At 38.1% G+C, this 66,862-nt stretch overlaps 2 protein-coding genes across 2 annotated transcripts; one reads left to right on the forward strand and one right to left on the reverse strand.

The window, feature by feature from the left end:
• Positions 1–12,663: 12,663 nt before the first annotated feature.
• On the forward strand, positions 12,664–48,120 carry fgf22 (fibroblast growth factor 22). Its single transcript, XM_015398702.1, has 3 exons — positions 12,664–13,724; positions 42,366–42,469; positions 45,648–48,120. Exons 1-3 carry the CDS (start codon positions 13,352–13,354, stop codon positions 45,840–45,842), a joined length of 672 nt encoding a protein of 223 aa, XP_015254188.1. The 5' UTR covers positions 12,664–13,351; the 3' UTR covers positions 45,843–48,120.
• A 13,904-nt stretch (positions 48,121–62,024) lies between these two features.
• LOC107100281 (granzyme B(G,H)-like) lies at positions 62,025–63,300 on the reverse strand. The gene is made up of 5 exons (XM_015398707.1): positions 63,195–63,300; positions 62,967–63,114; positions 62,657–62,792; positions 62,299–62,565; positions 62,025–62,177 (listed from the first exon to the last, which is right to left on the reverse strand). Exons 1-5 carry the CDS (start codon positions 63,247–63,249, stop codon positions 62,025–62,027), a joined length of 759 nt encoding a protein of 252 aa, XP_015254193.1. The 5' UTR covers positions 63,250–63,300.
• Positions 63,301–66,862: the final 3,562 nt, after the last annotated feature.

A 66,862-nucleotide genomic window follows, 5' to 3' on the forward strand; every position in this document is an offset into this window, starting at 1 on the left:
AAAAATTGCCCTTTCTAGACTGGGCACATTGAGGACAGTGGGAATCTTAATACTAATGTTTAACGTAAACCTACACATACAGACCAATACCTTCATTTTGACTCACATCACCTGCTGGAACATAAACTTATTGTTATCAGGCTGAGCTACCGAGCCAACAATATTACCTCAATATTTCTTTTGAGGAGAAACAAAAGGAAAACAAAGCATTTTAGGAAATCAGTTGAAGCATGTGGTTAGCCAAATTGGGCATTTGTTAAGTCGATCAAAACAGCTATCAGGGGGGGGGGAAACACTGCTTGCAACACAGAGGAGAAAACAGAGATGCAAAAACATTGTAATTCCATATGTGTCAGGTGTTTTGGGATTAGGGGTTTTCTGAAAACACAACAGATCTGTGAATTGCTGGAGAAACCGAATTGCAACTTCATAAACCCATGGCACAGCATAGGAGAGCCAGCATCTCTGGGGAAGGTCCAGCTGTACACTTGCACCTCAAAAACAAAGGACACACCTCTGAAGAACAAAATGTTCAGATTTTGGACAGAAAGGACATATCGTTTTAAAGAGGAGTCAACGAAGCTAAATTTTAGACAAAAAACATAGCCGAACAGAGAGGGAGGATTACGGTTTCAGCGTCTAGTTCATGGAAGCAATGACCAAGAAGTTACATAAGCATTCTTGTCATTATTCAAAAGACCAATCACATAGCCCATGCACAACAAAGGGCTCCAACAATCCAGAAGAACAAAGGGCATCTATTTGATTTGCATCTGACTTGGAATGTGTGCAGGAGGTTGGACCTCCATGCTGTTTAAATACATCAGCGCTCCAACTTTGATTTGACAAAGACTCTTGGAAAGATGTTAAAACGTTTCCAAAAAAAAAAGAAAAAATGTCAGAAGCCTGGTTGCCTTCCAGTTGAAGCCTGTTTGTGGTTACCATAACCCAGATGACTGAGTATTTACACAGGCACATGGACAGTACAGTTGAGAACCTTACCCAGGTTTATCCGTCTGCTTCCACTTTACCCTGTAACTCAGTAGATGGGCGGGATGATCATTTCCATTTTAGAGTTGCAAACATCAATAATTCCATTGCTCCAGTTAAAGTGAAAGTGGTCTCTGGTAAGAAGAAATTTCCTTAGGAAAATGGTCCAACATTAAGAAATGAAAAGAGGGAGAGCCGAAAAGCCGAATGTAGGTGACGAAAGGATTGACTCCAAATTCAATATGAAATATATAAAGAGACTTCACAGATACAATTTACAAATAAAAGATGCAAGAGAATCTTTCTACACTATCTTACTCTAATTGTTACATTCACTATCTATCTTAAGCTATCACAATCTATCTTACACTGAGATTATCAACAAAAACATTAACAATGCTTGTGCCTCATTTACCACAGTCAATGGGTTAAGAAATCCTCCAGTCTCTGTAGCCGATTAATTTTAATATAAAAAGGCCTGTAATAACTTTGCAAAGTTCTTTACTGAGAGAATACAAGGTAATAGAAAAGCAGTCTGCACATCAACTCCAAGTCCAATGCTGTCACCGGTTTAATTATTCTAAAAAGCTATTCTGCCAAATAAACAACAAAAGAAATTGTTTGGCAGCAAAGCTCGTCTTCCGGTTACCTTGATGTTTTAACCACAGGTTTTATTATGAAGGTTTTACTTGTTTTAGAGTCTGATTTGATTCAAATCATAAAAACATGCTTGATGTCAGGTGTTTTCCCCCAGGCCTTAAAACAGCAATTATTAAACCATGGATGAAAAACAGAGGCTTGCACAAACTGGTACTGGATATGTATGTATGTAGGGAGTGTTGGCCAAGTGGTTAGAGCAGTATGTTTTTGCTCTGAGAAGGTTACAAGTACCCGGTTCGATCCCCACAGCCTCCACTCTGGGTTGCTGATCAAGACCCTTAAACCCACACTTCTCCCCGGGCGACACAAAATGGCAGCCCACTGCTCCCCAAGGGGATGGGTTTAAATGCAGAGAGGGAATTTTCACATTATGGGACAATAAATTGATTTACATATGTATACTGGTTTTGCTAGATTCAGTTTGAATACATTTTTATTCAGATCTGCATGCAAAGTCAAATCTACAGTGCCACTTAACTCATCCAGATTTGCATTTTGCTATGGTGTTACGGAGTCTCTAAATCCCTAAGTCTTGTATTCTGCAAAAAATGAACATTAACAATACATTGTTTGTGGAGTGAAAAAGTGCAGTCAGCTACCTTAAACATCTTTTCCTGTCTGTCTTTACTTCCGTGTGCCTTTCATAGACCACATTATCTGTGTACACAGGTGTAACATGTTTTTGATCCCAATCTATCAGATAGTTGGACCTTACCTTGTTATCTTGCAAAAAATGTCCTACATCTCTAAAAACTTTTTATATTATCAGAGAGATAATTCACTTATCAAAGATCTGCTGACAATGGACAATGGTCGTAAAACAGGACATGCAAATGCCATCATTCGGTCGAAGCTGTTTTATTCTTGTCAGTTCCTTCAACAACATCCGGTTGTTTAGCAGCCAACCACAACGAAACGATATCTATCAAACCTATTCTTAGGTCTGAACCAACTAAACTGACATTGTTAATCCTCACAAAAAATATTACAAAATTACTGACTATAGTCAGTAATTAGTAAACTGTGCTGAAATAATTTCCCTTATAACCATAATATTCACGTTGAACTTTGTTTTCTATGGTATGAATTTCAATACTCTGATCATATGGTAAATATTTATCTTAAATGTTAAAGTTAAAAAGTGGTGAAAGCTACATTAAAAGGCTCTAGACTGGGAGTAAAGAGTTAAAAGGAAAACAGCAAGAGAGAAAAAAACAAGACAAGCATTTAGCAGGAAGAGAAAATTAATAATAGGAAGCTTTTACCCATGTATTGTCTGTTCTAAGAAAGAGGTCAGGTTTCAGATCCTTTTGGGGACTTTGATGGCACAAAACAGCCTCATTAAAGAGATATTATCTCTATTCAGATACTTACATAGATGCTTCGATCCCTGCTGGGAAAGATTAGGTTCCTCGACTTGAGAACATCCTCCTTGGGTGCCTGCCTTTCAGCTTGCCTCTCTTTGTTCATGGCACACCCACACTGCACAAGTCAACATAAACCAGCTAAACACAACAATGATCAACACAACTTAGTGAATACAGATTTATTATTTCCAATGTATCACCCTTAAGTGGAATGCAATAACTATAGATTGTTTTTAACTGATACAAGGTCAGTCTTCCCCACAATAGAACATTTTTGGGAAATTTCTAAATATTCTTAGCCTTTATAGGCATTTATATGTATTCTGTCCTTACAAACAGTGATAATTTAATATAATCTGGCATACAGAATCCTCCATGGTTATTTGCATCTCTGGCAAAGATGTGTCTAAAAACACTTAGACCCATGTAAGGTAGGCTTTGTCATGCTAAAAATACCACTCTCTCACATATACCTTCCTCTGTGTAAGACAACAAAATAAATATTTCTCCTAATCAAGCTGTGCTTGCTTCATTTCTAGTTGTTCCATTATTTTGTTTAGTTACAGCCTACTTTAGGTGAGTAGCTACTGTCTTGTAGCCCCATCCTGATTTATGAAAACATATACCGTATATAGACCATTTTATTTGAAAAGCACACATTGTTTCTTTAAAAGTTGTCCTGTTTTAAAGAACCTGAAGAAAATGGGGTAATGAAGGAACGTAAAACGTGAAGGAAGACGGAATTATTGAAAATGGTCCTAAAATACTAAGATATAAATTAATTATCACATGTTTTCTAAGAATTGTTAGTGAGTCTGTAATTCTGCTACTGCTGATGCTTTAACCAATGTACTTAAAAAAAAACATTTTTTGTTGTTGTTTCATGTAAAAACAGTATCAAAGTTTAAGATTTGAAGGAAGAGAGTTAAACCGACCAAAAAATTGAGGCAAGGGATGTCTCCTGGAACGGCAGAGCTGGGAACCCACCCTATAGCCAGGCCAAGAGTTTGGGATTGTTGGTGAGTGCCCGGTGGGACCTGGCCGGGCCCAGCCCGAACCACAGCCCGAACGAGTGGTGCAAGGCCGTCCTCCAGTGGGCTCATCACCTGCAGGAGGGATCTTGAGGGGCCAGTGTAAATAGGATTGTGCAGCAGGCAGCAGTGATCCAATCCGGGGGCACTTAGACTGGCTATGGGGACGAGGAATCTCAGCTCACCAGGGACGTGATGCATAGCGTGGGTTCTCTGCTGGGGTACTTAAACACCTAGTGACACCTGGAGGGATATGATAGGAAGGAACAAACCACAGCTCTGAAACTGAGCGGTGTTTCATTTTTGGACTTCTGTGCAAGTCACAGATTGTCCATAATGAAAATCATGTTCAGGCATAAGGATGTCCATCGATGCAACTGGCACCAGGACATCCTAGGCCGGAGGTTGATGATCGACTTTAAAGTCTTCTGAATTTTGGCAACGTCTTGGACACTCAGATGAAGAGAAAGGCAAAGCCTTCCACTGAAAACCACCTGCTGGTGAGCTGGATGTGCTGGAAGAGGAGGGAGTCAGACAGACTCAGCAGGCCCTCGGTCAGGGATCCCACCTCTGGGAGAGCTTCTCCCACATTCTAAGTGCTCCATGTTCTCCGCTGTGTTGTCGATTGCCACCTGTCATTGTGGCCATAATGTCTGAAGACAGTGGTAGGCACCAGCAGAAGGGGATGCTGTCAAGTTGGAGTAGGAGTCCTATTAGGCCTGGTAGAATTATGGTGCTTCAGTAGTACGGCGTCGGGAGCCCTTTACTAGCAACCATCTGGTCTCTACCAACAGAGCGGAAGCCTAGTCCATATTTCATGCATTAAATCAGACATGTTTCCAGTGCATGTTGGACTCCGCCATAGCTGCCCTCTGTCACTGGTCCTGCTCATAACCTTTATGGACAGGATTTCTCTGCAAACCCAAGGACCGGAGGAGGTCTGGTTTGGGGATCAGCAGATCTTGTCTCTGCTTTTTGCGGATGAGGCGGTTCTGCTGGCTCCCTACTGACAGGACCTACAGCATGCACTAAGGTTGTTTAAAGTCGAGTGTGAAGCAGCCAGGCTGAAAATAAGCTCCTCCAAGTCTGAGGCTATGGTTCACGACATGAAAAAGGTGGGCTGTACCCTTCAGGTAGGGAGGGGCAGGGACTCTCCTTGAGATTCCCTGCCTCAAGTGGAGGAGTTTGAGTATCTTGTCCTGTACATAAGTGAGGAAAAAATGGAGGAAGAGGTTGAAACATGGATCAGTGCAGCTGCTGCTATAATACAGATGCTGCACCTGTCTGTGAAGACAGAGCTGACCAAAATGTCAAAGCTTGCGACTTACCGGTCAGTCTACGTTCCTACACTCACATGTGGTCATGAAATCTGGATTCTGACCAAAACAAAAAATCACAGATACAAATGGCTGAAATTGGCCTTCTTCGCAAGGTGACTGGGCTCTTCCTTAGAGGTCAGTTGGGAGGGGCTCGGAGTAGAGCCGCTTTTCCTCCATATTTAAAGGAGTCGGTTGAGGTGGCTCAGACATCTTTTTCAGATGGGTACCTCCCTCGGGAGGTGTTCCAGGCACTTTCCACCAGGAGGGGGCTCAGGGCAAGACTCAGGGTGCGCTGGAGGGACTATGTTTCTTGGCTGGCTCTGGAGTACCTCAGGCTGCATATACCTCCTCCAGCAGAGACAGAAATCTGGGAGACTGCTGCCCACGTGACCCGGCTGAAGCGGGAGAGGAATAGTACGAGGCAGAGAGTTACACTTGATTTTGATTTGGCCTCACATCCTGAATATGCAGAGGGTAGGGTCCATCTGCCCCCAGCCATCCTCACAACCTTTTACAGAAGCATTCTGACCAGCTGTCTCACTGTGTGATGTGGAGGCTGCAGCACTGCAGACTGGAAGAAGGTGAGAAGAGTGGTGATAACAGCAGAGAAGATCATCTTTACATTATCTTAACATTATCAATGATACCTCACACCCCTACCATGGGCTTTTCTCCCTGCTGCGCTCTGGGAAGAGGCTTTGAAGCATCCGATATAGGTCCAGCAGAGTCCGAAACAGCTTCTTCCCCACCACCATCAGACAGCTGGACTGGACCATCAGAGGTTGGGTACATTGTGGTCATAAAGGGATGGACATGGTCAGCAACAATACTCAGGTAGGCTGTGGCGTTGCAACGATGCTCAATTGGTACCAAGGGGCCCAAAGAGTGCCAAGAAAATATTCCCCACACCATGACACCACCACCACCAGCCTGAACCGTTGATACAAGGCAGGATGGACCCATGCTTTCATGTTGTAGATGCCAAATTCTGACCCTACCATCTGAATGTCGCAGCAGAAATCGAGACTCATCAGACCAGGCAACGTTTTTCCAATCTTCTATTGTCCAATTTCGATGAGCTTGTGCAAATTGTAGCCTCAGATTCCTGTTCTTAGCTGAAAGGAGTGGCACCCGGTGTGGTTTTCTGCTGCTGTAGCCCATCTGCCTCAAAGTTCGACGTACTGTGCGTTCAGAGATGCTCTTCTGCCCACCTTGGTTGTAACGGGTGGTTATTTGAGTCACTGTTGCCCTTCTATCAGCTCGAACCAGTCTGGCCATTCTCCTCTGACCTCTGGCATCAACAAGGCATTTCCGCCCACAGAACTGCCGCTCACTGGATGTTTTTTCTTTTTCGGACCATTCTCTGTAAACCCTAGAGATAATTGTGCGTGAAAACCCCAGTAGATCAGCAGTTTCTGAAATACTCAGACCAGCCCTTCTGGCACCAACAATCATGCCACGTTCAAAGTCACTCAAATCACCTTTCTTCCCCATACTGATGCTCGGTTTGAACTGCGGGAGATTGTCTTGACCATGTCTACATGCCTAAATGCACTGAGTTGCCGCCATGTGATTGCCTGCTTAGAAATTAAGTGTTAACGAGCAGTTGGACAGGTGTACCTAATAAAGTGGCCGGTGAGTGTACAATCCAGCTCTGCCTTATACCTTTGCCTGGGGTCATTGCAAAAAAAAAAAAAAAGAAAAGAAATCATTCATATGTGTTTTTGGTAATGAAGATCTGAATGACAGATAAAAATATAATTAAAATAATATAATAATAATTTAATTTCATTGATCTCACATTGGAGAAATTTACCTCGGCATTTAACCCATCCCATTGGGGAGCAGTGGGCTGCCATTGTAGGCTCCAGGAGAACAATCAGGGGTTAGGGGTCTGGCTCAGGGACCCAGAGTGCAGGCTGAATCGGGTACTTGCAACTTTCTCAGAGGACAAGCGCACTGCTCTAACCACTAGGCCAACACTCCCTTAAAATCAAGGCTAGATTACATTTAGGTATTAACATGTAAGGTTTAGGAACAGACTGACATAGTAAGGCAATAAAAGTAAATTCTTGTGCGTTCTCATGTGCTCGTGATTTCAAAAAACGCCATGACATTCCAGACAGTGTTATTTTTCTTTGTCAGTGGAGAAAACTAATCTATAATTCCATACACTTTTATAGCTCTGTATCTAGTGTGTATAGTCTATCCAGTTTAAACCAATTATCCATCAAAGTTTCAGTACTGGGACAATTTCCCACACAGTTTTTATCACAGTGATTTATTGGTTGTTTTCTTTTATCTTTAGTGGGCTAAATGTAACTGGAAAGTATGAGGAAAAAGATTTGTCAGCCATCAAACACCAGCCATCTTCTATGGTTTGGTTTGTTGAAGCAGCAGCTTATCTACCACTGAGAGGAAGTGGTTAAATAAGCTCATCAGGAAGGCAATTTCAGTCCTAGGATGGCCCCTGGACACAATGCAGGTGACGGAAAACAGAAAGACTAGCAAAAACAACATAATTGTTGGACAATGTCACTAATTAACTGCGAGAAGCTACTACTTAGTAAACTCCCTTGTTAAAAGTGTTGCAACCTATTAAGTAGTGTTGTCATTGGACCTTCTCCCAGCAACTGTATATACATCATTGCTACATTGCTCCACAAAAATTGATGATGTATTTTTGCAGGTAAAAATTGCAATGTAAGCTTTGAAAAGGTTTACTATGTAATCTGCGGGTATGACATGTGATCTTATATCTGAGTTTCTTTCTAGTTATGAAATAAGATGTATAGCAATGGCACAGATTTTAATGAACATTATGAATTTTGACTGAACACTATGTGAACTTGACAAGATAGTTTTTTTTTTTTTTTTACAGCATGCCTTGACCATGACATTAAGCGAAGGGGGGTTAATGGCAACATCAAAACGTAGTACTGTGAAACAGCAGGATGTTGCATATTAAGACATTAAGAGAAAAAAGACTCATAATGCTGGTCTGTGCTTTAGCACTGAGCTCAGTGCCCAAACATTTGCTTCTAAGATACCACAATGCAATCTACTGCCACATCTGACATTCACATGAGGCCCGATCTTTGTTGATGACCTCAGAAAGCTCTTCATTCTATTTAAGAGATTTTCAGTAAAAGGACTGTAGGATTATAATTACAGGAAAGATTTATCAAATAAGCTAGAACTTGGTCTTATTTTGTTCAGTTTTCCTCTCATTTCCTCAGGATCTGGTCTTGGTTGATGTGAATTAGTATTTTTCTGGAAAGTAATGAAACAAAATGAACCCATAATTGACACTGACATAACCAAATAATTAGCAGTCTGAATTAGATCCCATATTTATAAGCGAATGTTATTAAAGCCTGAGTCATAAAATCATGTTTGCACATTTTCTTAAAGGATTCTCTGGTAAAGAGCATGAAGTCATCCAGGGCCCTGGAATAGCTCAGCAGCTCCATACCATTTCCACTGACAATATATTTGTCAGCATATTGCTCACTTATAAAAGGAATTAGCTATAATTGCTAGATAATTGCAGTTATTCAATTCTTTGGTTACGCAGTTACCACACAATAAAAGTGACAAGTTCCTAGGAAAAGTAACCATGTAGTAAGATTTGACGATCTAAAATCTAATTTAATTCAGATTACTTTCCTAATGTTGTAACATTAAATATATCTGTGATTTAAACAATGAAATATAAGATGTTTAACACTAATAAGTGAGTTAAATAATGTAATGGTTTACATTTATTTATAATTCTAAATCATTGTTCTCTAACTTTCAAAATTATAGGGTGTAAGTAAGACAAGCAAGCCAAGACACCTAGAAATGTAAATGAATGTATGTAGATAAGTTTAATATTTTGTTCAATGTTTACAATAAAAGAAAAGAAAACAAGTTAGATGTTTTAGATCTTAAAATTTATGCACAACTGGCTTTGAAACACAGATTTTTCTTTTCAAGCCATAAAGTGAAAAAAACGCACTGTAGTTAAATTAAATAGTGGACACACATTTTAAGGCAACAGTATATATAGTGCACCTCCAGTATCATTGTGTTAATAAGAGTAACAGTATGCCATGCATGTGATTTCTGAATAACACTGAAGAAGTAAAGCTTAATGTTTTGTAAAACTAAGGCACAAAATTTTAAGCTTCCAGACTCGATCTTTACCTGCTGTGTTGTTGGTCTCAGTCTGAAGCAATCCATTTTATGCAACCACCTACCTTTGACGTTCTCAGACAACCAGGGTCACACTCTCTTTCAACATCTCAAAGCAAACTGAAAATATCTTTCTTAGCAGAGAGTTTGAGTTTATAAAAGGTTACTTTAATCAAACGAGTTATACTAACTCGCTCCAGTGATGTAATTTCTGTAATGCTTTATCAATAGGAGAAAAGTCATCATTTAAATAACTCCATTAATAAAACAATAATGTGTATCCAATGCTCATTCCAAAAAAAAAGAGAGAAAATTGAAAACAATTGAAGTTTGTTTCCAATTTTGAAGACATTTCACTTCCCATACAGGAAGCTTTTTCAATTCAAAACATCCGGAATAGCATTGAAAACGTCGAAAACTTTGGACTCAATGCTATGCCTGAGTTTTTTAATTTAAAAAGCTTCCTGTATGGGAAGCGAAATGTCTCCAAACTTGGAAACAAAGTCCATTGGATTGTTTTTAATTTTCTTTTTTTGGAATGACTATGACCTGGATGACTGAGAATCATGTATCCAATGCTCTTATTTCTCACTCTGAATGGAACATATATGGTCTCTGTGTTCATCAATTAAAAAAATTTTTTTTAGCTTATTTATTAGACTGTCTCCTGTGCTATTTATGGTCAGCAGAACAAAAATAACACAAAAGCTCTTTTGGGAAATAATAAAGGGCATTAGGTTTTTGCCTTGAGGTTAGAATTTTTGCTTAGTGTCTTTCTGGTTGTTTGATGATTAATATAAGTAAAAGCTTGGGCGTAGCATCTGATCAGACAGGGAAACAGATCATGTCAAATCATAGCAATTACAACTTGTTGAAATAAATGGGTTGCAAATTGCTTGCAATCTTTCTGCACACATCCACTTTTGGAAAATAACCAAAGATAAATATCTGGACTGCAAAGTTAACTGGTCAAGTTTTTTGCTGTATAGGTTTGCCTGGAGCAAAGGTGCGGCTGACTTGGACACTGACAAACAATAAAAAATTTCAAAAATTATGCACTTTATCCATAAAGGAGTCCAGGAGTACAGCAAATACACAAAATGAAACAAATATCTCCTTGGAGCTTATTTGAGCAGCAACTACAGTTTACTGCCTGGCTTGTTTATGCAGGGGGTATTTCTGGTAATACTCCCATGGCTATTCAGTCTCACCAATTTGGTGGTCTGTAGAGGGAACCACAATACAGCTAGTATGATAAAAAAAAACAACCAAAAAGGATTGGATCTTGTAGAGTCAGATTCAATTGGTTTCTGTTGGCCCAAAGATGTTACTGATGGTTAATTTTTTGCCTCTTTGATTTAATGTTGATGTACTCTTAGAGTGATTTTGTTAGGCCTGCCTCACCTACAACATTCATCACTGTTGCATGTTTCGTTATTTCTGGTGGCTCTCAATATGGTTTGTGCCAGAGCCTTAGAAACAACTTGAGAGACATTTCCAGGCAGCCAGATGTCAATGTTCTTTGGTTTTTTTTGGCTTCCCTTGAAATTTTTGGGTGATCTGGACATGGTGGCTTGCATTTTCAGATCTTCTGGATCTTCTTTTTATTGTCATTTCATTCAGTTTCCAAAAGATTGGTCGGATGAAAGTTAATTAATTGAAAGGACAAACTAAAAAAAACCCAAGAGAGACGATTATTGTTTCACAGAAAGCTGGGTTGGCCTTTAAACAGTGCTTAAGTAAATCATTACGGTATTTAAAAACCTCTTTAATTTACTCTGTCTGAAATTAAAATCTGTTTGATGATCTGAAACATTAAAGTTTGAATGAAAATCAAGAACAAAATAAATCTTTAAGAGTCAAAGCCCTATAAATAAGGGTAAACAATTTTATGTGGAAAAAGGGAACTTGGTGAAAGATAAAGAAGATGGAAGTTCAGGCTTTTAGAAAACAAATAACTGGCTTCTTTCCTCAAGCCCTTTGTTCATGTTTATGGATGTTTAAAATTTGAATGTAGGGTAGAAAGAACACCAGCAGGTTCCAGAAGTGGTTTAAAGCCTTTAAGATTGTAAAGCTGCTGTCAAACTCTCCTACACTTCTAGTGCTGAACCAATAAGGTAAACTGTAGAACCTGTAATTAAAACAAGACTCTTATTAAAGAATTAAACGTTTACAATGATTACAGAATTTGCATGTCTTCATTACAATAAAAGAACTAAGCTGCATGACAGATGAAATTGGAAACAAAACTTTCAAAGTCACCTTTATATATTTATATCCCCACTTTCAAGAAAGATACCATAAATATTAACATCAATAAATAAACAGCCTTTGCATCACTGCCTCGACCTAATCAGGATCATTATACAGCTTGTAAAAAAAAAAAACAAGTGTGGGAAGTCACAAAAAAAGTGTTTCTCATTTCCGTCGCGCTCTGCAAAGTTAAACGGTAGAGATCAGAGAGGGTGTTTCATTGAAATATTAACACAGGTGATCAAAAAGTCTCTAAGGCATCCTCTGGAATAGCTCTGCTAACACTTCTTCAACCTGCAACAGGCAACCTGCTCTGTGTCTCAGACTGCTCGATGATTTAAACCAGCAGCCGTTAAAAAAAAAGAAAAGCCTTCCCTTAATTTGTCCCATGTGCCTGAAGAGAAGAAACAAGCATGAAATTGTCAAAAAAAAAGTTGCCTCCTAGCTGGTGTGTCAGTAATGGGACTGCTTTGCGACAAAATGATTCATATCAAGGAGAGATAGCAAAGGTCATTGGGTGGAACAGAGTTTTTTTTTTTTTCTTTAAGTTTTTCCAGGTGTTTGTGGCCAAGAAAGGGGGAAAAAATAGTACACTTCTTTGAGAGAAGATTACTAGAATTAGATGGTAACTGGTGCAAACTTTTTTATTTGTTAGAAATCAAGATGAATGAGCCCAGTGACCCCCACCCCCCCACCTCCCTTCTTCTTTTATGCCCCTAGACGCTGGCCCTGCACAGGATAAAATGCAGGACTGCTCGGCCAGTACCGGCACATTGAAGATGACTGACTGACTGCACACAGCAGAGCGTGAGGCCGGTAGATTACTGCTTTGCTGCCCTATGCTAGCTCTCTCACACACTCACTGCCTGCTACTCACTCTGACACACACACACCCACTGCCTCCCTCTCTCACTGTCGCAGACTTACACTGGGTCACTCCCTCCCATACTTGCTCCCTCTCCATTTCTCGCAGTGTCATACACACACACTCCCGGGTATACACACACCGACACACACACAGAGTCAGTCATCAACAACTCTCATTCAACTCTCTCTCAGCCACGGGTGAGCAGCTCAGACAGGCAACTTGTTTCTATCCAGCTGGAAAGAGCAGAGCATCGCAAGGTGCACACACTCACCCTAACATCAAGACCAAGACTCATTAAATTAGACTAAACTCAAAAAACTTGCACTCATGCTTATCCTTAAACATCCTAGGACTTTGTCCATTGAGCAGTGAGGAAGACATCGAGGAGCAAGAAGGAGCTGTATCAAGGATGGACTTAAGAGAGTGGAGCATGTTTATGGAGCAGAACAAGTGAGTTCAAAGCAAAAGATGACAACCAGAGAGAGACTTTTGGCAATTTTGACTCCATGGGAACGTCCAGCTGTTTAACTAAAAGTGGAGACTATCAGTGACAACCAGAGGATCTGCTGTGATTGCCATTTCCATCCCTTCCATCTGCAAGACTCCCACCCTCCGCACTGATATTGCTTGATCATCAGCATGTCTACAGCTTGCACAAGGTGCACCTTGGGAGCCTGACCCACCATGTACAGATGGACGTCATTTGCACTTCATCTGTGCCCTAAGCTTAACTTCAGATCCACCACCGCTGCAACCTCGACTAGAACGTTCGTCCCCCTTCCTCCTGCATCCTCCTTTACCCTGATATGGCTCTCCCTGCTCCTATTCACCACTGGCAGGGCCACAGGGGCCTGTCCTCCTAGAGCAGGGCATGAGCCCCTTCAGGGAGTGGAAAGCGGCATAAACTGTTCATGGACTTTGGAAAGGCACACGCGTAGTTACAATCACCTGGAGGGTGACGTCAGACTCCGGCGGCTTTATTCAGCCAACAAGTTCTTCCTCTGCATTGACAAATCCGGAAAAGTGGATGGCACTCGGCGAAAAAACTATGCTGATAGTAAGTAGCTGTTCTGTTCCTGAAAAAAAAAAACAAGGCTTATTATATCTTGTGACATCTCCACTTTTATGACCGAACTTTGTCATCTGATCAATTTTATAGTGCATGGGAATCTCCAAAGGTTACATTACCAGAGTGCTATTTCTGTTGTTTTGAATCATGAGAGGCGTTGCTAAGTAGGAACGGAATACCCTAGTGTGGAGATAGACTAATGGGAGAGCAGGCACTGAGGAAAGACATTGAGCATCAGTTGGTGCTGCATATTAAGGTTGGAAAAAAGCCTCTGTATCATTGCCAATTAACTTGTCAGAGGTGTGTAGAAGGTGCACCAGGCCTTAAGTAAGCTGGTATTAACTACAGCAGGGGTGATGTTTCAAGAAAAGCAAACACAGATTAGATTTTGTTGTTCACAGGTTATCCTCTTAGTAATCATAATACTTTTAGTCTGTGGGGTTAATTTCCATTAGAAAAACATTTCTCTAAATGCATACACTGCAAATCTAATATATCTTATAAGAAACAGCTTACACTTGGAAACACTGGACGTCAGCAAATTTAATGTACAGTTTATTACCTGTGCAAAAAAATATAACATAGTCAATAAATCCTAATTCCAGGTCAGTTTACGTCTTTACCTGTTTGCCCTTTATTTTTTTTACCTTATCATTTTGTTCTTCTCTAGTCCCTTGTTACCTTTATATTCTGTTCTATAATCATGTATGGGTAATTTCAATATCTAACATTCTGATTTTATAGTTAGATATTTGGGATTAAACTATAAATATGTAATTCAAAGAAATGCTTTAATTTGACATACACTTTAACATAGAGGCGTAAGATTATGTTACATCCTTTTCCTATCGACTGTAATACTCATTATTATGGTTGAGTTTTAAAATAGATAATATATGCTAGAATATTACTTCTGACCAAACTCTTGTTGGTAAGCAGTATCTGCTGTTCTCATAGAACTATGTTCTCATTTAATAGAAAGTCTTTAGATAATTGGATATTGAAATGGTAAAAAAAACCAAACATCTGGTGCCATGTTGGTTTCTTTTCTTCGAAACATCCAGTCAAGGACTATCTGCTGAAACCTAATCAAAACTAGAAAACGTTGATCTGGCCAAGATCTGACATCCCTCTAACTTAGTTATAGAATGGCTTAAAAGAAAAGACAGGCCTGTTTGTTTTGCTTGTCCCCAGATTTAAACTAGTACTTGAAAATGTATGATGAAATATGTATATATATTTATGGATGTGCTCATCTTTAGAATTCAGTCAGGTGAAAATATATTTAATTTCCAGAAGAGTTTGTATTGCACCCTGACTCCATAATACCATTTCCATTATTTGTTGTGCTGTTCCTGTGATGAGCAAGCTGATTCTTCTGGAATATCCCTGATCAAACCAAACAATTCGAAGTTGATGATACTGAGTGCCACAAAATATTCCTTACATTACATTGCATTAAATGACAATATGCTGCAAGCTGTTCCTCTGTATTTTGCCTATTAAAAGCTGAACAAACCCCAAAGAACCAAAATTGGCCATGATCTGACCTCCCTCTCCATTAGTCACATGCTTACCGAATGACTGGATAGCTTTTAGAGACATATTTTGCCTTTGACATTAATATTTATGTATTTGGTTGTTATTACCTTTTTTATACAAGTAGCTGAGTCAGACTTTTTCCATTTAGCTATTGAGGGAAAAGCAGCTGCTTGGTTGGGATGACAGGTCAGTCAGTCTGCTTCCACTGCTTCCCTGAGCAGACTGGCAGATATTTATTTACCTGTCATTAACAGTCACCTGGCAAAGTTTTTTTAAAATCCACTTATAATTGCCTAAACTCAAGCTAGGATTAATTATCCCCATATTGATTTTTGATTTGAATGTGAAATTAATCATTCATAAACTTTTGTCAGCTGGTGCAGGAAATGAATCTACCAAGTGCTGAATAAATCTGATCGTTTTACAGAAGTTGTTGTAAGAAATTTGCCATAAAAAAATAGGGAAAATGGTGATTTAAAATTCATGGTTTTGCTTCCAAAAAGTATTTTGCACTTCAGAGATGGTATTTAGCAGAAACCCTTTTCTGCTTATATGCAATTTCCTTCTACGTTTTATCCATCATCCATTCAGTAACTTTACTGGAAAAAATTAATTCTGTGCTCACACAGTTAGGGTGTGTATCTGCATCGTGACCTGAACACAGTGCAAAACAAGCAGTCATCTATGCTTTGCTTAAAATTTAACAAAATAGATCATGAGGTTAGTGTGCTGTGCCTTCCATTGAGATATATATCTGGTTTGAGAGAGATAGGGAGGTTTTTAAACCCACGACAGATTGAAGTGTCACTGTTTAGCGGGCTTCGGCTTGCCCTCAAACTCTTGTCGACACCGCTACATTACCCTCTCACCTCCACCCCACTCAGTTTTTCCAGCTCCAACTCCCAGCGCCCTCTCAGGTGCAAAAACAGTTGGAATTAGTCAACAGGCTCTCTGGTAATTGAGGGTGGAAAATATTGTATCAATCCCAAGGGAGCTGGGGCATGGAACAGCTGAGGAAGAGGCAAGAGGGGAGGAAGGCGAACTTGGATGGAGGGATTAAAGACTTGGACACAGTTAAAGAGAAATGCCAAACTTGTTTGGCACAGGAGTGTGTGTTTGTCTAATGCTCTTTAGTTTAACTCTAGCAAAAACTGGCACATAATTGTGTTCATCTTGCACTTTAGTAGTTTATTAGAATTTCAATGAATTCCCTTAAAGTAGGTAGAGAGCAGAGCGTGGAAACTCCTTTTCAAAGTGATGACATTTTAGTACCGACCCGCCACCCCCCACCCCTACCAATCTGCGTCCCACACACACACACAGACATTCACAGACAAAAAAACTAAAATGGGGAGGACAGGCTAAGATTTGTCAAATCTCCAAAGTTTTCCAAGAAAAATGTTCTGCCTCCACACGTGGAAACACGAACTCTTCTGATAACCATTTGCGAAGTTTATCAGAATTAGGGCAGCTGTTTACTAACTTATTGTAAAGTTGTTATTAATAGAACCAAAATGATAAAATCCTGAAAGACTAAATATAAATCATAGTATTGTCATAAACCACTTTATTCTACAAGTTACGAAAATAGATATTTAGAGGGAACAACGTAAAGTTGTTTCAGGGGCCAAAAGGGAGGACTCCATGTTTTCTTTTAATCTATAGCTAAGACGAAACAGGGGAAAAACCCACCTAAGTGTTTAGAAAAGCAGCAGAGGCAGGTACACATCATATCCTGTCCGGGGCCATCGGTCACAGGCTGCTAATTAGGCTGAGTTACAGGACAGCAGCTGTGCTGGCACGCCCGGCAACTGCCTCATGATCAATTACAACAGAGAATGCTGAGTCAAGTTCTACTGACAGATGAAGCTATGTCATTCTACTTAGCTTGTTTTTATTCATTCCCCTTTCTCCTGTTTCGCTCCACAGTTCTGTTTCAGGCAGATTACAGACTAAGTTTGTAATGAGATCTGAAGGGGTTTGGGTGTAAAGACCTAGGTCACTCATCCAGGGCATCTGGGGAGAATTTCACTTCAAAACTAAGAGTGAATTTTTTTTTCTAATAATAAAATAACGATGTCTTAATCTGTTGTTTTGAGGCTGGTTGCGCAACAATAAACATAATGGTAATGTAGATCTATCTAAACGGTCTGACAAGAGATGAATGAACATTTGCATATCAACACCAGAAAAAAAAAAAAAAAGATTCTGTGTAAATACTGGATAAAACTGGTAAGATATTCCCATTATTCAACAAGTGTCGTACAATGTGGCCTTAAGTACTCGGTGATTGAAGGCATGGATGAGGATTCTGTGGTGGATGATATGTCAAAAGCTTGTGGTTCCCTCCTCCTCCAAAGTTCTCTATGCTGGAAAATGCCTCCTCCATTAATTTTGTATTTCACCTAGAGAGGCAGCAAAGTGCCAGGATGCACCTAGTCAGCAGGAGATCTCCATAACAGGAAGAGGTCTCGGCCAGCTTTAACACTGCAAACGATATTTACAGTTTGTTGGTGGGTTCTCGTTGCTGCATGTTTCATAATAAAAAAAAAAAAAAACAGTACCTACTACAGAATTAAACTTAATTTTCCCATCCAGCTGATGTTTTGTGACCAAAGCATCTGTTTTCAGACCCTTTTGCTCCTTCAGGACACACCATCTCTGAAAAGAATCCCCTAAATACAAACACACGGCTCCGTTCTCCTTCACTGTCTCTCCTCTTTTCAAATACATAGAAAAAAACTATTTATTTTTTGGTTAGGTTTGTCAGGATTCTTTTAGGCCATTGATGTTGGAGTTTAGACAAAACAGTAAACAAATACCTAAAAAAAAAAAAAAAAAAGGAGTAGAAAGGCGTATTTCTTTGTGCTTTGGCGTAATGGAGGACCGCTAGCCAAACAGCGCATGAGTTATGCTTGGAGCCTATGTAAATAATCAAAATGATTAATTGACAAACAAGTAGCCAATCCGCTTACAGTAGGCAATGTAGATTGGCTAATGTTTTTTAGGCCCCACCATGGTCAAGTTTATGGATTAAAACATTTTTTTTGGGGGGGGGGACCATAATTCTTGCACGAATGCCATCCATCAATTAAGTCATTTTAGATTAATCTTGACACTTAATTTCTGAGAAAAATTCATACCTTTAAGTTTGGACTTAGACTTGGACTTTTGATGTGTATCCTGCTTTTTCCCCCCTCTTAATTCTAAGAGTTGAGACCAATTACTTAAAACTGCATAAAAAATAAAATAAAAAATAGGATCTTCTCAAATATATTTTTCCTAAATGTAGGGGACACGGACTGCCAACATTTGACCATTTTAACTTATACCACGCAACCTCTGTTTCCCATTAAATACTGAAAAATTAAAAGATGTGAATCCAAATGTAACGTTGCAACTTTGGACACACTTTGCAAAATAGGCTGCAGAAGTTGCGGTGGATTTTCTTTAGTTCTCCTCTGCCTCTGAAGCAACTCTCACAGCTGGGCTGTGTTGTATTTACTGACTTTCCAGTGATGTGCAACGTGTTCCTGTTTGAAGCATAAGTTTTCCGACTTCTTAAAAATGTTTGACTTGGAAGGAAACCCTAAGGAAAAACCACCATCACACTGAAATATGTTGTGGAAATGTTTCGAGCCTGTAGTCGACAGGGGGAAGCTGTCCATCAGGAAAAGAAGCGACTGATGTGAATCTGAGCCCCTTTAAAGAAAGATGTATAGCTATACCCAGCTTTAACACTGATAATTCCTAAAATTGAGGTAGGGAATTTAGTCAAACACTTGAGGATTTATTTTATTCGCCATGCAGATTATTTGTGTTGAGGAGTAAATTTGGCTTTTAATCAGGTACTTATTCCATGTCATAGAGATTTTATGCACATAAATTAAATTTACTTCTGTTACTTTAAAGTGTATCTGTATTTCAGACTCCTTATCTCACTGTTTAATGTTCTCAGGATGTAACAGACCTAAATCGGAAAATGGATCATGTATATAAACAAAAATATTCCCACAGATTGAGGAAAAACATTTATTATTATTATTATTTTATTTTTTTTATTTTTTTTTTTTTTTTATTATTATTATATTTACAGCTATTGTCATTTTGATTCAAACAAAAAACACAAAGAAAACATCCGGTTTACAAGAGCTTAGAACACAGAATCGTTGATTTATTTATTTTTTTTATTTTCTAGAGCTTCACAAATATACCAAGCTGATTATGGCTGGTTAGTTATTTATCAAGCTATCTGCTCTGGTAGCAAAGATCTCCACTACATTTGTGTAGTTTCTAAGCCTTGGCTATGTGTTTCTCAAAATATTTCCAAATAGCCAAATGTATGTGTCTTAGGGAAGTGCATTGTAGTATAATTGCATTCAGTATTACAATCAAGAGGTAGAGTAAGAGACTCGCTGCTTTACATTATTCTCCTGAAAGCTGGAGAAAACTCCGGTCTTTACCATTCTTTCTCTCTGACAACTCACTGAAAGTACTTTAATGGGTAGAAATGGTAGGATTAAAGAATTTGTTAAAATTACAAAAACAAACATATCTAGTGTGTCCTATTGTGGTCTTTTGCAAATATTAGTTGATGCTGGCTTGCTATAGTGTGGCTTCACTGCCTTTTTTACAATAACTTTATTTTAATTCTCAGATATGTCAGTTTTGTAAACAAAACAAAATATATATTTATTTGGAAATAAAACAAAAAAAGTCTTATTTCTTTTAGATGACTAGCAGCTTGGAGTGGTAGATGGTTGACAGACAGTTATGTTATGTTAAAAAGTTACTTCAGGACATCATTTAAACCAATGTTAAATTCAATAATGTTACAATATATTATTTTAGCACTTTCAAAAATAAAATTTTTTAAATGTATAATTTGATAACAGTAACCAGCCGATGTCACCCGTTAGTATCATACTCATATATTTTATCCCTTTAACCTTGACTGTTCTTGGGAATGAGGAATTAATTTAGTGAAACAATCTTTCTAAGTAATTATTTGTATTTGGATCAAGTTCAACTGACCCAAAGTTAGGAAGGGAAGCACCTGGCTGAAAGAAAAACTGCTTTGGTGATTTCAAGCAAGAGAATATGCATGGTAATGAGGCTAGAAAAAGGGCTGAGGCATGCTATGCTCTGTATTGAGGTGGAAATTAAAGGCTAGAAGAGTGCTGGAGTGTTTCCCGTTGCTCATTAGGCATTAAGGTTTTCCTCTGGGATGTTTCAAATGTGAGGGCATTGGTTAACATTTTAGATGACAGACAGAGAGTGAAATCTAACAAATAGTGCTTTTATTACAAATGATCTATGTGTTGTAGAAAATCTAACTGAAACTTTTCATATGTTAAACATGAAGACATTAGTCTTGCATGCATGCCTGGTTAACAGGGGTTTGAAATCCTTCACACAAACCAATGCGCTATCACTTTCCTGGGAACTTTGCAGGACAAGAGTGTCAGTGTCAGCCTAATTAGCCAAAGATCAGTGCCAACTGGGTTCTATATCCTGAATGGGTTCACAAAATGTTGCAATTAGTAGCTAACAACCTTTAGTAAGCGTGGCTCTGGCTCCTCTCTAGAATTTAATGGGTTCATCAGCAGGTTTATAGAGTCTGACTCTGGCAGCTAATTTCTTTATGACATTATAAATAGCCATGAATATCCTGTGGGTGTGAAGCCCCCACAATGACTTAACAGTGCCAGAATCCAGCCACTCAGACCCTAAAGCTATTGATCAAAAATGTTTGCACTGATGCTCTAAACGCTTGTAAGAAGCAGACAATAACCTCTAATGTGCAATTTAATGTGAACTTCAGTAATTAAAGGGTAGACCAGAACAACATGAAGGTTTAACTATTTGATTTTGGCCAGAAAAAACAAACCATGTAAGCCAGCCTCTGCCTCAAAGCCTGTTCCCACATGAATATACTTTGTTTTCTGTCCAAAAGCAGCTGCCTTAATGATTTAGGTGCTTTTAACACCATCGTAACAAGCCCCTGCTAATAAAAGCGGAGCAATATAAATCTAAATATGGTCACAGCTAAGGAGTATATTTTGAAAGACAGAGAGGAGAGAATTTGGTTCTTTTCTCAGAGAGAGCAAATTGGTGCACTTTTTTGGGGTTGTAGGTAGAGCTTAGACATTTTAAAAAGCAGTGCACTTGTTTTAGCCTCACTGTATGATACAGTCAATATTATATGAAAGGGTAAAGACAGTAATTTCAAAGGTACGTCTTAAAACACAGTGGCCAATTCTCAATATTTGTACTAGTGAGTTCTCAGGTGCTCGTATACTCGTGAAACGTCATCAGCCTCAGTCCTAGTACTGTTCCAATCCACAAGAACAGCAGACCAAGAACGGACAAAGTCCCCGGATGTTGTTCTCGCCCCTCCCTGTTTACCGAGTATGCATCACAGCAGAATTGTCCGTTCTTGAGATTGACAGCTGTCCCAGCATGCAACCTGGCTGCAGCAGCTTTCAGGTTAGCCCTAACAGAGCTCAGAGTATTGAGTTAAAAGTTCTCTTTTCTGTTTGTGTTGGTCAATGAAAGAATATTTTAAGATAATTTGAGGCGAGAACATAATACTTTTACCCATTTAATGTGTAATAAAAACAAAAAAAAAAATGTTCCAAAGTTGAGAGGACCGCGGCAACCAGCAGACCTCCAAGGGTAATGACAGCCAGGTCTAATCCTAGCCCGTCTGCAGCAGCCCTCTCTTGTCATACCTGTGCTTGAAGGACAGCTGGCTCTGATGGTGATTTTTTTGTTTTATTTGGCAAAATGTTCATTTTATTTGTGTTTGTCTGACTATGTTAACTATTATTCCCCCAATAAATTCAAAAAGTAAGAATTTATCATCATCTAGAGACCATTATTCACAGGAGGAGAAATGCAGCTCCAGACGAGCCGAGCGTGTAGTGGCGTCATGAGTATGCTACTGTTCCAATTTACCCATATTTATACTGCATGCTCCCGTTTTCCCCAAGTCCACACTTTCCTGTTTTCTTCTCAAGAACCTACTTGGTCTCTACTGTTAAACAGGGAGGAGGCTATGTTATGCTCTGGGGCTACTTTGCTGCATCTGGCACAGGGTGTCTTTAATCTCTGCAAGATACAATTAAATCTCAAGACTATCAATGTATTCTAGAGAGAAATGTGCTGCCAAGTGTCAGAAAGCTTGGTCTTAGTCACAAGTCATGGGTCTGGTAATAGGATAATGACCCAAAGCACACAGCTACAAACACAAAGAATAGCTAAATGGAAAAAATAAATCAGACTAATCGTAAGTGGCCTTCTGTGAGCCATAACCGGAATCCTATTGAGCATCTGTGAAAGGAGCTGAAACATGCTGTCTGGAAAAGGCAGACTTCAAACTGGGGACAGCTGGAGCAGTTTGCTCATGGAGAGGGGGACAAAATACCTGCTGCTGAGGGGAGCAGAAGTCTCGCTGACCGTAATAGCAATCATTTCATTGCAGTGATTCCCTCAAAAGTTTGTGCAAAATAATATTGGGTCAAGGGTACTATAATTTTTGTAAGGCGTGTTTCATGAGTTGTTTTTTATTATTATAATCCTGTTGAAGCATGGTTGAATAACAATGTCTGACCTTGTTCAGTCATCTTTATAGAATTTTAATTCATTTTTACTTTTGTCAGATTCAATTTATTTCTGTAATCATTGTGGGTCTTTCTTTCATTAAACGAGGGCACCAACAAGTTTGTCCACATGTGGGATTGCTGGCAGCACTACAGTACTAGTGATTGATACAACTAAATACATTAAGGTGGTAGTGGTAAAGAACAAAAAAAGAAGAAAATAAACACTTAAAAGCAACTGTGCTAACTCACATTTGCAAACAAGCCACCATTTAGCCTAAGAGAGAAATATAAGCTGTAAAAAAGTGCTGAATTTGGTTCATCCAATTCAGCCTAAAATATGTGTTGTCTGTTTGAAGACGCACCTGCTGTAAGCAGCCTCACTTGGGCAGCTCCACCAGCTGGTAGCATACTGTATGAAGAAACGTTATCAAAAGTTTTTAGAGACACAGCTTTTAACCTTTTAAAAGTGTCTCATCCAACTACAGTATGCCCTTAAACCCATTTAGCTCTGGTTAGAGGACAGGGTTGTTGGCCTCCTGAAGGGGAACAATAGGCCTTGTTATTTGTTTTCTAAAAATTGTTTTAGTCAGTTATTGTATTATGACCAAAAAATATTTTTTACTGGTTGTTGAATCTCTCACACCAAACAACTGAAAAGCCTACTTTTAAAGACAACCACAGATTTTTTTTCTTATTAAATACTGTGAAAAACACAATATTATCAAAAATTTTATGACATGAATCCTTCTTTAAAGGCTTTCTTGCAAAGGTAGCTTCATCTATCTACCTATTAAAACCATGCTTACCTGTTATACTAAAAAAAAAAATTCTACACCATCTTTCTTTCACTGTTGGAACAGTATGTGCAAGTTTTTGTGAAGGCCTGTTTCCAGCTTCACATGGTATTTAGCAACTATGCTAGAAAGTTGAATTTTATATTTTCCTTGGCAGAGTTGTTTATCAAAATGTATTTTATTATTAGATGTGGCTACATATAGGGTTGGATTAATGATTTCCTGCTTCCCATCCCTCTGTGTAATAAGAGATTTGATAAATGTATTGCTCTATATAAAGGCTTTAAATCTTTTTTGTGTTGTTTAATAGTTTAGTTATTCATACATCTGCAAAATGTTCTTCATTTTACTAAAAACAAATAAAAAAAAATGTTATTTTCAGTTTAGCTAAGGATTAGTCAAGAGCTTTAGTAGAGGGTTGATCCTGTACAGCTATGAAGCAAAAAAATCTATCAATAAAATATTCAATCTTTCTCATATGAGAAGATTTGTTTGTTTATATGAAAACAAGTAGTTATATGGGAATTATCAATATTTAACTTTATTAAAGACTCAAGTATGTTTATATAAACATCAATATATTACTTATACTAATAATACTACTGTGAAGTATCGCTCCTTAATTGAATAAGATTTCAGCCTACTCAACCTACCATGAGTAACTTCCCAAAGGGTAGAACTGACTTGTTTTTATTTTTAAAAAAAATGCCATAGAGAGAAACACACCTACATTTAGGTTAATGTCAGATTTCTTGTTAGAACAAAAAATTAGCTCTTTTATTGTTATTTTCTGTATACAAAGATGAATACAGTAACAAATCTACAAATACGTACCACAAATATTGGTTTTATGTTTTACTTAATAAAACAATAAGAAAAATGCTTCTTCTGCATGAATATATTATTTTTATAAACATTTATTCTAATCAACTCATGCTATATTATCAATTACTCAGTATTTAAGAAATATTTTTTTCAAAAAGTTTTTTTATTTTAATCATTTATTTGGATTTTATATCATTTTTGAAACAACACAATGCATGCATATATTATGCCGGTGTAAGTTCTCAGTCATCCTGGTCATGGCAATCACAAACAAACTTAAATTGAAAGGCAAATTTCACTTTAGCCCCATTTACAATACCCTTTTGAAACCATGCCGAGAGCGGTCTGAGCACAGTAACGGAGGTAACTGTTGAGTGTAAATTGCATGCAAACTGAACCGGACCGTGCCAGACACAACTGAACCGTGCTAAACTAGTACTAGTTTAACAGCAGGGCTCAGTGTGGTTCAATTGTGGCTCAGTTCTCTGATAACAAAGAGAGCATGAACAAACCGCGTCATTTCCTATTTACAGTCAGCTTCCAGTAGTTAGCATTAATGCAAATCAGTAAATTGCCTGCCAGCTGCCACAAAACAGAAGAAGAACTGTAAAAAAACTATCCAAATCTTCTCAAGACTACATTTTTTTAAATGGCTTCAAAAGAGTGTGGTGCGACCTGGAATTACGCCGAAACTGGGGCTCTTGTTGCAATTTGGGTGGAGGATGCTACCCAGGTGATAATGGATTAAACAGAAAATAATCACAAAGTTTTCCAAGTAGAGAGCAGTAGTAGTGTAGATCGTCACTAGGAGGTGAGGAACCATGCTAGCATGATGTGTAAATGGCCGTAAGGAACTGAGGTCGACACAGATAATCGATCCAAGCTTGGTTCGAACTTGGCACGGATTGGTTTTCAGAGGGTAGTGTAAATGGACCTTTACATACATTTTTTGGAAGTCGTTCTAACACCTATCCAACACAACAAAAGACTCCACCAATCCAGAAGAACAAGGAGTGGCTATTTGATTGGGATCTGACTTGGAAGGTATGCAGTAGGATGGACCTTCATGCTGCTTCAATACATCAGCTCTCCAACTACAGATTGCTCTGGTGTGAGCCAACAGACCTGACAGAGAATCCTGGATAGGCGCTGAAATGTCTTCCAAAAACTGAGCGAAAGTCCAGTTTCCTTCCTAAGCCTGTTTGTGGCTGGGCATATATGCCTTTACTCCTAGACTCCCTCCTGCTTCTACCAAGGCTATGAGGGGTGACATTCTCTCACATCCAGAGGCTGGTCCTCGGCCCACTCCCCCAACTGATGGGATATGATGTGTGTTTCTGTAAATTGTATAAATAATCATTGTGGGAAACTGTGTCACAATATGTACGGGTAATCTTTTAACCCCAGTCCAGCTCTGGTGAGGGTACTGATGTGCAGATTTTTCCTTAGGTGCTGCTCCCACAGACTTTTGGAAAGTTCTTTGCCCTCTTGAAACTATTCATGGAAAATACATTGATGTTTCTGTGTGACAATTTATTCATTTAGAAATGAAGATTCTAAAATCCACTCAATGACATGATGGCTGTGTTGTTCAACTAAACTGGTGTGTTTTAGCTGGTGCAGTGCCAGGAGCACATGAGCATGCACTAAGTCAAGACTGTCTTAAACCTGCTCTTTTAGATTATACAAATTATATTATATGCTTACCTCATAGTTTGAAACTTTCTCCATGTTTAATGTGAACAAATGAGATTGTAACATATATGTGAGAGAAAATAGGGAACAGCCAGTCTAATGCAAGTCCTGGCACACCAACAGACCTCTGAAGCAGATTACACAAACCCAGACATACCTGCTTTTTATCTCTGAGGCCATTTTACTAAATTCACATGGGCAGGATGTGAGCATCATGTCAGAGCAGAGACTGTGAGTGCTTGTGCATTTTGAGTGCATGTGTCTGTGTTTATACTTGTGCCATTGCGGGAGCATGAAGTACACCCTAAACTGAAAAAGATGTGCATTTCTGTTCCCTAATGGCTAATATGAACCAGACCTTACAATGGGCTTGGTTCAAGCTCATACATGTTTGCGTACTTACATGCACACTGACACGTGCAAGCTCGTGTTTACATGGGTGTTTTTCTCATGGTGGAGGCCATGCTCCTCATCACAACTCGGAGGGTGGCACAGAGCAGCAACATACGTCTTAGATCTTTGTCCGTTTATTTGCACACACTATTTTCAACACTAGTACTACAGTCATTTAGGTACTTTTAATTAAACAACTAAAATAAAAAATAGAACAGGTCAGGCATCTGCAAACTGTGGCTCTGTAGCAACAAGTAGGTCTTTGGGCTTTTCACAGCAACGCTTTATAATTTTAAATATAAATGCAATTAACCAACTAATAAATTTTGAGGAAAATAACAATTGCAATTTTTCCTTTTTCCATGTGATTGTTGGATCAGTTCAATCAACAAAATAATTCCAAAAGGACCTGTTATTTATTTTAGATCTAATTCTCTTTTCATAAGGTTGAAAATAACTTTTTTCAATATGTAGATCCCCTATAAAAATTGGTATTTTTTGGCAAAAGTTCTATTTTCGTATTTATACTAAAATCTAAAAAAAATGAAATGAAATGTAAGCTCTTTAAAAAGACATTACCTATATCTCTATTTGCCAAAAGAGATATAGGTAAAGAGTTGACTTTACAAAAATCAATGTACATTTATGGTCTGAATAGCATCACTTAGCTTTTGCTAAAAATGGCCCTATTTTAAAGGGCAGAGAGCAGTACAAGAAATAGTCAGAAGAGGAGCCTTGTAGTTTACAAAAATATTTAATCCTGTATTTCTCACTTTACAACCTTTACAACATATCTTTTTATGTCTTACTAGCAATAACTTAAAGTTTATTGTGTCTCTATAAGAATTCAGGCCCCAAGACTCTGATCCTGTGAGAAAATTTAAATTCAACCAATTTCCTGCAGAAATAACATTTAAAACATTACATTTAGCAAAATCAACACTGAACATTGACCTCACTCCATCATCATTACTGTTAATCATGGTGGCAGTACCATGTTGTTAGGATGCCTTTCTTTCAGGAGAATCAGGGACAGTGGTCAGAAGAATGTTATATGCAGGAAAAAAGGACCATAAGATGTGCTGATGATTCAGTTTTTAACATGGCAAGACTGGAACCATACACCTCGAGCTAATAATATAATAGTTTGGGAAAAAGCATGATCATGTGTTTGAGTGGTACATTAAAACAGTAAAGACATCAAGCTTATTTAGAACATGTTGTAAACCCTGATGTTTAAGACACTTTATATAACAGGTCTAAATTTGAGCAAAAACCTCAGCAGATACTGTTTACCGAGGCACTAAATGTGTACCCCTTAAAAAGGTGCAGATGAGCCTGTGTGGAGAGTCAATCCGAAGTACCGACTCTGTGTATGGATCCATATTTGCTCTAGAAAAAAATATTTATACCCCTGTATTTAGATATATATTTGTAAAAAAAAAAAAAAAGACACTCCTGGATCATTCTCTTCCCTTTTACAATTATGAGCTACCTATTGCATAAAGCCTCCAAATGATAACAAAAGAATCTAGCTGTTTTGCAACAAAAAACAATAAGATCAGGGAGGTATGAAAACTCTTATAACACACTGTACCTGAACAGGCACTATCTCCTCCCCTAGCTCCATTTCCCCCCTCTCATCCCCTGGAGTGGATAGGATTAAGGTCAGGGCCCATTGGTCAGTGGAGCAAATGACAGCTTTGACAGGAACCTGATTTCACTCTTGTGCCTTCTGTCAACTGCTGTATGCTCATCTCATTTTAATAATGTAAATATGGGGCAAGTTCAGGCCACAGAGAATATTTTGTGTCCTGGTGCTCATTCACTGGAAACATGTACCTGAGCCAAACATGTGCTTACTTCAAATCTAGTGGGTAGGGTATGCAGAACTCTACAAACTTTACAACATTTACTTTTCCTTCTGTCAGTTGTTGTGCTGTACAAGATTCATTCAAAAAACCAATAGATGTTAAAGACTTAAAAGCTCACCAAATGGGGTGGTTAAGGATTTCAAAGGAATATTAAGAAAGTACAAATGTATCCACATACTGTCTGGGTTCAAATGTGTTATGACTTCTGCTGGTTCCAAAAGCAGACACTCACTTAAATAGCTAACACTTTCCTTGCAAACTTGTCATGCAGCTTAAATGCATATTTTACATGTACCTGAAATTGCATCCTGTGTCTTGCTTGATTTCCCAAACCAAAAAAGTAAAACTGTGTAGGTATGTTTGGCTGACTTCAGAAATAACCTTTTATAAAATGCTGTTACTTTTGTAATTTATTTACTAGCCTTTTCTAACTATCTGTTAAGTATCTGTTGAACTAATAGTTTAAATGTATGTAAATAACTATCACTGTGGCTCAATAATGTCGTGGAAAGATCATCCTTTCATACAGTTCACATTATTTTTACTCTTTAGTCTAGATTTTGGTCTAAAAAAGCTTCACTATTTGCATAACATTTAATCAAGGGTACACATTTTTTTCTTGTGCACAAATGACTTAACTATTAAAATCAACTTGATAGAAATAGACTGTGATAAAAAAATCTAATGAAAATAACTTAAGTTATAGTGATATTAGATTAGTTGTATTTCTGTTTATCTTTCTTATCAATAGAAATACTTAATTAAATACTTAAATAAACATATGCAATGTTTCATATTGGCATGAAATGGTTTGTTTACAGGTACATGATGGTTCTGTGAGGACAAAATGTCAAAGGGAGGATACAAAATGAGATCCACTATATATCGGCACTGACATTCGGACTCGCCAATGTTGGACATTTTTAAGTATATCAATATCACTTCTTTAAGTAAAACTGAACTGATATGAACAATAAATATTCATTTTTAGGTAGTGGCTGTTTTTGTTTCAGGAAAGAGAAGGGAGGGGATTGGTCATGTTTTATATGTTTATGTGACAGTGATTGTGATGGAGTTCAGGACTGTGAGTGTGTAACTGAAGAATGGAAGCACGGTAGTCAGTTTTAAGGGTGTCAAAAAGGTAGGGAATTGATATTGATGATATACAATATCAGTTATCGATATCGGCCAGATTTTCATATCAGTGCATTCCTAGAATTAGGGGATTCAAACCTAGTTGAAGGTACTGTAAAAGTAATATACTCTCTGTGTGACTGACTTTTGTATTCACCTATAGACCTGCTTACTGGCATTTAGTTCCACAGACAGTGACCTCAGTCTGACGTGGACATCAACAGACCATCTTTATTACCCTTTTCCAAATGCATGAAAATACGGACATAGTGACTCATGAAGCTTTCTGCAAGACCTCTGATAGTGAGTCATTTTCTTATTATGGATGTGATGCATGAATTGGATGTTCACTGTCCCTGCCCTGATTAAAGAACAGCTATAATGATCCCCAAGACTGCATCCCACTTAAAACCATGCAGGCACAGATGAGCTGGCGGACTCCAGACCAACAACTTCGTTAACCTTTTTCACCTCTACTATTCCCAAGCCTTACAACAGGCACCCTCCGCCCTGCCGCTTACCCACTTCCTCAAGTTGACTTCTTGTGTTACATTTTCTGGCTGGCTTGACCTCACTGGGCTTGTAAATTTGGGGTTTGATGAGTGGGGGGTCTGATTCAACATCCTGGAGGTCCCTAATGAACTGATTGATGTTCCCTAACATACAATCATGACTCCATGACCAGAGAGGGTTGTGTTTTAGTAGTTCTGCAACTATGTAGTGCAAAGGGAAAGACTGAGTTACCTTAACAACTATGGAGTCTATCTGTATAATGCAAGGAAATGTCTACAGTCTGTATTTTCTAAAGTGAAGTTCCCTTAAATGGTTACAGTAACAGGCCTAAACAGTAGTTAAATGCAAAGTAAAGCAGTGTTCTAACCCAGAACATTGTTCATGCAGTCTCACAGGACCGTTCAGAGGTATCCAGATGTGGAGGGTGATTTTTGAGTACATGGGTCAGCCTGTCTGGGGATAAATCAGACAGACTAATCTGTCCTGTGAGGGGACGGGGAGATAATTGGTCACATTTGACCCCCCGGCCTCGAGGACTGTGGGAACGCAGGCTTTATCTACTAACGGTAATTGACTAATGAAACACTTCCGCAGCACCCTCCACTAGATTGTCATCCACCGTTCGGGATAGGGTGAGGCATGTGTGCGGTGTGTGTTTGCGTGAGTAAGGTTGACACAATTGGGCAAGAGTCCTGTGTTTTTCAGTGTGTGTGTGGTTTATAGAAAATGGCAGGATGCGGAACTCCCTGTGGCCATCCACACAGCTTATCAGTACCATCGGCCTCTTTATGCCTGCAGCACAGTGAGACTTTGACAGACCACACATATCAATGATAGCATGGTTGTCATTACAGTTTTGATTTAAATTTCAAGTGGAAATGGTTAATGTTACTTTGAATGTAGTTTAAACCCATAATATAGAGCAGCAAGGTAATGAAGTACTTTGGAGCCACAGGAACAGGTATGAATGCTCTGTTGCCTTGCCGCTTGTGACTTTGCCGGGATTTTATAGTTGCTTTGTGTGGATGCTCCCAACGATTGAAAGACAAGAAAATCAGCACTGGGAGAGTTAGGTGTGGGGGTGGGAGGGCGTTAAGAAAAAAAGGCTAAAGTTACGGCTGTGAGACAATGTCTCTGAGGTCCCATCAAGTGAGCCATTCATAGATACAGGCCTACCAGTTTGTGAAGCCAGGGAGACACTCCGATAGAGTGGGGCCCAGGGTGGCCTTGTCTTTTTGTCCCAGGCTGACCCCTGCGCTCTACCCTGGCCTCTGCGCCCCTCACCTGGCCTGTTCCAGCACACTGGTAACAGGATACCTGTAATTTGCTCTAATGGCCTTTGAAAGACCTGGCTAGGCTAATCCCTGGAGTGCTTCTCCCGGTAGCACCACGTGAGAAAAGGTGGGGTAGGGTTGGGGGAGTGGGCCGAGGACCAGCCTCTGGATGTGAGAGAATGTCACCCCTCACAGCCTTGGCAGAAGCAGGAGGGAGTCTAGGAGTCAGCTTTCAGCAGGTCACTGCCGAGTGTCTTGTTCACAGGCTTTAAAAAACTGATCCCAAGCGTGTAGAGAGCTAGATCGCCTTCACTTTACACCTCCCAACACTGTTCAGTACGACAGGGGAGAGTGGCCTAAAAACCTGCACAAAGCTGCTTTGGAAATAGTTGACTGATTCTGCAAGTTTCTATCATCAGTGCATGCAAGTTTTCTTTTGAGTGAGATGGACTTTAACAATATAATGAGACTTAAATATTGCAATCTTGCCAAGCATCAAAAAGTTAGGTCATGGAAAGGGATTTGTTGATTTTTACATCCTGTAAGTGAAATTATTTCTTTAAAAATAAAAATATGACTACCACTAACCATAATGATAGTATAACCTTAAGGTAAAAAAGGGAGGGCAAAAGACAAAAACCTTCTTCTTGCTCATCCTTGCTGTCATTTCTCCAGGGATATAAAGGAATGTGGAAACAGCATACCATCTTTTCTCTGTCTTCCTGTTCTTTCTCTCCATCATCTATTCTTATTTTTTCTGAAAGGATGGACCACATGCAAAGGAATGCACTCAAACACAAACTACTCTTCAGGTTAGTGGCTTTTATATTTGTACTCAAAAGGAGAGATAACCAAAGTGACATCTTGTTTAGGTCTGTAAAACGTTAAGTACGCAGGAAAATGCCTGGTTCTAAAAGGAGTTATTTACTTTTGTTTCATTTGATTAGCTCTGATCAAAGCATACTCCTTTCTAAGTGATTGTGAACAATCTTAAACTTTAGAGCAAAATGAGTTAAAGCAGAAGCTGTTCAGGCTCTAAGAGTCAGAGCTAATCTAAGGGCTAGGTAAGATCACAGGGTCAAGAGGCTCTGGACACTGTGCCTCTTTTGAGGCCATCCGTCTGTTTGGATGACACTTGTGAGCCCAAAATTTAAGAGATGTTTTTTTTACCTTTTGTCATTTGATAACCTTAATTGTCAATCATTTCCTAAAGTAACTTTAGTCTTTTTGTGTGTGGTGTGTTTGCAAACTGTGAAAGCCTTTGCTGAAATTAGAAATATCCAACAGCCAAGGTATGAATAAATCAACCAGGTCCTGTAAGAGTTCTGGGGTGTAATGCATTTTAGGGTCAGTGAGGCGGAGGTGGGAGGGAGAGAGAGATGGACAAAAAGGTTGGGACTGAGGTTGTGACCCAGCTGGGAAATAACTGAACTGAAACATGGACCAAAACACATGCAGGAAAGAATGAAAGTGGAAGTCAGGCTGACAGATGAGAGAATTGACAACACAAAGAAAGGCAAGTAGAGTGTGAGCTGCATGTGTATAGCTTTGGCACATGCTGTGAACATTATCAATTATAAAAATAAAAAAAAGCTAATAAATAGTTTCTTTAAATATAGAATAATTTACCAGAAAATGAATAAACCCTATTATAAATCAGTTGGTGAGTTTTAGCATTGGTAATATTAATTCTGACATTAATCCTGAACTGAAATGTTTAACATCATAACAGAGCAGTTTCCTGTTAACCAAGCTGGAAACCTTAGCCTTAAAGGTGCAACAGTTTTCATCAGTAACTGTGTTAAAATATAAAAAAAGAAAAAAAATTTAGCAAAAGAAAAAAAAAAAAAACGTCTTTAAAGCCAGAGAGCCCAACGCTTCAATTCAAGGACATTTAACTTCTCATACAGCATTTAGATCGCTAATTTATTTATATTTGCTGCTGCCTTTGTAAAAGAATAAAAATGCTATTTTAAAAAATAAGTTGCAATTTAAATCTATAAATTCAAATGTGTTCATTTGTGCTTCAATTATCAAATAAGTGTAATAAAATTTGCCAGGTTGGGAAAAAAAATACATTGTGTGATATTTATGTTAACATGAGAAGCTTATTGTGTTTAAATACTATATTTGCAGATTATATTTGAAGATTAGCAAAACATCCTATAAAAAGCAGACACACCAATGTTAAGCCAGTAGCTCCAGATATCAAATATTCATGATTAGACAATACAAAGCCCAAAAAACATGTTTTTTGATATCAGAATCATAAAACAAGAAAAACTTCCTGTTTGTTACGATTGTTAGCAAAGAAATTATTAATCCTCCACTTAATATTACTGTAGACATTTTCTTGGAAAAAGTTAAGCTGTAATTTTAGGTGTAACACATTGCAACTCACCTAGGTAATTACGTTGGCTTTTTCTTAAGGTAAAAAAACAAAACAAAAAAACATTTGAAACACATGAAAAACCAAATGTGCATTATTACAAACCGGCATACAGCCTTTAGGTATAATACTAACAATAAGAGGCACTGTACTTGGCTTTCTTACTTATACTTACTTTCAGAAATGTTTAACTGATAAAATCAGCTTGATGACACTCCATTCAGTTCTAACTCAAAACTCAAAGTTCCCTAACTTAAATTCAAAATAACAATCCCTTGGTGCTTGTCTCTTTTAGCCCCCAAAATAATTTTTTTTCTCAGAAAAGTTAATTTCTGTGGCTCTGTTCTATTTTACAGGAACAGTGCCATGCATGAGATCAAAGATAAAAGATGACCATTGGGTGTTGCAAGGAGGTCTATAAAACAACCCACCTTACTGTTGTTTTATGAATAAGCGCGCCAGAAATTAATTAAAAATCGGGCTTGGACTTGCTGGCAAACACATTTACGTGCTTGTTGGCACGAATGCTGCAAGTGTGCAATTAACAGGCCTGTAAAAGTTGTAGGGCAGACTGACACAGACGTGGGAAGGTGATCATCATTTCATGCCTTGTGGACCTTTACAGCCATGCACACGTGACAGATGTGGGAGGTAGTAATTTACCCTTTAGTTTCAGGGAAGGTTGTGATCCTTTTTTAACAGAAAGAGTTCCAGATGTTTGGAAAAAACGTTGATAAATTTGCATTCCCAACACATTCCCAACAAAATCCATAATATAATATTGGCTTTAAAACCACAATAAAAAGTTATTGTATATTTATTCTTCTTATTATTGAAAAGCCATTCTTTAACTTGCAATGGTAGCTGTGAAACACAAGCATTAGAAAGGCTAATCTTTGTCTAGAGGCCTTTTTTATACTAAGCATTGTTAATATACTCAAAAAGTGATGGGGACAATAAAGAATGTATCAAAACCTCAGGAACCTTGGATTTGACTGTTTTCACATATTCAATGTAGATGTGTGAATATTGATATCTGCCCAAATGTATAGAAAATGTCCAGTTTAGATCAGTTCAAGTGAATTTAGTGTGATATAGATCATTTTAATTATTCTCCCTCAAACTTAAGGATCCTTGCAAGAAAAAACAGATATTACTATCTAATCAAAATTAATCCAACGCAACACTGTGGAAAGGAAAACTGTTTTTACAGGAAGAAACATCTAACAGGACACTGCTTGGTGTGAAAGGCAATCTGGCCAGAGGTTTAATAAAACTGAGGAAGGAGAATGTTTAACTGACTTACTATTTGTCACTAAACAAAACTGACAGGGGCGTCTGGTTACATATTTCAGGCTAATAAGCCCAATAAGCTGACTGTGTTTCAAACCTGGAAAAAAACACACCGCTGTTGAATTATTGTAGGAGTCTCGAACTTAAATCCTCGAGGGCTGGTGTCCTGCTACTTTTAGATGTTTCCTTCGCTCTACACACTTGAACCAAATAACTTAACTGCAACACTAGCAGCAGTCAGGCTCTGCTAATGAGCTCATATTGGAGTCAGGCGTGTTGAAGAAAATCTAAAAGTGTTAGTACACCGACCCTGGAGGACTGGAGTTTGAGACCCCTGCTCTAATGACAGACTGTCATGAAATACGAAAGGTTACTTGCAATCAACGAGCTACAACTGATGAGGGGATGATTTTACCAGCATGATCAGCATTTGCAAATTGAACTCGTATTTTAAAGCAACAATGATTTTACCACCTTTAATCCTTACAGTGTTATTGATAAGAGCTTTTAAATTTACAATTATTTTTCCTGTGGTTTTTCAATCAAAAACTTTACCTGTACTTTTAGAGTCTTTAGGGGTGTGTGAAAAGTAAGTATTTCCAAACTCTAATCAGAAATGTAGCTACACAGATATAAGCATTCAATTTTCAAAGAAAAGCATTCGGTCTGATATTAAATCTCAGTAAACTCTTTAAGTACTTGTTCAGTTTTTATTATCAACTGTTTTTATATTTGCTAACTTCGAGAATAATGAGACTCATGGTGTCTTCGACAGATTTATAGATTTTTTTTTTTACTTTTTTCTCAAAGTAAGATTTTTGAATGAATCCACTCAGTGTTTGGCATAATTACAAAATAAGTTATTTGACCATGGTCAGATGTTTGGCGTATCCTTACATACGTTTCTATTATTTTTTTATTCCACTTGTAGTGTTCAAGAATCTCACACTTTATATTATGTGTAAATTAGAAATTTATGTCTGGAAAGATCTTTTCCTACAAATTCCACAATGTGCTATTATTGTGCAAAAAAGATTAAACATGCTAGTATTCCTATCTTGCCACTTTAAAGACCTTGCTATTGCTGTTTCTCATGCTAATCTCTCAAGGTGTTTAAAGCCATAGTGAGTGAGGCATCCTTTGTCCACGGCGATACATGGGCAGCTGTTTCGCCCACTACCAGACCCTTCAAGGCGGTAATAGCAGATCAAAGGTGGTGGTCACAGCCATTAGGCCAGGCAGGCCAAGAAGCGTTTTTTCTTTTTTTATTCAAAAAAGAAGGGCTGAAAAAAAATACTAGAAGAATGTCTTCTATTAAAAAGCAACAAAACTCTAAAAAAAATGTAAACGCATAATTCCCATGCCCTTTTCCGGTCGAGACAGAAACCATTGACAGAGGGTTTGCTACAGGGGCAGAGAAATTAAATAGTGTAGAAAATTTTATATTAAAGCAAACAGGGGTGTGAAAGCCTCCATTTACACAGAAGGAGGGATTTTGCTCCACCAAGGTGTCTATCATTCAGAGCACTTGTTCATTAATTAGATCTTACCAAGCTTTTCACCTCACAGGTGAGCGACAAAGACCTGATTGGGGCAGTGTTCGGGGGTACCTTCCCCCACAACCAAACCCACCATCATCCAAAAAGCACCTTCACCCTGCGCTCCCGCCTGTCCTCCATCTTCCCCATCCCCACACTGGGATTCTGACAAAAGGGAGCCAAGGGAGAGTGTCTCTTTCATTCCATTCTGTCCTTTTTTTTTTCAAGGTCAGAAAAGGCTTCAATGATCTAACGATGGGCTAGCGTCCAAAATACAGGCGACAGAAAGAGAAGAAAGAGTAAAAGAGAGTCTGGGTAAAAGACGTTTTCTGCTTTAAAAATCCCTTAGAGGAGAAATAAATGGCCAGTCCACAGTTGACTAGACACGTATAGTGCAGGATTTGCTTGTAATGGCAGCTTGAGCTTATTGACAGTCCCAGCCAAAACATGTCAAAGGTTAAGAGATCTTGCCAATTGCAAGTGGGGAGCCAAAAGTGCCTTTTTTCTTTTGCTCAATAGGGCCATCAGTTGATACTTGCTTTGCAGAATGAGGCAAGTGCTGACCTTTGGATCCAATTGCAAAAGATTTATTTAATTCTCATAGTTGTTGTTTTTTTTTTTCCCTTTGTTTTTCCATAGAGATATCCAAACCTACTGAATTATTTATTAGCTTAAAAATCCTCATACTTTTTCAAAACAAAAGCACAATTTAATAAAAGTATAATATACATTCTTCCCTAAATACATTTAAGAGAATTCCCCGACTTTTAATCATCACCAAATATGAAAGTGGATGTAAATTGTTTCCGCAACTCATTAAAACGTCTCATAATGATAAAACATTTTCTTGACTGTTTTTCTACTTATTTATATTCTTTAGCAATAGCTATCATTTGCTTGGAGGTTAAGGAGGATCAAAGGTTCTCTTAAACACAAAGGCATCACATTTTTAAATGTCCTGTTTTGATTAGGATGTTTCTTCTGACTGCAAGTAACCTTTTGAGTAGCAAAGTCACATTGCTGACTGGATTCTGGTCAGTTAAGGATGATAACAAGGAGACCTTCCAACTTCATCACGAAAGACACATGGTAAAACATATCTGTAGATACAGACAAGAAACTGGTCATCATCAGCTATTGCAACAATTTCATTTCTGTAATGCAAATCAAGATTTTTTTTAATCATAAGGTAGAGGCCCATACTATTCTTTTTTTCCAAAACCAATACTCATTTTAGATAATTTAATAATTTTATATCATGCTTTTTAAAGATGCTAATCTAATTTCTTATCAATAACAAAATGGTTGAATAAAAAAATAAAATGTTTCTATTACCATAGTGCATCCAAATATAGATGAAAACTAATAACCATAAAAAATGCTTTTTCTGAATGGACTAGAATTAGATCTGACAGACACCTGTTAGGTCACCAGGATAAGAGATTACCCCATAATCAGAAAAATCACAGTAGGAAGAAGGGAAGAATTGTGCCAAACAGTAGAGCTTGGTCAAGACGTGGATTGTGACAGATTGCTACTATAATGATATATATATATATATATATATATATATATATATATATATATATATATCATTATTATTTATATCATTATTATACAAAATATATACAATATATATACTCAACTTATCCATCTAAAGGATCAGCTGAGTATTTTTTTGTATTTACTAGTAATAAATGTATTATTTGTCACAGCTTTTAAATACCTGGTTTGATTTAACCCAGGCTAACCCAGGATTTAACTGAGACATATTTAACACATCATAGAGGCACCTTTTCTTCATGTAAAGCCCAAATAAAATACACACAATGGTAAGACTCTTCAAATGGTGGCCTGTGATTTATATGGATCTCCCTGGCGTTTATAGATGTGTGGTCAAGCGTCAAGGGTCTAAGTGATTCCTTGACGTGAGTGGGAATTTCCCCTCTCACTTCTTTAGATCTTTTTTTCAACAAGCCACACCAGATAAATCCAACAGGTAGGAAAAATATAAAAAAAAAAACAAAAAAGGGTTTTTTAAAAATAAAATAAAATCACAATTTTTTTCTGCACTCTTCTATGTTTCAAACCCCAAAAGAGACATTCAATAACCAGTTGTACATTTTTAAGGAAAAAAGGTGTAAAAATGTGACAAATCAAATTCAATTCTGGAGCCCAAACAGCAAATGTTGGCGGTTACTGTTGCCACCACTTTCAGGCACCAGCGGTTTTCACTGGAATGAACTAATACCCCATAAACCCTTGCAAGACCCTATATTATCAACCAAGCTTCAGCTTATTGCTCACAGGTCCCTGGCATGCTCCAGGTGTCACCACAAAGTACACCAGGTGCTTGTAAACACAGCTTGTAAAAAAAAAGAAGGAAAAAAAAAGGAAAAAACCTTTTAAAGGGTTAATGTTTCCTCCAAGGATCAGAGGCAGTGCAGGAATGATGAGGGTGCATCTGGAGAGGTACCTGGATGAACTAAACCAAAGCATTCCTGGCTCCCTGCAGCTGTCCCAGACCTGAGACAAGGCATCATTTACCCATCCCTGTCAGAGTAGAAAGAACGATAAGAGCACTTAGATTCTTCATCAACAGTTAGCTAAAAAAAATGAGCTCACTTTAAACAGGTGATGCTAAAAAGTGTAGGAAGTATGAGGTTGATTCATAATACAAAGATGGGGGTGCATGTCTGTTTCTTTCTAAAATTTTGAGGGCCCAAGAGATGCATAAACAGTGAAGAGATCCAATCAACCTCTGTGTTAACAGCCTCCACAAAGCTGTTCTGTGGAGGCTGCATTGATTAGTGGTAAAAAAGCATAATTAAGGCTGGTAACACAACACATCGTCAACGATCAGAGTTGGATTTGTTAAGAGACCATGATACTTTTGAAAGAGACGCACAACTCAGGTGGGAGAATATGTCAACAAAACAACAATCAAGCCATATGCCAATACTCACATTGTCTCTCAGTTGAGCATTCCTATTGATGGGTGATGATTGATTTGGCACACCCTTTTTTGCCCTTCACTGACACTTCAGCTGAGCATACATCTAAGCAGCTTTCGTGGAAGTCAGTTCATTAATGCATGTAACGATTTGAGCAAAAAGAATGATGTGGGTACTGGGACATGGCCATAGGCTTGCACTCCACAAATATGGGCTACATGGAAAAGCGTGTTAAAGAAAAATCAACAGCTCAAAGAAAGCAATAAAAAAGGCCACCTGCAGATTGCCACAACCATATTGGGAACACAGCAAACATGTTCAAGAAGTTCTCAAATTACAACATTTTGACATTCATGGTGAAAGAATGTATGATAAAAAAATTCAATAGATAGCCCTGAAAAAACCACCTCCGCAGCAAATCATGTTTTCATGTCTTCAGCAGTGTTTGGGTTTGTTGAGGTTTGTAGAGGGACCCCCTCCAAGCAAGGTGCCTGATGTTAAAGCAGAGGGTCTAGGTTGTGACAACAAAAAAATGTATCTGGAGGATGGCAGGGAGGATGACGATGCAAAGGGGTCTCTGTAGAGGAGGCGCCTGTGGCACAGGAACCTTGGACGCTATACTTGCAACAGTACTGACCCACGAAGAGGTGCCGCTGAGGACTCGCCAAGAGGCGCTGCAGATGGCTTCCAAGGCTTTCTCTAAAAGTCTTGGAAATGAAAAGTGCCCTCGGAGGGGCCTTGGAGAGAAAATTTTACAGTTACAGTCTCTTGATGGTGCACAGTGAGATCAGGGGTCTTTAGACCAGCGACTCCTAGCAGGCTCGTGGGTCTCTAGACAGGGGCCACTGTGAAGCTCCGGCTCAGGAGAGGGGCTACTAAGAGGCCCTAATTCTGTAGAGGGCTCAGTAATCTCTGAAGAAGGCCTATTAAAAGGTTCAGACTTGGACATTGGCCCATTAAAGGGCCATGACACGGGGACAGACCTATGAAGGGATTTTGACTCTTGAATGGACCCACCTCTACTGTGGGTGACTGGGAAGCTGCTACTGGATCTTCTATGGGCAACTGAAAGGCAGTTACAGAATGACAAATAAGACTATAGAATATGAAACAGAAAGATCAAAAGAGAAAATTAGAGGATGGGGAAGGGCCTGGAGAAATTTAAATAACTAATATGCAATGGGAAAACATAACCTAATAACAAAAAAACATATATTAGAGTAAACTACTGCAGGAAATAAATAAATAACTAAATTAAACACAAAGGAAGCTAAACTAAGCAGTAATTCAAAATTATATATATCTTTACAGCAAAAACAGAATAAATGAAGATCAAAATGTTACTGTAAAGCCGAACAGAAAACTTGAAAAGAACTAAAAAGCCCAGAAATCAGATCATGACAAGCAGCAAGTTGCTCAGAGTTGATGGGACGAGGGGATGGAGCAAAATACAGGGAGAACCATTATTCACTGTGAAAAAAAAAAAGAAAATCAGTGTGCAAAAACATTTAAGATTGACGTTGGTTTCCAGTAGATCAGGACCTTCTCCATCCAATCTGCCTAAGCTACAGTACTAGGCAAAATAGAATGGCCTTTCCATGGAAATACTGACTGAATATATATCACATAAAAAACATGTTTTGTTGGTTTACAAAATTATACAAATTACATATATCAACTATGGTAAATTAAGAAAATATGATAGTATTCAGCGGGTGTGAATAGTTTTTGCAACAATCTGTATCTTTGATCAAATTCAGCTTCCCATTAATTAGAACATTTGAACAAAGGTACAGTACCCATATTAAAGTTAATGGAAAGTGAGTGAGGGAATGCAAAATAAAACCTGATGCTGTTTTCTCTAAAAAGTCTATTTCTTGCTCTATTTAAGTAAGGACATATGATACTAACATATTAATGTATGCTCTCCCCATGATCGATTGGGATAAAATGGTGTAGTTATCATTTATTTATTCTTTAATGGATGGTTTAAATTTGAGCTATATCTCACCAAAGCCTTACCGTGTCTTTTTGGCTTATACCTAATTACAAAAGCCATAGAAATAATCTATGTACAAGTATGGATTAGATCTTAACTTTTAACTGTCTGGTTGAGCAAATGAAGGTTGGGGTTGACAAGGAAGTTAAAGGGTTGATCTAGTTTTCCGGCAAATACCTGCATGGTTTGCAGTAATGAACAAGATTCACATCATTCATATCGGCAACTGTATCAAGGTGTCTTTGAAGGTGTAAGCCTGCAAATGGAAGACGCAAGATAAAAGAGATCATTATCTCATTCAATCGACGTCTATTCAGAACGCTTTGAGGTGACCTTAAAAACAAACCTGTCATGGCAGCAGCTGTTATTTTCTTATGCAGATAAAAAGCAGACCACGTGGCATTTGTTTGAAATCACTAAGTGGGTTAGAGAGCCCACTTAAGAAGAGCTGAGAAACAGGCTTTATTTCCTTTAGTAAACAACACTTGGTGGGATCAGGATAGAGTGTCACATTTAGAAAAGAAAAAGGTTTTCATTGATGTATGTAGCAGGGCAGACATAAAACAAGAAGGTTTAGACTCTGATGTGCTGCAGGTGTTTTTGTGCTACAGAATTTGCATAATATCAAGAACCTACATTGTACACATCCTTTTAGCGAGGGGAAGACGGCAACATTATATCTTGCCATGTCCTTTAAGATCTTACCTCAATGTCCTTATAAGGCAGAGAGGTCTTTGATGGTGAAACAGAGACAGCTTTAATGTTTCTAACCCAGACTCTTGTCCCCCTCTTTTTTGTTTTTCAGGCTTGATGGAAATCCGATCCGTCAGTGTGGGAGTTGTTGCCATCAAATCTGTCAGTACTGGGCTGTACTTAGCCATGTCCAAGAGAGGCACACTCTTTGGATCGGTGCGTATCCAACTTTATGATATTGTTTCTTGAAGTCAATACTTCAAATTCTGGCCAAAGGGAGTGTGAGATGAGTAAACAAGAAAGATTTCAGGAAAATCCTCCATGAGATAATCCAAACAGAGGTCAGAATGTTGCTTTCAATGACAGCTATACACCTGGTGCACTACTGACAATACCTGCAGCCATACCCAGCTTTACACTTTTAAAATAGATGAAAAGGAAAAAAAAAAAACGTCATGTAGGGACAAAGACCAAGCTGCGCTCATTCACATTTTTCTGTGGAATCTTCTCTTTGTTACTTTAACATCACAAATTTAGAAAAAATAATCACCTCTCATTGATAAAATCTGACACTAAATGTGTGATGACAACTACAGCCACTTACATATTGAAAGAAATACCAGACAACAAATAGAAAAGAATTGAATTAGAATAGAATTCAACTTTATTGTCACGAGTACAAAGCAAGGAAATGTGGTTTGCATCTATCCAGACGTGCTATACAGGATATAAATATTATTACAGGTGTATGTACAAGCAAAAAGTAATAGTTAGGGACTGTAAAAGGTTGTGTATAAATATAAATAAAAATACGAATATGGGAGCTACATGCACAGATTATACATATTATACAGAATATACAGCAATGTTAGGAAAATGATTATATATGTATTAGGTGGTTTGTAATACAAGATAAATAATGGCAGATAATTACTGGTGAAACATAACACCCTAATCACTACTGTAAAACCTTTCATGAAATAAAATACATTGAGAATCCAGAGATCACAAGAAAATTATGGAAGGTTTGGATTAACCTGGTATTTTTGTACCTTATTTTAACAGTATAATGATAATCTGGAACATAGCATCAAAAAGTCTCGCAACTAAATATCTTAATAAGAAAAACTTCTATTTTAAGAAGATGGTAAATAAAAAGAAAATGCTAATTCTGACCACTGACAAAAACAGATTTGTCAGAAGTTTTCAAATGTTTGAATACATTTAGCATTCACTTTCAGGAAAATCCTATCATATTTGTCAACACTATTGGAAATCAGGCATTCATATTGCAGCATGAATGTGCTGAAGACTAAATTGTTGCGATATACGTTAACCTTTAGCAATAAGCAGAAGATGAATTACTGAGAAGGGTCACAAAAACAGAAAGTATCCAGTTCCAAGGAAGACAATTGCTTGTTGATGCTTGTTACTTAAGCAGGGCGTACACTGTGCGATTTTCAGGGAGAGAATTTCGTGCGAGAATTTTTCGATCAGGCCAACTTTTAGCCTGATTGTGCGTCGTGTAGTGTACAGGGGGTTATGAGCTGTGATCAGCCTCTCACGACCACCTCTCGATCAGGAATCGTGAGGTCGGGAGAAAATCAAACATGTTTGAATAAACTGAGCAATTTGCCCACGACGGGCAAATCGCTCAGTGGGCATGCGTAAATAAGGACTCTTTTTTTTCTTCTTCCTCTCAGATGTAAACACGTCAGCATGGCAGGGATGCAATGAGTGAAATGGAGTTCTTTCTGTAAAATTGACAGACCGTAGTAGCCACGTTTGCTCAGCCATGTCTTTGTCCAAATATGTTGTCACCTTTTCTTTTTAGGGCTTTCAGCACAAACTTGCACAAATTTCCAAGGCAGCGCGTTCCTCTAGTGAGCTTCATATTCCTCTTCTACTCAAAAGGCTTCCGGATAAACAAGTCAGACCAGCACCATCTCAATGCGGAGCTGAGTCCGACGTAGTTTTTAGACGTACAGTGTGAGCAAGTAGATCGCGTTGGGCCGAACATAAATCGTGAGCTGTGAACTCAGGGTTTCGTCATACAGTGTGAGCAGTAGCAGTGTGCAACGGTTGAAAAAAATCGCACAGTGTACGCCCAGCTTTACTGAAATCAGGGTGAGCAAATTCTTAAATTACATGTTAGGTCCACTTCTATTTTTTAACAGAAAAATCAAATCCCTACAGTCTGATTAACTCAACAAAATCTATATCAGCCTTGGATTGGTAATCTGTTATACCAGGCATTTGCTCGGTGGACCGGTCCTAATTTCAGCGTGTGAGGGCCGACCCTCCTAAAATCATACCAGCTCCCTGGCTGTAGCACCTACCTGTGACAGTAAATAACCCAAGGAGCTCAAGAAGTAACACAATGTTAACTACCTAAACCAGGGGTGTCAAACTGGTTCCAGAAAGGGCTGTGTGGCTGCAGGTTTTCTTTCCAAACCAAGCAATAGCACACCAGACTCCCGTCATCTCATCAAGTGAGTTCAGCATTAACATGATGACATGATGATTGACTGGTGACATAAAGGTATTTTGGGCATATCAATTGAGCATTTTTTAACTACAGCCAATATCTACCACTTTATGACCATTGCTCTTGTCTTCTGTAGGGCTATGCTTGATGTCACAAAGCTTCAAATGACTGTGAAGTAGTTTATTTAGTATAAAAAATGGTTCTCAAAAATTCAGTAGCCTCAGCAGTCAGCAGTTTTTTATCAAATACAACAAATGTTTAATGCTTTTGCGTGAACATAGATCATAATAATTAAAAATTGTTTGTTTCTGACACCTTGCTAAATCCATGCCCCAACAAATTAGGCAAAGTCTCAAGTCAAAAGAGGGTTCCATCCCTTTCTGGCAAGATGAAACTAACAAAGTCACCAGTGAGCTTAGAAAATGTTTGCTTCATTTATTATGGTCAATGTTGGGGCATGTGTTCATTTTTAATAAAGAAAATATTATTTGAGGTAGAAAAAAAGCCATTAAAATCTGTCAGTGCAATTATAGACTCTCTTATTTAGACTACAAAGAAGCTAACCTTTTATGGCAGAGCATGAAAATCTGTCAGCTTTAAAAAGTATTGTAATGTAATATAAATCCTTTTATTGTCTCACAATGTGGAAATTCACTCTCTGCATTTAACCCATCCCGTTGGGGAGCAGTGGGCTGCCATTTTGTGGAGCCCGGGGAGCAGTATGGGGTTAGGGTGTTGCTCAGGAACTCGGAGTGCAGGCTTTGGGGATCGAACCGGGTTCTGGTAACCTTCTCAGAGCACAAGCACACTGCTAGAACCACTAGGTCAACGCTCCCCTGTAGTGTTGTATGTAGACCTTCCTCTTACAATATCATTTATACGTCTCCATTCTTTGTCTGACTGTAGGTGAAGTACAGCCCAAGCTGCAAGTTCAAAGAACGCATTGAGGAGAACGGCTACAACACCTACGCCTCACTTCGTTGGAAGCATGGTGGCAGGCAGATGTTTGTTTCTCTAAATGGACGAGGGAAACCACGGCGAGGTCACAAGGCTCGACGAAGGCACCCATCCACTCACTTCCTGCCGATGCTTCCCTCTTAGGCGTGTCCGAGTCAGAACTCTTATCGGCAGCTGCTTGGCTCACCAGTCCTCTTGAGTTGATGCCGATCTAGATGAGACAACAATCTTTCCTCTTTATTTATCCATCCTCATGTTACATAAATGTACATTTGCTGAGGTCTGTAACATTTTAGACTTAGAGTATCTGCTTATTAAGTTATTCTCTACATTTTCTGATGAGGTTAATATAATACAGTGCAGTCTGAAACTAAATATATTGCATTTTCTCTGCAACTTTCCCACTTATAAGTGTATGTGAACTGCACTGAAATATGTGAGACCTAATTACTGTCAAAAGTATTAAAACAAAAGCGATTATGATATTGCTTTAAATCAGAGAGGAAGGAGAAGACATTGGAGTTTTACTGTTTTTTTTTATTAAGAAGATTTCAAGATGTTTCTTAAACCAAACATATTTAGTAATTCAGTTCAAAAATCAATCAGATATTTTCCACCTACATTAAAACAAACCAACATTCAAAACAATTTTAGCTTCCATCTTAGGAAATGTTAATTTCTTTAAGCCAAATTAAGAGATAAAAAACAAGTAAAACACTTAAAGTAAAAACTAAAATATGTAATGAATATTTTGCATAAAAATGTTTCATAAGGTACAAAGTACATTTACATATGGCACATTTTATAATCTGGATTCTTTCAGTAAACAAATCTACAACCTAATGAACTTCCCATGGTTTAATTTATTTCCCACTTTCAAACCCAAAATAAGATATAAAAAGTAGATTAAGGGAAATGTTTTAAAATCAGGGTTCAAACTCTGACATTAGGGGTACAGTGCTGGTCATTTGGCCCTTTTATTAGTATTGGCAAAGAGGCAAGAAATGGTATAAAATGGAACTTCTTCAATGGTATTTTTCATCAACCATGAGGTAAATTGGTATTCCCACTTTGACCACTGGGACAACAAACTGGTGTTATGCACTATTCATATATTCATAGTCTAAAGAAAGGATTTTGCCTTTGCGTCACCTAAAATTATCTTAGACGGTTCAGAAGCTCTAAAAACAAGCTTGATTAAAAATGGACAAGACAAAAAAATTAGTCCAAATTAAAGGTACAATAAAAAACCATAAAAGGGAAATAAATAACATGAAAGGTTTGCAAATATTCAAGTTTATGGGAATAAAATTGGCCTGTTTAAACGTACAAATTTGGCTTTATGGATTAATGAAAAGGCAATCAGACCCAGAGCCTTCCGGCCTGAGGTTATTTTCTTTTGCTTACAGTAGGCCTAAGTTAAACTAAAACACACAGCTAGATTTGAATTGAATCTATCATTCATTAATCTTAATTAACCTTTGAACTTAATTTAAAATTTAATTTTTCTCAGTTTAGACACTTGGTCAGTTTGAATTTTTGTCTGATGGTATCTCCATTTCAGTCAATTTAATCATGCAATTTGAGAGAATATAAAACCAAAGTAACTTTAATAACATTTATTAAAGTCAAAAACTTACTTCAATATGTATGAGTATATGACTGTGATAACCTTACATCATGGAGTTAAATATGTTACTTTATGCATGGTTGATTCAAAATGCCATATGGCAAATGGCACCATTTTGCTTTAGAAAATGTCAGGACTAAAATCTGCAAAAGTATAAAATGATGAGGAGGTTAAATGACCAGCAAATGTACCAGAGACTTGCAGAGACTCAAGTCATCAAACTGCTGATATCCTTTAACTTCCTTCGTATGTTTCTGCTCCTTTCTGTCAGATCTGACCTCATTCTCAGCCTTTTGATAATATATTAGAAAGCATGAACATAAAACATGAAGCATGTCATCTGGCTTCTCATACTGAACATGTCAGCAGACACATCAAACCATCATCAACTTTAAACTAAGTACGGTAGTAAATAGTTTGATACATATGGCCTTTCTGTAAGGACTTTCTAACCCTAGACAACACAACTGTTGCTGATAGAACATTTAAAATATTTAATACTATTTTTACTCGTTAACCGTCAAAGTTGATGTATATTGTTATTTTTGCTTTTGTTGTTGGACTTTAAGAAAATACTTGTATACCTTTTTTTTTGTTTGGCTCAGTTTGTATAACAATACTACTACTGGATATTGGTACGTTTGTGATCCGCATACTGTATGTAGCAGTTTTCAGTTATCGGTCGGTTGTATATATACGTTTATTTCATAGAAAACAATCCTAAATTCCATTTAAGCTAAGTCATTTGAGTGCTTTCGTGCAAGATTGGAAAACCCAAATAAAATCTGGAAAATTCATGAGTCACGCTAACTTTCTTATCTCTCCTGTGACTTCTTATCTGGTCTCTGAAACTGACTGTTTAATGTTTACAAGATCCCCATTAGAGATCAAAACTCACTGCAGGAGAATCCTTCACACAGAAGATCTCCTGTTGGATAAAATTTTGTTATATAATTTAAACATGAAGCATCTTTTCAGTTGCAGGTAGCCTGGTGATCTTTCCAGCGAGCAGAGAGGAGTCTCAACAATAAATAGAGCCAGCTTGGGGTGAGCAAGAGCCAACCCTTCCAAAAGGCATGGCAGGCTTTGATACCAGGTGAAAGTCATGCGCAGTGACCAGTTAGACAGATAAATCAAGGCCAGGTTATACCCTTGGCCAAGTAACCAACGCTTATCATTTTCTGTCGGTGGCAACAAGTCTTATTACAGTAAACAATACACAACAAACACAGTCTTAAAAAAATGAAATGTAAGGCTTCTTAGAGTGCTCTCAGTCTGGACTTAATAATGTGGTGTAAAAAAAAACAAGTTTTTAGTCTCCTTGCAGAATTTTCCATGTAGATAGAGCAGAGTAAATAAAAGCTCTTTACCCGAATTTAGTATGGGAACATTTAGTAAAATAATTTGTATGCAAATGTTGTAAAAACTAGGTCCAATTTAAGTGGTATAGGTAACAAACACATTTCATATAATCAGAATACTAACTAACTGAGATAAACACCTTATATATAATAACTACAGAATGGGGGGATTGCACGGTGACACAGTTGGTAGCACGGCAGCTTGATGATTCTGGGTTTGATTCCGGGCCTGGGATCTTTCTGTATGAAGTTTGCATGTTCTCCTCTTGCCAGCGTGGGTTCTCTCCAGGTACTCGGGGTCCAAATACATGACTAGTCTATTGGTTTTTCTAAATCTTCCTTGGGTGTCGGTGCGTGATTGTGTCTCTGTGTTGCCCTATAATAGACTGATGACTTGTCCAGGGTGTACCCTGCCTTTTGCCCAGAGACTGCTGCAGATAGGCAGCCACCACAACTCTGATGGATGAAGATGGATGGACTACAGACTGGTTGAGAGTTTTATCCAAGATAGTTGTATTTTGTTGTGGGGAAAAATAGGCCAATTAGATGTTCTTCTCGGTGGTTACCAAGCAAAGTTAACCTTTTATTGGGCATTCTGTCTATTCCTAATATAACTCCCCTCAGGCGTAAACTAAGAAGGAACATGGATTCTGTTTTGTGGTTACATCAGCTAATCCTCTTTTGATTATACTAAGTAGGTTCTGCCTACACCAGACAGAGGTATTTATCAGAACAAATGAAAAATACTAAAGAAGACACAGCTGTCTGGAACTTATATAACTGAACAGTGGAACTGCCATCAGGAAAACATTAACTATTGTTCCCTGTTTTTCAAACTGAAAGATATTTATTGTTAAAAAGGTTTTTTTGTATTATTATTTATTGATTTTAAGTCCAAAGTTTTTTTAGTTATTGTTTGGTTAGCAGCTTGAGAGATTAATCTAAAATAACAGCTTTAGGTAAACTTTGGCTTTAAAGGTTAAGAATTTAAGTTGCACTAAATGCTAAAGAAAAGGAAATCTAAACTAAGGAATACGATTTCATTAAATATGTGGTAATTTTAAGAGCATTTTTTATTTTCATGTTATAGAAGTCATCATCTGTTTCTGCTTATTGGGAATGTTTAAACCTCAAATACTGTCTGAAAACCTCCTGTAAAAATTATGCACAGAAAATTATCCACATCAGCCTAGTTGATCTTCCTACATGCATTTTAAGATTATGTTGGATTTATATACTTTCACACTTACATATAAACAAATTAATAAATTCCTTTAAACAGAAAAATATAATGAGAAATTGTAGATAAACAAAACCTGCATGGTGGAAAGTAATCTATTTTCCGCTTATATTTGAACTAATTCACCTCTTCTGTTTTTTTATTTCTCTTTTGTAGTCTGTCTATTCTCTCTTCTTCTCACACCATCCAAGAACTTCTCTTTTCTCCTGCTCTTTTGATAGTGACTGACTTTTGGTGCCAAGTACAGGGACAGTAAATGGGGACTGTAATTATCATTGCTCTACCACTGTCCTGTCAGAATCTGCTCTTTGGCAACATTTCTATGGAAGCCCTCATCAAAGGCTTTGGTCTTTGATCTGGAAGCATAAGAAAATACCCTAAACACTGTGCAGAATAAACAAAGAATGTCCTTAAAACATGGTGCTGTGGTACATCTGACAGTTCTTTCCCTACCTCCTTAACGTCACTAGCACAGGTGTCACCATTACATCAGAACAGAAGATATTCAGGCGCAGATTGAACTCATGTTTTGAAAGAAAACACCTGGTAAGGTCCAAGATAGGCTGCAACTTCATGTCTGCACCTACACAGCAGAAGATTCACAGTCTTTAGCAAAAACCTCATTTACAAAACCTAATAGCTTTTCATTGGCATCAAAACTCCACATGACTAATTCTACTCAAATCACCAAAAGCAGGCTTTCTAGAAAAGGATACTCTGAATGTTTTAACCCTCATTTTGCAGCTGAGTGACAGAAGAAAGTAATAATAGAAACCCATTTTGAAGGCCTCAGCCAAAATCTACAGGGGCACAAGTCATGCTGCTTCAGCGACAACAAACCATAGCCTCTGAAACCTTTGAAACCCTGTGTGGTCATTTTTTCCTCTCACAGAGGCTGAAAAGAACTGTGGTGGGTGGGAAAGAAAAAAAAAAGAGCCCTTCGCCACTCATAATACCGATCTTATATATGTAGATGAAAATGGAAGAGTTGGGAGGGGTTTTGAAGGGGAGGTGGTGGTGTCTATCGGACTAAGGCGCAATTTTAAAGCGCTTATTGAATCGCTATTACAGCTCCTGAGACTAATTGTGGCTGTTGTGCGTATCTCGGTGGCCTAGGGGGCTCTGGAGTGGCCCTGTATGCTCTTACTCTGTGGGGTTTTCAAACCGAGTGGCCCTGAAAGAGAATGGGACCACCGTAGATCAATGGCAAACCTTTCACTCTTTCACAGGCCCTTGCTAATCCTTCTCATTTGTCTGCCATTTGTTGAGGCACATTCACAGCTCCCTGAATTTAGGATTAGAGCTTGTTTTGTTACAAAAACAGCCTGAGCCATAACGCTGAATAGATGGACTTAAAGGTGTGCGGCAGATGAGTGGGGATGTGAGTTTTTGATAATAGGTGCATGTATGTTATTTAAGTTAGACTATGATTCAGTTTAGGTAAATATATATTAGGTCATTTTTTATGAGAGATTATTTTTTAATGTTGTTGCAGGTCTATTCTGAGCAGTACACCCCTGGGACCCATGTGTAATACTGTGTTTTACTTTTAAACAATTGTTTAAAAAAGATAAAAAACAAAAACAACACAAAGAAGTACTGTACAAGGAATAAAAATAAAGGAACCTCTGTCCTTTTTTTACTCACCTTGTTCCAGTTGACAGCACACTGTTTAGTTATTTTCAGTTAAGAAGAATTCAGTGGCTACCAAAAGTGTACATATCCCTTAAAAAAAAAAATCCCACCTTTAATTAGAAACAAAAGCGATAAATACTCTTAAAAACTATTTCTACGTATAACATAATGTCTATGCCATCTTTGGCTGAGCCAAGCAGTTTGCTCCCAGATTTACCTTGTTTCTGAATTCTGACTAAATCATTCCAAACCTTTAATTTAGCTTTTTTTAAGTATTTTTTTGTTTCTACTGATTTGACGTAGCTTTAGTTAGTGATAGAAAAGAAGTCAATTTCGTCATCAAGAAAACCATCCCCAAAGCATAATGCCACCATGATGCAGTCATTTGAATCAAATCACTTTAGAGGGGACATCTTTTAAAAATGTCCCTCTCGCCAGTATTACAAATACTTTGCACAATTTTTACATTTCTTATGAATATTGTATATATATTATTATTATCTTATTATATAATATATTATATTATACAATATTGTAATATTGTATGTGTATTTGGATTTTAATATAATTATTTTGAGGCCTAATCAACACAATTTCACAGAAGTTACGTTGTCATGATAACGTCAAAAGGAGTAAAGATGTATCACGCTCGCGACAGCAGACTGGTAACTTTACATAATCTAATAACAGAAACACATTTAGAATTTTTTTGGAAAACCACCACCAGTGAAGAAGAACACTGGTACCGTAACTTCTCACCCACCTCTGATGGCATCAGCGGGGCCAGCCCCAGCACCCACAACCCAACCTAGCATGAGTGGATTAGACAAACCCTTCCAACTAGTTTGACATTTCCTGCACAGCATTGTGGTAAGGAAACTTTCTCTCGCTCTGTGGTACTGGCTTGGTTTGCTAGATGGCTGCATTATGTGGAAGAGACTGATCATACTTTGTGTTTCGTTTGGCTGAAGCAGTCAGAAAAAGTCATACCTAGAGACAAATTTAAGAAAGACAACCCTTTCATGAATGCCGACTATTCAAATTGGCTTAAAGCCACAGATTTTTTTTTTGTATTGTGAAGTTTAATTAATAGCTCATTTACTGTATTTACTTGAGAACTGATTAATGTGATTAATGATGTCTGTGTGTTAACTTAAAGTATTAAATCTCAATCTATTTATATATTTTTATTTATTGTATTTTAAATAGGCCTAGAGGCTCATAGGTCTTTTGTCCAAAAAAAAACAAAACAAACAAAAAAAAATTCACAGAACCCCCTGATCACAATTACTTCCAGCAGCCCTGAATGAGAGCCTCTCTGTCTGGGGTTAAAACTTTATCACTCTGTGGCTCTCATCAGAGAGATGAGTCTGGCAGGGCGGGGAGTCATTTGTTCCATCAACAATGAGATGATACAGCCTTTTTCTATCCCTGGTACATCGACACAGAGAACTGCAGCTGAGAAGGGATTAACATTGCTCATTAGTGCAAAGGATAATAACTGTGACCACAAGTGAGGATATATTTTATTAAACCAAATGGTTACAAACAGTTTCAAGAATCTTGAGTCACTGGCAGCAAGGAAGAATCATGTCCTCACTTGTGCCGTCTGCGAGTGACAAAGCAGCTCTTTAAAGGCAGCACCAGTTGGTGGAGCACTATTGATCTGAACAAGTTTCTCTTTTGTTTACTCAGAGACATTTTTGCACAGCGTTTTGAGAGATTTTCAGCTTTGGATATGTCTTTGGAAAAAATATTTCAGGAAAATAACTTGTCATCACAGTAAAGTAAGAAAGAGACTTTAGTCCAATGTTTAACGTTCAGTAATCTATGCAGCTCCTTCAGTATTTCAATCAAACTCTTGACTGTCTCACATAATTCAGTCTTCTCATCTTTTTGAAGATACTGCCAGTTTTTTCTTTGTTCTTATAGCCCTCATTTTCTTCATGCCACTGACTGAGTAATGTGAATAATCCTGAGGAAAATCTGGTATTCTTCACCTCATTTTTCTACAGTAAGATGCAAGTTATTTGAGTTAATTCCAAACTCACCTTAAAAGAAAATGTTACTCAAGAAAGCCAAAATGTTTCCTTCTTTCATGTCTTTGTGTATTTCTCCAAAAAGACTGACCTTCTTGCCGTGACAGTCTGAAGAAAATATTTAATAAGAGTAAAAGGAAACATGAACAAATTGATTCATCACACATAAAATACATGCAAAGGAAATACAATTTTATGAAAACAAAAGTTCCCTCTGGAGATGTTTTCCTTTCATTTTTGCTCCAAAGCTGTGAGTGTGCTGCTTGGACAGTCATGGTAGGCTGCTGCCGAGCCATTGGACTGAGGGTGTTCTATCATGAGTGGATTAGTGTCTGAGGCCACTTAGCAGAGAGTTTAGCTGGGGCCACTGAGGCCCCGTCCACACGAAGTCAAAACGAACACGAAACGCTGATATTTTCCAAAACGTTTGCCGTAAAGACGGAGACGTAAAATAAATGTGAGCGTCCACACGAATGCATGAAATCGCTGCAAAATGTATGCCAGGCCTGTAAGTGGCGCTGTGGTGCCAAAGCAAAAATAAGCGACGAAATGTTGGGCATGTGCACTAATATTTATACATGGTTGCCCTGCGGGTCCATTTTCGTGGTTAAGTCAAATTCAGGTGCTGAACTATGTCGTCGATATTGCTCTGTTCTTCCTGGAGATATTCCAGAAGAAGAAGATTCTGTTGTAAGCCCGACAGCAGGGTGAGTAGCATTAGCAGCAACGGCGCCATTGTTGTTGTGATACTGTGTCGCGCATGCGTGTTTAGAGGCGATGCTATGACGCATGCGTGTTAAAAAAAAAATGGGTTAGAGCGTAAAGATGGAAACGCGAAAACGCTGTTTCGAAATCTTCCCATTCTGAAGGCTGAATAAAAAAAAGATTGTTTACAGACCCCCGAAACGCCGGCTTCGTGTGGATGAGAGGCTGGTTTGGTGAAAAATTTGTGCGTTTAGGCCAGGGTTCGTCTTCGTGTGGACGGGCCCTGAGTGTCACCTGTGCCATGTTTCCCCCTAATTCTTGCCATATCATTCTGCAACAAGGTATGTAACATTCCACGCCCCACACCCTGAATTCTCTGGATGCTTGCAGTTTTGCCAGTTACAGTGGGACTGAGGTTAAGGGATAAGTGGAGAGATGATTTTGTGAAAGAGGCCATTGGTCTTATGAAGGATATATTAGAGAATTCAAGTGGTAGTATTTGCTTTCTTGCAGAGGGAAAATGAAGTCTACCTTCAAAGCAAATCTAAAACAATAAAAAATCACTTGCAGGCACACCAGTGGATGGTTTTTAATGCACCACTTAATACACAGTTCTCCTCTAAACAACATAATAGAATACTAGATGGGAAATAGCTAATAAACTGAAAAGAGAATTACTAACTTTTATAAGTCTGGTTAATCCTTAAGTATGATTTCCAGGTAACTATAAAATATAAAAACAAGTGTGAACCCCATGGGAATGTGCAGCCATAATGGTATTCTGTCTCTCTCAGATTATGTTTTTAAGGCAAAATTTGCGAATGTAGAAGACCTTCTGAGGATGCTGGCTGAAGGTGGTTAGAATCAGGTTGTTGATTCTGGATTGTCATGTGGTTTGTTAAAACTACAATCAAGGTATGAGGCTATATATATATCCCCATGGTAATATTTCGAGGAAAAAAGATGAAGATTGTAAGATAGGAACACCAAGCTAACAGTAAGGTAAACATGATTCTGAGGTTGTTACATTCCAGCAGAGTTTGGTGCTCTTCAAATTAAAGAAATATTTTTAATATATTGAAGAAACATCTCATGATATCAAGAGAAAAGTGAAGGTTTGGAGCAGATGGGACTTCCAAATAGACTCTAACCCTTAACATGCACATCAAATAAAAACAAAGTGGCTTGATGACATCAGTCAATTCTTTGGAAAAGCAGTCTGAAGGCTCTTTTCCTGACCTCAGCTAATTAAATTGGATTGTAGCAATAATAGTTTAAATAGAGACATTTTACCTGATGTACCACCATTAACATGGTTATATTCAATTCAATTCAAAAATACTTTATTAATCCCAAAGGGAAATTAAATGTTGCAGAAACTAAAACATTTTTTTAACAGGGGATGATAACTGTAGGCAGCAAATATCTTATGTAGCAGTTTGTCTTGCACCGGGTATGGAGAATTAACATGTTAGGAATATGCCTTTTTAATCAATATATGTAATTCGTACTGTATATTATCTGCATTCATTTTCTGGAAAACAAGCCAGGAGGCAATTTTAACCTTGATTTTTCTTGGTAAATTTCTTTACCAGGAAGATGCTTTGCCAAAAAATACAAAATGAATAGAAGCCTGAATGGATTCAATCTATATTATTTGGTCAGCTGAGACAGATGTTGGCAATAATCCCAGTCATCAATGCGAGGTTGTCTTTGGCCATTAGGAAGAGGAAAAGACCAAAGGCAGAGCGGCAAAGCACAAAGCCAGAACTGTGCCAAAGCCTGTCCACCCTGCCCTCTTAAGCCCCACTCTATGTGAAGTAATTCTTTATGCTGGAGAAACCAGACGGACTCTGCATTTTGTCACTGAGAGTGTGGTGATATTTGTTTTCACTTTAAAGATCAACAGGTGGATGATCTACTGTAGCATTTCTGCACTATGTCAAATTCTGCCCATTTACTTGTGGGTAGGGTTGAAATAAACCAGGTGTGAGGGTTTTTATTGGATTAAAATCAGACAATAAGCAAATGTCAGTTTCCTTCCTCCTGCTCTGTCATCAGGTTGTTGAATGAGGAACCAACATTTAGGACCTCGAGATCTAACTGGGTGTGTAGAGGGGATGCTTTTGTCAAATTCAGGCTTACCTTACAGAAATTGTAACACTGGGTAAATATAATTAAGGTAAACAAAAACTGAATTAAATAACAAATAAATCTTATGATAAATCCAACCTTAAGTTGAGTACACTTAATCAGTGGGTAATAATCAGGAAATGACTGATTTTCACAAAATCAAATAATTCAATATTTGTGGCACATATATTTTCACATATAATCTATATTCATAAATCTACACATATAAAAAACGAAACATTGTCATCTATACTTTTTCAAAGTTTATATTTAGAAATGCATGTCATCGTTTTCCCTTAGGCATAGTTGCACTTAACTTCATCTTGTAAGAAAAAGCAAATAAGACAATTGGAAGTTATGGTTATGACTAGTTTGTAAAACAAAGTCATTTTGCAGAAGAAACAACAAAGTTTTACACCACTAATGCTAATAATATCTAAAGCTTAAATAATTGATACACAAATATCGCTTTGAAGGTGTGGTTAGAGGTTTCATGTTGACAAAGTCACAGCTCTGCAATTATTTTAATCTTAAAAATAAAGTTTAGAAAAAGAAAAATAAACTTTTCCAAAGAGTTTTCGGTGATGATACATTAAAGAAAGAACAAAAATGACATGATTTGTTGACAAACCTATTCCACATTTCACTGACTGTTGCTGTACTCTAAAAAAAACTATGTTGCTTTTGAACTTTTTCTTTTTACATGACTAACTCATACACTTCATGAACTAAGGAGCAATTGATATACCAACAAACATTACTAATTAATTTTTTTTTAAATGCCACTTATGTATTTTTTTTAAATAACGCAATTATCTAGATCTTGTTTAGTTTCTCAGGTTGAGACTTTTCTCTTGAAGAGAAATGCCTCCCTCTGATGGTCAGGGAGTGGAAGTCTTTTTTTCTTTTTTTTCTTTTTTTTCTTTTTTTTTTTAGAATATAGAGAACTGGTGTTTTAGAGAATTCCTAATAAAGTAGCAGTCAGGGGAACTTTCTTTTAGGCTTATTCTGTGAATTAATGAATTCAATCAGATTTTAAAAGGAACAACACAATAAATGTAAATGTGATTCTTGTGCACTGCAGATATTTTAGCAGTTATTTTGAGGCTTATCTGTGCATTCAAATCTTTAAAGATTTGAATGCACCCCCCTTCATTGCAGTGCGTACATAAAAACATTTAATATTTTACTTCCCAGATAAAGACATACAATAAAATAGGGCTGGGATAGGTTTTGCTCTGTAGGGAACCAACTGCAAGGTTAACCTTGATTTTATCAACCAAAAAGATAAAAAGAAAATGTGCTTAACAACATTTACACGAGAGAATACAGTAGGTATTGGTGCTGTGCATTCGCACCACTTCTCTGCGAGTGAGAGCAAGAAGACAGAGACAAATGCAAAAGTCACAAGAAAAGAAGGCACCGAAGCAGCTGAAGGCAAGGATCGATGGCTAAGACATCCTATTGCCGTGGATACAGGAGAAGGTCAGGTGTTTCATTAAGCACAGTGAATGATGAAAACAGAATAAAAATGACTCAATTTTATTTTTTTTCCCTGATTTTTCAAGTTCAGAATGTGTGCAGTGGACTTATTCAGAAGAGCTCCAATTTAAAGATTTGTAACCAAATTTTTTTATTTTTGCATTTGTTTCACTACTTATTAACTTTCCAGGCAACATATTTATATTATTTTTATTCTTATTGAAAAGAATATAACGTCTGAGAATTAAATGTAAAGTTAAGGAAATTATATAAATATTTTCCCTTTTTTTTCTCAGTTGTACTTTCTATTTTTAGAAAGCAATCAACAGGTTTGATCGAGGGGGTACCTCATGGTATAATTAAATATCGAAGGGGGTACACAAGTTAAAAAAAGGTTGGGAACCACTGTTGGGTGATGTAAACAGAGACAATCCATCATCCAGGATGGGAGCAATTAAGGGGCCGTAAGAGTTTTTAAAGATTACTAAAGAGCTATAAGCTTTTACACACGTAACTGAAACACTAATTCGGATGATACTGAAACGCCCTTGTGCATGCTACTTAAATGACTAAGCAATAATAAAGTTCATGTGCGATCTCAACTTGACTGTAAAGCCTGTCCTGAGAAATATTGCTAAATCTTCTCTCTGTAGATTCTTGGTGCATTGCTAATCTTTCGGTAAAAACATCGTTCAACCTACATGAAAGAATAATGTTTGATATGGGGAAAACAGACTATCAAATACAAATGGATTTTGGTTCATGCATACTGTCATATTAAGATTTTTTTTTTTTTAAGCAGGTAAAGCAAGCCTTCCTCGAATCATCTGGGTCCTTTTCAAAAATGTCTACTCCACTTCCTCTTAGGTATTGGGCCGCCATCAGTTTACCACTCAAAATGCACACTTTTTCTTCTTGTACTTCTGGGTCTATTGAAGCAACTTGCACTTCAACTGAAATAAATTGAAATAAACATTTTATTTGTGTGTGAGCTTTTCAGTAGTGCATGAGAGCTTCTTAGTGGTTAGTATGTGAAGATTGCAGCAGTATGAGAATGTTTCAATTAAATTAAGTTTATTCATACAGTATAGCTCCAATTCACAATGCATTTCATCGCAAGGCACTTTAGACAGATGCTTCAACCAGCTCATGCAGTCAGATTGGTTCAAAGTTTTCTATATAAAGAAAACCAGCTGATTTTATCGACTCATTGACTCTTCAGCATTAGCTCACACCAAGCATGCTCATAGCGACAGAGGAGAAGAAAACTCCCTTTTAACAGGAAAAACCTCCGAAAGAACCAATGTGAGCGGCCTTCTGCCAAAACCGACTGGGGTGCAAACATAGAAAAAGAAGCAGAGATACAAAGTCAACTGGCTCCACAGGCGGCTCCGTCCAAGAAGAGACAGCCAAGCAGAGGGGCTCTTAGCCAGTTTCTGTTTCAGTCTTGCATGCAGTGTTGCGTGCAGTCTTGCACTGAAATCATATCAGTAGGGTGTACTTTATTGAGGTGTGCGAGTGCGTTTCAGTCGAGCTTCTGAAAGTTTTTAGTAGTGTGTGAGACTATTTCATTGGTGTAAGTAAATTTATTTTTAGTATTTTAGTAACATGTCTGTGTGTTCAGTGTGTGAGACAGTGTTTTAGTGGTGTGTTTTTTAGCATCTTAGTAGTATTTGCAAGAGCTTTTCTTCGAAGTTTGTGAAAGCGTTTCAGTTTTGTGTGCGAGAGCAAATTCAGAATAATGTCCCTAACAGCCCCTCATAGAGCTGATTTAGGAACCCAGATAATTGTTATTGGAGCAAGTAATTGGACAAATGACTAAATGAAGAAAAGAGAAACAAAAAAGTTACAAATACAGAACATATCCCACAGTATGAATGGATCAGAATACAAAGACAAAAGGGTCCAACAAACAGAAGAGACAAGGATAGATAAGAACCTGGTATACAAAAAGGCGCCAAATTACAGTGACAAGGGAGGATCTGTAGAGAAAGAGTTACTACTTGTTGTGGGGGAGTGGTGGCCTAATGATTAGAGCATTGCGCTTGGGGCTGGAGGTTCTGAGCTCAAGCCCCACTCCCACGGACTGACACTCTGGGTCCCTGAGCAAGACCTTTAAGCCCACACAGCTCCCTAGGTGCTGCACAGTAGCAGCCCAGTGCTCGCCAATGGGATGGGTTAAATACAGAGGTGAATTTCTACAGTGTGAGATTAATAAAGTTTAATTATTATTATAACTAACGCTTCAAGGTTTGCATAAAAGAAAAATTTTGCAAAAACAGAGGAACTATTAAAAAAATTAACATAATATCCATGTCATTGTGAAGGACTCATTTGCCTCAGTGAGTGAAAATCAACTCCGCTCTACTGGACTCTACGACATTCCTTTACGCTATGACACAGCCACATCTAATCCCTGTTCAGTTGTTGCTTTGCATCCTTTGCAGTTGTTGCTTCACTCCCGCTTCAGTGTAATCACTATAAACCTGTTTTTCAACTGTACTAAAATCATGTCCTTCACATAGTTTCGTTTCTCAGGCTTCTTGAGCTGCCACCTACATAGGAACAAGATGTAAATCCCTTTCTCAGATTGAAAGCATCTTGTTTGATGTAAACACACCATTAGACTGCTTACTTAATTTCACATTTGAGAAAAAATATATCTTTGTTTAAATCAGTGGCTTAAAACTAGGGTAACAGAGATTGCCAAGATACAGAGATAGGTTGAAGTTTTGAGCTTTGTCACCTAGATCTCGTTCAAAGACCGCTGTTCCATCTCATGAAGAGATAGCAGATATCATTGCAAGGAAATGCATGGCTTGTGTGAAAATAAAAAAGATAAAAGAGTTTTGCAAGTCAAAAGCCGAAATGAAATAAACAATAGGATGAAATGAGAAGATGTTTGTGTTAAGATTATGAAGGCCTACAAAGACTCTGTTCTAACATACATCCTGAGTAAAAATCCTGAGGAGTATGTTGTTGTTTCTGTTATGACGTGAAAAATGTAGCTTTTCTTTGTCAATTAGTTGTTTGGAAATGATCCTGTGCCGTCTCACAATCAGCTCACATAACTGTTGCTTAGTCTGAGAAGTTATATTTTCTTAGCATAAAGGTTTTTAGTGAAGCATCTAGTAACTGAAGTACTGAACTCATGAGGATAGAAAAGGTGAAAAGTTTGTCTTATTTGTGACCAAATGTAAACATATTGTAAAGAATTCTGCTCTTGTTCTGCCTTTCATGAGGCTGTAGGCCATGAATGTGCAGAAACATTAAAATCCATCCTAATCTGCAAGCAATCTTTGTTTGCTTTTTACAGTCATGATTTAATGCATTTTTGTCCCTGATATGTATATTACATACCTGTAGAAAAGAGGAAGAAAAGTCAGTACACATCAATGTGGTTGCTCACAGCACCATGAAAATATAAGTTATGGCTAGGTTGGTGTTAGCAGCTATAATGGTCTCGTCTCTTACACTACTAGAATTTTAGGATCTGAAGAGCAGCAGCTTCTCAGACTGGCTCAGTTGGGACAATTATTAGTTGTGCAAATATATAATCTTGATTTTGTGCTTTCATCCAGGTCTGTCTAGTACAGTATAACGGATCAGAACCACCTTTTGTTTTTCCCCTAATGCTTTTGTTACAACTACAGTAAATTTTAAGTCCAATTGCCTAAACTGAACTTTTCAAGCTAGAACATGACCTGAGTGACTGAGGATCTTTTCATTTATCTAGAGTTTTAAGATCTGAAGTGCAGTAGCTTCTCAAAATGTCTTAGTTAAGAGCATTAGCATTTGTGCAACTATATAATCCTGCTTCTGTGCTTTTACCCAGGTCTGTAACACCTTAACCAGCAGCAAAGCAGACCTGGGTAAAAGCACAGAAGCAGGAGTTGCACAAATGGAGATATACCACACCCACTGTGACCCTGATGGTTAAGCAGGAGAAGATTGATACATGGAGCAATTTTAGTGCAAATAAGTCAATTTCAGCAATTCACAGGTTTAAAAAAAAACTTATATTATTTTTCAGAAAAAGAAAACACAGAAATACTCAAAATACACAAAGAATCCAAGAAATGTGTGTATGCTGTGTTTAGCTTAACAGTGGTTTTGCTTGACAATTCCATTTATCCAGGATACGTATTTTGATACATCTGTATAGACATTTGGTACATATGTATCACACTCCATGTTGAAAGATACAATGCCTACGGCCTTCCCTCCACAAATTAGAGGTCCACCTGAATCGCCCTTTAATAAAAAAAAAACAAAACAATATTTTTAAATTTTTTTCCGTTATTTAACGTTCATCAGCAAACTTTGCTATGTAAACACAATGAGATGTAAAAGGTAAAAGAAAAAGTAAAAATACCTTACAGAATCCTGCTTTTAACTTAGGTCCCGCTGCACAGGTAATATTGTTTGGAAGACTGTGTTTTAGAAATTTCCATTTATTTTTACATTCCTTTAGGCTCATTAAGGAAACATCAGCCACTTTAAGCCCATTGGAAATTTTACCACCAGTTTTTGTAAAGCCCCAACCAGCAACACGACACTTCGCTTTGTCTTTTAGTTTCACTTCAGTCCTTGGTATCGGAATCGGCCGCACTCTGTTATTGAATTGAACTTTCCCAACCAGCTAGGGATGAGGAAAAAACAACAACAAATATTTAAACTCCAAAGTTACAGGATATCAACCGACATTAAAGAATTAATTAAAACACACTTACTTTGAGAAGCATGATGTCATCACCAGATTCAACTTTGACGTAATCTGGGTGCCTGCACCTGGTTACACTGTACCGCATTGTACTATCATCAATGTTCTTTAAGTTGTGAGTTCCAATAATTACACTTGTAGGATTGCTAAATGAATAAAAAGAAAAAAAATAATAAATAAAATAAAATAAAATAGGTCATAAAGAAAAAAGAAAAAACACAAAGCAGTCAAATACAAGTTTTATAGTATTAGCAATAAAATTAGCATTAAAAGAGCAGCCTTATAAAACCTTTAAGTCTTGTTAGTTTGTTGAAACTCACTGTTTGTCACAGTGTGCGGCTGTGATCACATAGTCCTCCCTAATAAGAAATCCTCCACATACATGACCTTTGTTGTTCTGAACAGAGACCATATACAACATCAAGCCATCAGGAACATTTTTGCCATTTATTATCACGGCCCCATGAACTGCAACAGTAAGAACAAATATTGATTAAATGTCTGTTTCCATTGGAGCAAATAGCAATTAATCAATTTCATACCATTACCTTTTTGTGTGAGAAATGTCAGAAGATAAAGGAGCATTATGACCTGTGCAGTCATCGTTTTATCATCAATCTACCTGTTGGTGCTGGTACGGCTTGAGCCCTTTTCTTATATACAGCCTGTGGTTTTAATTGAACAAGTGTCTTATGTAGCCCTTCTCTTTCTGCTTGTAGTCAAGTAACCAGAGTGACTGTGGTTTTTGCGAGAAAAAGGCTACTTGCATTTGCAGTGTGCAGTAAGAATGAGATGTGTCAGCACATTTTTATAAGACATAAGGGGACAAAGTGAGACCACTGAGGTTTGAGGTTCGGATGTGTCGTCAATGTTGCCCTTTAATCACCGTAGAGCAGTAGTTTTCCAAGCCTAAGCATACAAGCCTCCTTAAAATGAAACAGTGGAGCATATAGTTAATTTAGGAAAAACCTTTATACTTTTTTCCTTTCATTGTGCTTTTTTTTAGGTCCTTTGCAGCTACTCCGTTTTAGTTTAAACCTCTTTTTTAATTAGGCGTTTTTAAACATCCCCTATTTAGCACTTAAAGCTTGCACCTACAGTCTGAAGAACCATTATGATTCAGCATATAATTTCTCTAATATAAAGCTTAGTTTAGACCTTATCATTTCATAAATGGGTTAACACACCCAGCTACATGAGAAACTTTCATGCTCAGTCATAGGGGTAATGACTATATGATCGGTTAACAGGCTGCAGTAACACCTTAACCAGCAGCAAAGCAGACCTGGGTAAAAGCACAGAAGCAGGATTATATAGTTGCACAAATGGAGATATACCATACCCACTGTGACCCTGATGGTTAAGCAGGAGAAGATTGATACATGGAGCGATTTTAGTGCAAATAAGTCAATTTCAGCAATTCACTGGTTTAAAAAAAAACTTATATTATTTTTCAGAAGAAGAAAACACAGAAATACTCAAAATACACAAAGAATCCAAGAAATGTGTGTATGCTGTGTTTAGCTTAGTCTATGGGCAAAAGGTGGGGTACATCCTAGACTCGTGGCCAGTCCAAGGGCAACACAGACAAACACAGACACACACACACCTACACTCACACACACCCACTCACATCCAAGAACATAACATGCCAGAGAGAACTCACATATCCACAGAGAGGACAGCAAACCTCCATGCAGAAATACCCTAGACCAGGAATTGAACCCAGAACTCTCTTTCCACAAGGTAGCAGTGACACAAACTGCAAGTTCCATCAAATTACTTCAGAAATTTTATCTGGACAATCTTTTGTAGTTCCTATACATTTAGGTTTACCTAAAAAAGTGTAAATAATCAGTGGAATAGAATAAAATGGAATAGAATTCAACTTCACTGTCATTACATTGTTACAAGTACAAAGCAACAAAATGTAGTTTGCATTTATCCAGAGGTGCTATATATTAAAGGGAAAATGCTCTGCCTGTTACACACACGCACACACAAAAAGTATGATTTTAGCATTGGTTTGACTTAGACAAGACAAGGAAATGGCATTTGCATGTTTTGGAATTTTGTTTTTTAGCCTATATTTGCTTGTTTTTTTTTTTTTTTTAAATGAACCAATAGCTTTAGACTTAGACAATCTTTATTGTCATTTTGTATTAACTGAGTGTATACAAAACACAATTTTGTTTTGACATGACATTTCTTAAAGTGCAGTAGTTTTCAAATGTAATCATTGTGGGAGAAAAAAACATGCATTGATATGGGCAGTTTGATGATTACATGATTTCTGATGCTGATGGGGAAGAAGCTGTTTTGGAATCTGTTGGACCTGCATTGAATGCTGCGAAGCGTCTGCCCAAGGGGCAGCAGGGAGAACAGTCCATGGTTGGTTGTGAGGGGGTCATTGATGATGTTACGGGCTCAGGACAGCTGGGCTGAAATGTCTTTTATGGAGGGAAGAGGGGTCCCAATGATCTTCTCTGCTATTCTCACCACTCTTCTCACGTTCTTCCATTCTGAGGCACTGCAGCCTCCACAACACAGTGAGACAGTGTCACAGTGGGGGTGGAGGCTTGACAGGACCCAAATGCAGGCTGAAGCTGACAGAGTTTTCTTAAAGTTTAATTAACCAAAAGTTCAACAGAAGCAAAAATCCAAAAAATAAATCCACACAAATCCAAAAATGCTGAAGGCCAGGAACACTCAAAACAAGGGGGCAAAGAAATGGCAACAAACCAGCAAAGAGTGACTGAGCAGGAGGAGAATAAATGGGAGAGACAAACAAAGACCAGGCTAATTAGCAGTTTGGGAGCAGGTGTGTACAGAGACAAGAAGGGAGCTAGGGAAAAGGAGACTGACACAAGAGGGCAAACAGGAAATATCCAAGAACTAAAATACAATCAAAAATAACTAGAACACAAGAATGAAAAATAAGACCAGTGAAAACTCAGAGATAAAACTTAAACAAAACCAAAACAGACAGCTGGTCAGAACGCTCTCTATGGTGCTTCTGTAGAAGGCGGTGAGTATGAATGGGGGGAGGTGGGCTCTCCTCATCCTCTGCAGGAAGTACTGTGCTTTTGTGCCCTTTTGACCAGTGAGGTGGTGTTTACAGTCCAGGTGAGGTTGTCCATGATGTGCACCCCCAGCAATTTGCTGTAACCGACCACCTCTACAACTGAGCTGTTGATGATCAGTAGAGTGTGGTTTGGCCGGTTCTGCCTGAAGTCGACAATGATCTCCTTTGTTTTCTCCACATTCAGGATCATGCAGTTATCTTTCCACCAGCTTACCAGCTGCTCCACCTCCTCTCTGTAGTCCTGGTCATTGTCGTCTCTGATGAGGCCCACCACCGTGCTGTCATCTGCAAACTTCATGATATGACTGGTGGTGAACCTGGGGATGCACGTCATCAGGGTAAACAGCCGGGGGGCTCAGGACGCAGCCCTGAGGGATGACATTAGAGGTGTTTTGCCTGACCCGAACTGTATGAGATCTGTTTGTGAGGGAGTCTAGCAGCCAATTGCAGAGGGGTATATTGTAGCCCAACTGTTCCAGTTTTCCTATCAGATGCTGTGGGATGATGATGACGAAAGCTGAACTGAAGTCTAGGAAAAGCATCGCACGTAGGTGTTCTTCTCCTCCAGGCGTGCTAGGCTCAGGCAAAGAGAAAAGGAGAAGGTGTCTTCAGTGGAGTAGTTCCATTGGCAGGCGAACTGGAACGGGTCGAATGTTGGGGAGAGAGTGGAGATGATGCGTTCTTTAACCAGTCTTTTGAAGCACCTCGTCATGATAGGAGACAGTGTGACAGGCCGGTAATCATTGAGTGAGGTGACCTGAGTCTTTTTTGGGACCGGAATGATAGTGGCAGACAAGAAGCATGCTGGCACTATGGATTGGTCCAGCGAGTTGTTATAAATGCCTGTGGGGACACCAGCCAGCTGACCTGCACACTCCTTGAACACCTGCCCAGGTATGTTATCAGGGCCTGAGGCCTTTCTTGGATTGACCCCCCTCAGAGTTTTCCTCACTTCAGCTTTGTTTCTGTTGGGATCTGGAGAAGTTCCACCTTTCTCCAGCAGAGTTCGCCGTGGATCCTCCTGAGCTGAGCCTTCGACACACCTGAGGCGCATCTCATCATCAGAGGATCCTGCAGTATTTAACCAGCCTTCAGACCTTGCCTCAACGCCGCAGTGTTTATCCAGTTTGG

This window comes from Cyprinodon variegatus, unplaced genomic scaffold (genome assembly GCF_000732505.1).
Source record: "Cyprinodon variegatus isolate N-32 unplaced genomic scaffold, C_variegatus-1.0 Scaffold954, whole genome shotgun sequence".
Lineage (NCBI taxonomy): Eukaryota > Metazoa > Chordata > Actinopteri > Cyprinodontiformes > Cyprinodontidae > Cyprinodon > Cyprinodon variegatus.

Bases quoted from the DNA above. Each gene is read 5' to 3' on its own strand.
- fgf22 (XM_015398702.1), top strand. From the start codon at position 13,352: ATGTACAGATGGACGTCATTTGCACTTCATCTGTGCCCTAAGCTTAAC. The intron at 13,725-42,365 runs GTAAGTAGCTGT...TTTGTTTTTCAG, and splicing joins GCGAAAAAACTATGCTGATA to GCTTGATGGAAATCCGATCC. The intron at 42,470-45,647 runs GTGCGTATCCAA...GTCTGACTGTAG, and splicing joins GAGGCACACTCTTTGGATCG to GTGAAGTACAGCCCAAGCTG.
- LOC107100281 (XM_015398707.1), bottom strand. From the start codon at position 63,249: ATGACTGCACAGGTCATAATGCTCCTTTATCTTCTGACATTTCTCACA. The intron at 62,793-62,966 runs GTGAGTTTCAAC...TTATTCATTTAG, and splicing joins GCCGCACACTGTGACAAACA to CAATCCTACAAGTGTAATTA. The intron at 62,178-62,298 runs GTATTTTTACTT...TTTTTATTAAAG, and splicing joins TAAAAGCAGGATTCTGTAAG to GGCGATTCAGGTGGACCTCT.